General features: G+C 46.4%; 3 protein-coding genes across 5 annotated transcripts in view; all 3 read right to left on the bottom strand.

The window, feature by feature from the left end:
* Positions 1–12807: 12807 nt before the first annotated feature.
* Positions 12808–49595, bottom strand: Piwil4 (piwi like RNA-mediated gene silencing 4). Of its 3 annotated transcripts, none has more exons than XM_036193904.1 (20): positions 49509–49595; positions 48517–48583; positions 45828–45959; positions 43711–43925; positions 39757–39878; positions 37904–37984; positions 37021–37218; positions 35543–35654; positions 30667–30790; positions 29588–29705; positions 28402–28513; positions 26870–27054; positions 24116–24188; positions 21861–22061; positions 20683–20786; positions 17895–17965; positions 16581–16734; positions 14728–14856; positions 14142–14289; positions 12808–13127 (listed from the first exon to the last, which is right to left on the bottom strand). In XM_036193904.1, the coding sequence occupies exons 1-20, from the start codon at positions 49593–49595 to the stop codon at positions 13011–13013; spliced, it is 2550 nt and encodes an 849-aa protein (XP_036049797.1). In that variant the 3' UTR covers positions 12808–13010. The 3 variants fall into 3 exon arrangements, with proteins under 3 accessions (XP_036049797.1, XP_036049796.1, XP_036049799.1); XM_036193903.1 differs by having other exon boundaries at positions 14722–14856; XM_036193906.1 differs by lacking the exon at positions 48517–48583 and having other exon boundaries at positions 49484–49595.
* Positions 49596–57832: 8237 nt separating this feature from the next.
* Positions 57833–61226, bottom strand: Fut4 (fucosyltransferase 4). Its single transcript, XM_036193321.1, has one exon. The coding sequence runs from the start codon at positions 60826–60828 to the stop codon at positions 59527–59529; it is 1302 nt and encodes a 433-aa protein (XP_036049214.1). The 5' UTR covers positions 60829–61226; the 3' UTR covers positions 57833–59526.
* Positions 61227–61324: 98 nt separating this feature from the next.
* The window catches only part of C7H11orf97 (chromosome 7 C11orf97 homolog), a 24442-nt gene continuing 14553 nt past the window's right edge, over positions 61325–71213 (bottom strand). The window contains exons 3-4 of the mRNA XM_036192369.1: positions 67821–67946; positions 61325–61359 (exon numbers count right to left, since the gene is read on the bottom strand). Of these exons, the coding sequence (XP_036048262.1) occupies positions 61325–61359; positions 67821–67946 (161 nt within the window). The remainder of the gene's footprint in view (positions 61360–67820; positions 67947–71213) is intronic.

The raw sequence follows: 71213 nt of genomic DNA on the forward strand, positions 1-71213 counted from the left end.
CCAGCCAGTCTGTGCTCTAACCGTGGAACTCGTGTGCTTAACCTCTCACTATAGAGGCTTTCTCTACTCTTTGTCCTGACAAATTTTGTTAATTTATATATTCGTTCGTTCGGTTGTTTTTGTTTTTCAAGACAAGATTTCTCTGTGTAGCTTTGCGCTTTTCCTGGAACCCAGGCTGGCCTCGAACTCACAGAGATCCGCAGGCCTCTGCCTCCCGAGTGATGGGATTAAAGGTGTGTGCCACCACCCCCCGGCTAATTTACATATTCTTAAAAATTATAGGACAATGTTTCAAATTTCAGAAAGATTAGTAAACATGTTCTAACAGTCTCACATTTTGACTCTTGCTGAACCTGAAGTTTTTCATTTTTATTGCGCCCCCTTTTGCTTATTTATTTTTTACTATTATTGTTGTGTATATGTGGGTAAGGGGCGGGGTGGCGTACATGTGGAAGACAGGGACAACTCTGTGGAGCTGGTCCTCTCTTTCATCTTTAGGTGGCTTCTGGGGATCAGATGTAGGTCTTCAGGCTTGTGTGGCAAGCACCTTTCTCTGCTGAGCCACCTTGCCTGCTTGGGGCCTGCTTTTTAAATGCGTTTCGCTAAAACTTCCTCCTAGTCCACCCCTTCCCCAGTCTAAGGAAATGAGGCTGGGAGAGAATGAAGTCAATGTGAGCACCCTGAGCTGAGGAGGCAGCCGGGCTCCGCAATAGGCTCACACCGGATTTGGAAGTTTCCAAGCCAGAAAGTAAACTAAATGAGAAAGAATGGGACTTCTTATTGGGCTGTGGTGGCGCACGCCTTTCATCCCAGCATTGGGGAGGCAGGAGCAGGCGGATCTCTGTGAGTTCGAGGCCAGCCTGGTCTACAAAGTGAGTTCCAGGACAGGCACCAAAACTACACAGAGAAACAGAGAAACCCTGTCTCGAAAAAACAAAACAAAACAAAAAGCAAACAAACAAACAAACAAAAAACAAAACAAAACAAAAAAAGGGGTGGGGGAGGGAGATAGAACTTCTTTTCATGTTTCTTCTGGATTTTAAAATTCAATTATTTTTCAGTAGGGTATGACTTCATCTTTAGTCTCTAACTTTTTCTTTAGGTTTTTGTAATGGTTCTTTTTCTCTCTCTCTCTTCCCATTAAATGCTTAGCTAAGGGCTGCAATAGTTAGTGGCAGAATGCTTGCCTAGTGTGCTAGAAGCCCCAAGTTCAGTTCCCAGTATTTTCAGGAGAAAACAGCTTAGTTAAATAATGTTCACTATTACCTTTTAGTACATACATTTAAGGCCACAAACTTCCCTGTAAATATCAATTTCACTATATCTTACAAACCTTCCAGTATGTAGTACCTTTTTTTTAATTTTTAAGAAATTTCCAGTATGGTGTTTTTAAGCCACATACTGCCCAGGGTTGTCTCCACAGATGTCTTATAATATCAGTTATTTGTAAATTTTGGAGATTGGCTTTGCACCTCTCGTTAAGTCACGTTTCACAACTACTTTAAAAATTATCTCTACAGGGCTAGTGAGTAAAAGCACTTGCTGCTAAGCCTAAATGCAATCAATCCCCAGGGCCAGCATGGAAGGAGAGAACCAACTTCCAACAAGTTGTCTTGTTATCTCCAGAGACACAGTGCAGGCACCCTCTCAACACACACAATACATAAATAAAGAACTTCATAAAAGTATCATTATTATTATCATCATCTACATATAATTTGTTTTTTAGGTTTGGTATTTTGTTTTGTTTGTTTTTGTTTTTATTTTTTGGTGCAAGGTCTCTCGCTGATTCAGGCTGGCCTTGAACTCTTGATTCTCCTGCCTCAACTTTTTAGTACAGGGATTAGAGACGTGCACCACTCTGCTCAGCGTGTCTGTCTTTTTGACCAGTTTTTAGGAAGCTCATGTCGAAGTCTCCTTGCTTTGCCGAGAACTAAGGGACTTTCAGTTGTCTTTGTAACACTGTGTCTTATGTCCACACTCAGGTCCTGTCACATGTCTGCCTGCCCTTGTGGTTGTTACATGCTTGTTACACCCTTTCTAGATTCTTTTTAGTGATTTTTAGAAATATGTGACATCCTTACTTTTAGTTTTTGTTTTCATTTGATACTTACATACCTATTATGAATTTATTTCAGCTACTAATACAAACTATGAGTTTCCTTATTTTGGAATTTATTTTTCTGTGTATGAGTGTATGCTTGTATGAGTTTGTATGTACCACATAAATGTGGGAGCCGGCAGAGGCAGAAGGAGGCATCAGATCCCCTGGAACTGGAGTTATAGACAGTTGTGAGGTACCATGTGGGTGCTGGAAACCAAATTCAGGTCCTCTGCAAGAGCGTAGGCACGCTTCTCTTAGACACGTTATGTTTTCCATGTTAGATGTGTTTCATAGAGGCAACACATTGCTCCATTCTTTAGAAACAGTCTTAGTAGCTAACTTTTATAATGCTATCTTGATGATGTCCTGCTGTGTCTTTTTCCTACCATACATGGTATTTTCTACTTCTGCTCATTTTTCTTCCTCTTTTACTCTTTTCTGACCTCTACTGAATGGGCTGTATCCTGCTAACTAAAATAAGCCAAAAGCAGGAGCCGAAATCTGTCTCTGAACTTGGAATTACTGTGCAATGAACCAGAGCCTACATCCTTGTAACATAGCAGACTTTCAGCCAATCACAGGCAGACACTGACCAGCGTCAATAAGGCAAACAGCCAATTGGGTGGTTCCTTTGCCTTGATTCTAATTTGCCCACCAGGGCAAGCTGCTAAGGGGAGGTCTTGCTCCGGAAGTATGTAACAATTCTTTGTTCTCTCATTTCCCTCCCACTGAGTTCAGCTATTAAGTCTTGGGTTGAAAGACAAGCATAGGGGCCTGGAGAGATGACTCGGCTGTTAGGCCTTAGAGAGTAAGCTGCTCTTGCTGGGTGCCCTCCTGGGGCCTCCTCAGGTGACAGGTATGCATGTGATTTACAGATGTACATGCAGGAAAACACCCATATACATTAAAATAAACTTTAAAAAATGATCCATACAATTAAAACTTTATCATCTAATCAAGCATAGCATTACTATCTCTAGCCTCCTTCCTGACAAGATCAAAATTTCCCTCCAAATGTGCTGTTACTGTTGCCCACATTGATAGCTAACCGTTGATTTACAGCCATTACAATTACCTTTACAAAGCCGTACTGACTAAGCTCAGCTTGTTTCTTTCAGTGGGCTTATCCACTATCTTGCAGAAGGCCATGCTTTGGAAGATCTTTCAATAACCAAGCCGTGGACCTTTGTTATACTTGAAGTTTTAAATTGCTCATTCTTGAAAGACAGAATACTAGCTTCATCAATCATTTCTCTTTAGATTATAAAGATGTCACCTTTCTTTCCGCTTTTCACTACACCGTGTATGGCTGCTTCCCTGTGGACGTTGCCTGTCTATTTCTCTCCTGAAGGCTTGACACTTTCCTCCACACTGGTACAGTGCAGTCTGAGGACAATGCATTCGGAGCTTGTGCTGGGTTAGGAAGGCCCCAGAGGCTGTGGCTTAATTGCTTAGTTCCCAGTTGGTGAAAACAGGAGGCTTAGGAGTAGCCCTGTTAAAGGAGGTATGTGACTGGGCTCTCTCTCTGCTTCCTATTTCTGGGTCAGTGTGAGTGAGTGCTCACCTGCTCCCACAGCCATACCTTCACCCTGCCATCATGAACTCTTAACCTCTGAAACAGTAAGACGATTAAACACCTTTCATAGAAAGTTCCCCTGGTCATGGTTGTCTAATCGTAGATAGAACAGAAAGCAAGACCATGCTTTGTTTTTCTATGGCCATACCTGCCAAATCCTGGGTGTTGACTTTCTGAACTTTCCCTGCATTCACTTCATGCTCTGACATTTCTATGGTGTGTGGTGTCTAACTGACACTGTCTCTGACTTTGCTATGGTGTGTGGTGTGTAACTGACACGGTCTATGGAGCTGCTATTGTGTGTGGTGTCTAACCAACACTGTCTTTGAACTTGCTATGGTGTGCGTGGTGTCTGACACTGTCTCTGCAGGGTACCCCCAGTGATTCCTTGAAGTCTGTCTTTTTCCTATTTCAAATTTTCAAGTTTTAATTCAGTTTTCATAAACTAAAGGGGTTTGTGATCATTTAAATATAGAAACTTTAAATGTGTGTAGTTTAAAAATACATACATCATAATACTTCAAAGCACACAGCAAATTGAAAAACAAAGAGTTATGGTCTTTATAAATGCTTCCTGTAAGTTGATTTTTAAGAACAAACAAAAATATAAATGACCTATAAGAATTTTCAATTTCTTTTTACTTAATTATCCAATTAATACAAATACAAACATTGGAGTAAGGTCACCCAACAAATGGAATCCTTTTTGGTTTGCTGGATATGCAAATTTTGCTATAGTGCCACCCTGGGAACACAATACCGGAGACATTTTGGAAAGAAACTGACAATTAGCAGCTTTTAATGTATTAGAAATTTTTTGGGCTCAGTAGTTGAGAGCACTGGCCGCTCTTACAGAGGATCTGGGTTCAATTCCCAGCACTCCCGTGGTGGCTCACAACTGTCTGCAACTCCACTTCCAGGAGATCCAGTGCCTTCTCCTGTCCTCTGTAGTACTGCACACACACGGGGCAGAGATATACACGCAGGTAAAACAACTCACATAGAGATACTATTAATAATAGACATTTTTTTATGTATCAGAACTTCTTGACTCCACAATTTTTCTTGCAGAAACCCAACCTCACAAAGCCACTTCAAAACATGACAGGAGAAAAGATTGTATGCCATGTTTTCATAACAGGGAACAGTTTAAAATATAATAAGAACAGGGAAAGGTGTTTGTTACATTGACACAGTGCGCTATTAGTCACTACAATATGCCTACAGAAAATCTGTAATCCAATAGAAAAATATACACACTATATATAACCTTACACGGAAAATAAAGTTTACATAACTACATAAGTACATAAGTACAGCTTAAGTACTAATGTGTTGACCATGTTTACCTCTAGCTGGTACCAATATTCGTGACTTTTTTCTACTTCTTTGTATTTTCCACATATTTTATAGTACACATCTATAATTTTCACATAAATTTAAAATTAATGGCTACACAAAACAAAAAAGCCATTTCAATACACCACACACGGGAAGGCTCTTTGTTTTCTCTTTTCTATGTATGTCTTTATCCTTTCTTCATTGGAAATGAGTCTTCCCTTCATCCTCCAGGAGCAGCTGCTGGGTTATTCTTGGCCAGTGGGCACTGGGTCAAATTGGAGTGCCAAGCTCAGGTTAACGTGAGCAACTAAACCCTGACATTTGACAACAAGCCTCAAGAGCAGTTGGCATTCTGTGTCTGGGATCTTGGAGTCAGCTAGGAAGGCCTATGAGTAAAGTTTCCCATGGGAAATTGCTCAATCAAATCCAGCATTAAAGAGGTTATGGAGTCCTACAGTCCACAGTTTCCATTGGATTGCATGTTTTGATTGGTAGATATTGGTGAAATTATTAAGGCCACTCCACGTAGTTAAAAGGGAGGTTTATTTTGTGGGGTAACTTACAAATGAAGGGATAGGTTGTATGGTCTGGCAAAGGTATGGCACAGTCTGGCAGTGTTCTCTGGAGAACTCTGCTCAGTCGAACTCCTGCGTCCAGCGTCCCAGAACCAAGCAGAGAGTCCTCCTCTCTATCGTGGGTCTTCTGCTTCCTCCTCCGCCCTGCCTTGTGGGCGTGACCATTACCGAAGCCTCAATGGGGGTTGGAACTTCCAGGCCAATGCTGGGATGGCTATCCACTGCAGGTAGACATTGTGAAACTAAAAGCACTTTTTGTTAAGAAACAAGATTGGCTTCACGAAGAGAATTGGGTCAGCTTGGATCTCCCAAGCAGCAGACACAAAGAGAAACAGAGGCCATAGAAAGGAGACAGGTGGATGAAAGCCTGGGCGGTATCAAGTCTTCAGCACCCATGTGCCACCAGTAAGGAGCAGGTGAGGAAGGAAGGTGGAGTGGAAGAAAGAGCTAGAAATTCTAGTTCATCTCTGAGACAGACTTGGCCATGTTCAGAAGGAGTCAAGACTATGTGATGGTGGCGTCTCCCACTAGGCAGAAATGGTCCAAATCTATTGCCTCTGCTGTGCTCAGGTCAGGGCAATGGGCAGCATGGAGAGAGCCATGGTTACCAGATCCCATCGTAGTGGGTCCTGAAGCTGGGACATTTAAAAGCTATCAGTCACCTTCATTCCTTGCAAAAGTTTTTATTAGAAAATGATTGATGCACCTCTATGGCACTCACTTCTTCCATCTCCTCCCCGTGCCCCATGAAAGTGAAATCCCCCCAACCCTGTTCTTAAACACCAACTTGACTCTACCTTATCGGATTTTAATGTGAACTGCCCTCCACTGGCCTGTGTGTTCCATCCATTATTCCCAGGTAGTACTGCTATTGGACGAGATAATGGAACCTTCAGGAGGCGGGGCCTAGCTGGAGGAAGTGGGTTGGTTGTGATCTTCAGGAGGCAGGGCCTAGCTGGAGGAAGTGGGTTGGTTGTGATCTTCAGGAGGCAGGGCCTAGCTAGAGGAAGTGGGTTGCTGGAGAGACAGGCCTTCCTGTCCTGTCCCTGCTTCTGATTCATGGACATGTGAGGGTGCCACGGGCTTCTGCAGACACTACAGTTGAATGCCTGTCTTTCCATGATGCACTATCCCTTCAAACTGTGAGCTAAAATAAACCCTTCCTTCTTTAAGTTGCTTATTGTCAAGGATTTGGTCACAGCAATGAGAAAAGAAACTGATAAATATCTAGGAAAAAGTGACACTTTTAAAGAGAACCATAAGACTCAGAGTCCAGCACAGTGCCTGTCATACTAGTCTGTCTTAAATCCTCTCCTTTTATCTAATCTAATAACGAGGTACTCTTTATTAAAGCCAGCTCCACTGGGTTTGACATCTGCCATCCTTACTATAAAATGGATGTAGGAATTTTTGCAAGATCCCTAGAGGCTCAGGGTGGTTAAGTAATTTACCCAAGGTCACAGAGCTACCAAGTGGTAGTTCTGGGACTCAAACTCAGGGCTGTACTGAAGCTGGGCACATACTTCCTTTCTCTTTATATCTGGTAGATTTAATGAGAAGCTATGTAGGCTAATATAGGCGATAGGAGGCAGGAAAATAGCAGTGAGCCTGAATGGAGCTTAGATTTTGCAGGCCAACTGTCATTAACCCTGGCAGTATACCAGAATGTGGTATTTCAAAATATTAAACCTAGTATTAAAACCATGTAGACACCCAGGCTTCATCCATGATCTGCGAAATCACTGTGTGTGGGGAGTGGGGGGAGGTTATGAATGTGTAGCTAAGTGGTAGAATGCTTGCCTAACCCACTTGATCCCCAGTACTACAGGAACAACAACAAAAAGCTGCTTCTGTGGTAAGTTCTGTCTCCTATGGTGCAGTCCACTTCTCTTCATGGTGCAGATGGTGTAAGAGAGTCCCCGGAGAGAAGAAAAGCCTGGCCTGTTGGAATCTGAGTTGGGAGACTCTGCTCAAAGGGCAGTGTGCGTGCGCCCTCTGGTGGATGCAATCAGAAAGGCATCCTTGGCAAGGACTATAGACCCCAACATGCAGGTCGATTAATACAAGGCATCTGGTTGGGGAGACCTCTAGATCACCTTTGCTTGTTCATTTTTGTCAGTTTGACACTAACCAGAATCACCTGGGAATCGGAAACCTCAAGGAATCACATCATCTGAGGTGGGCACATCTGTGGGGAACTTTCTTGATTAATAATTGATATGAGAGTGACCAGCCCACTGTGGGCAGTGGCACCTCTGGGCAGGTGGTCCTGGGCTGCATAAAAAGCAAGCTGATCAAGCCATGAGAACAAGTCAACAGGCAGCACTCCTCCATGGTTCCTGCCTTGATGTCCCTCAATGATGGACTGTGGTGGGCACCAAACAGAGCCCTTCCTTCCCAAGCTGCTTTGGTTCGTGGTGTTTTTCCCAGAAACAGACAGCAAACAAGGACCACCCTTCAAGTTTGAAGAGAGGAGAGGATGATGCAGCTCCCCACCCCCTGCCGGTGTCTTGTCGCTTCAGACTCCTGTACACACCTCCTCACACGAGGTCCTCCTCTGTGCAGTCGTGGGTGGGGTGGGGTGGGGTGGGGTGGGGTCTTCCTCTGTTTTACAGTGCATTTCATTAAGGCAGGTTTTGTGTTTTGTGACTCTTCACAGGTTTCGTCAAACAAGCATGAGGACAAGTCCATCTACACCACCTGTTAAGCTCCTCAACTCTGGTGCATCTTGTAACTGATCCTTAATTTTATCAGTTGCTGAATGGTTGTTACAGCTTTGTCATACAGCTGCCAGTATTAAACATCAATGCCAAGCTTGATACTGGTCGGAACAGCACTCCCCAGCACAGGCAGAATGGTTTGGGCCACATCTGATAGTGCACACCTCAGAAGGCTGAGGTAGGGTGCTGCTGCAAGTTTTAGGGCATCCTGGAGTATATGACAAGACCCTGCCTCAGGACAGAGAAGCGGGGAGGTTGAAGAGGAGAGAGAATAACAAAAAATGTCTTCAGTGCAATGTGACAAGATTGCTGCCTGGTGTGTCTCGGGTGTCTGGCTCCTCCTCGGGCCTCAAGAAGATCTGCCTCTCCCCCCCGCCACTGCACCACACTGCAGCCTTCCCCATGACCTTTTTCCGTCTACCTCTCATTCCTGGGGCATTCCACTACAGACCAGTTATCAGGGCTTGGGGGAGGGGGCTCCAGCAGACGAGGAGTGCTGGTGAGCAGGGAGGACTCCCAGAATGGCTAAGATAAAAAACACTGATAACAGTTTATATTGGAGAGGATGTGGAGCAAGGGGAACACTCCTCCATTACTGGCAAGAGTGCAAACTTGTACAGCCACTTTGAAAATAAGTATGGTGGTTTCTCAGACAATTGGGAATCAATCTACCTCAAGACTCAGTGATACCATCTTGGGCATATACCCAAGGAATTCTCAATCATACCACAAGGACACTTGCTCAACTATGTTCCTAACAACATTATTCATAATAGCCAGAGCCTGGAAACAACCTAGATGCCCTTCAACCGAAAAATGGATAAAGAAAATGTAGTATATTTACACAATGGAGTATTACTCAGCAGTAAAAAACAATGACATTTGCAGGCAAATGGATGGATCTAGAAAAAAACCATCCCGAGGTAACCCAGACCCAGAAGGACAAACATGGTACGTACTCACTCATAAAGTGGACAGTAGATGTAAAGCAAAGAATAACCAGGCTACAATCCACAGACCTAGAGAAACTAAGTAACAAGGAGGACACTAACAGGGATACATGAATCCCTCTGGGAAGGGGAAATAAATGAGATCTCCTGGGTAAACTGGATCAGGGAGGTGGGAGATAAAGGGGAGAGGATGGTAAGAGGGAGACATGGTCGAGTTGGGGGAGGGACAGAGAGGGAGAGCAAAGGAGGAGATACCTTGATAGAGGGAGCCATTATGGCGTTAGGGAGAAACTGGTGCCAGGGAAACTCCCAGGAATCCACAAGGATGACCCCAGCTAAGTCTCCTAGCAATAGTGGAGAGGGTGCCTGAACTGGCTGTGTACCGTAATCAGACTGGTGACTACCCCAGTTGTCATCATAGAGCCTTCATCCAGTAACTGATGGGAATGGATGCAGAGATCCACAGCAGAGCACTGGGCTGAGCTCCAGGAGTCCAGTTGAAGAGAGGGAGGAAAGATTCTATGAGCAAGGGGGGTCAAGATCATGATAGGGAAACCCACAGAGACAGCTGACCTGAGCTAGTGGGGGCTCACAGACTCTGGACCAACAGCTAGGGAGCCTGCATGGGACCAACCTAGGTCCTCTGCACGTGGGCAACAGTTGTGTAGCTTGTTGTTTGTGGGACCCCTAGCAGTGGGACCAGAATCTGTCCCTGGCACGAGATGGCGTTCTGGAACCTATTCCCTATGGTGAGATGATGCTCACTGAGCCTTGATGCAGAGGGGAGGAGCTTGGTCCTGCCTCAGTTTCATATGCCATGCTGTGTTGACTCCTGTGGGAGGCCTTAGCCATTATGAGCAGTGGATGGGGGTGGGTAGGAGGGGGGGGGGGAATGGGAGGAGAGGAGGGAGGGGATATGTGGTTGGTATGTAAAATAAAAAAATTAAAAGGGAGGACTCCAGCAGAGGAGGAGTGCTGGTGAGCAGGGAGCACTCCAGCAGAGGAGGAGTGCTGGTGAGCAGGGAGGACTCCAGCAGAGGAGGAGTGCTGGTGAGCAGGGAGGACTCCAGCAGATGAGGAGTGCTGGTGAGCAGGGAGGACTCCAGCAGAGGAGGAGTGCTGGTGAGCAGGGAGGACTCCAGCAGAGGAGGAGTGCTGGTGAGCGGGGAGGACTCCAGCAGAGGAGGAGTGCTGGTGAGCGGGGAGGACTCCAGCAGAGGAGGAGTGCTGGTGAGCGGGGAGGACTCCAGCAGAGGAGGAGTGCTGGTGAGCGGGGAGGACTCCAGCAGAGGAGGAGTGCTGGTGAGCAGGGAGGACTCCAGCAGAGGAGGAGTGCTGGTGAGCGGGGAGGACTCCAGCAGAGGAGGAGTGCTGGTGAGCAGGGAGGACTCCAGCAGAGGAGCAGTGCTGGTGAGCAGGGAGGACTCCAGCAGAGGAGCAGTGCTGGTGAGCAGGGAGGACTCCAGCAGAGGAGGAGTGCTGGTGAGCAGGGAGGACTCCAGCAGAGGAGTGCTGGTGAGCAGGGAGCACTCCAGCAGAGGAGTGCTGGTGAGCAGGGAGGACTCCAGCAGAGGAGCAGTGCTGGTGAGCAGGGAGGACTCCAGCAGAGGAGGAGTGCTGGTGAGCGGGGAGGACTCCAGCAGATGAGGAGTGCTGGTGAGCAGGGAGGACTCCAGCAGAGGAGGAGTGCTGGTGAGCAGGGAGGACTCCAGCAGAGGAGCAGTGCTGGTGAGCAGGGAGGACTCCAGCAGAGGAGCAGTGCTGGTGAGCAGGGAGGACTCCAGCAGAGGAGGAGTGCTGGTGAGCAGGGAGGACTCCAGCAGAGGAGTGCTGGTGAGCAGGGAGCACTCCAGCAGAGGAGTGCTGGTGAGCAGGGAGGACTCCAGCAGAGGAGCAGTGCTGGTGAGCAGGGAGGACTCCAGCAGAGGAGGAGTGCTGGTGAGCGGGGAGGACTCCAGCAGATGAGGAGTGCTGGTGAGCAGGGAGGACTCCAGCAGAGGAGGAGTGCTGGTGAGCGGGGAGGACTCCAGCAGAGGAGGAGTGCTGGTGAGCAAGGAGGACTCCAGCAGAGGAGGAGTGCTGGTGAGCAAGGAGGACTTCAGCAGAGGGGTGCTGGTGAGCAGGGAGGACTCCAGCAGAGAGGGAGTGCTGGTGAGCGGGGAGCACTCCAGCAGAGGAGGAGTGCTGGTGAGCGGGGAGCACTCCAGCAGAGGGGTGCTGGTGATCAGGGAGGACTCCAGCAGAGGAGGAGTGCTGGTGAGCAGGAAGGACTCCAGCAGAGCAGAGGTGAGTGGTGGTGCAGGGGAGGCCAGGACAACACCAAATGGCCAAATACTGTCACAGGACATCTGGCTTAACACTTACCAAAGTAGCAGCCCATGGGCCCTTGAACAAAGCAGATTTGGAGCTGGGCAGTAGTGGTACACCCCTTTAATTTCAGCATGTGGGAGGCTGAGGTAGTTGGACCTCTGAATTATCGACTCCAGGTGGTCTACAGAGCGAATTCCAGAACAGCCAAGGACTACACAGAGAAATCCTGTCTGGAGGGAGGGGGGAGCAGATTTGATATAGTGATTGTGGTGAAATTCTAATTAAACCAAGGAATTGTGTACTTGGAAAAACATCTGTGAAGAGGAGGAAAGGAGTAGGTGCTAGCTGCAGAGGAAGATGCTTTCTTTTTAAGGACACAGGAGAGAAAAGCCTGCATATAATGTCAATGGTCAGTGAGGGAAAACTGGTTATCTGGAAAGAGAACAGAGAAGGGCCCCCTCCACAGTTGGCCCGAAGTGGCTCTGGTGTGAAGATATAGAGTCTTCTACCAGGGGGCTAACTGTAACAGTCAGGGAGGCCAAGTCTACAGGCACAGGCACCCTCATATGCAGGCCGATGCAGCTGTACCTGCCCAGGTCCTGACCTGTGGCTCCTACCTTCCTCCAATGGGAAGTCAGGCTGGCTCCAGCACACGCGCCACTGCTGGACCAATGAGATCCAGCAGCAGGTCAAGCCCTGAGTCCTGCTTCAGAGACAGAACATTCATTGACAGAGAGGTCCAGTGGGCGTGTCTGTGATACGGCTACTTAAACTCCAAGGTTCGTGTCACTTAACTTTGCGTTCAAGTAACAATAAACACATATGTGATGCTTAGATTTTCTTTATTTTACAATAATTACTTAAACTACTCTACAAAATGCTCTACAATATTTAGAAAAACTCTGGTAACCCCAGGAGGGAAGTTAAATCCCACTTACCCACCATTAAAAGGCCAAGATAACATTATTTCAGAACCTAGTTGAACTGTGGTGATGCATCCTAAATGCCACAGTGAGAATTCACTCAAGCATTTGCTAAAAAAAAAAAAAAAAAAAAAGACAAAGTTAAATGTATGAAAAAAGCCATGCCGGACGGTGGTGGCGCACGCCTTTAATCCCAGCACTTGGGAGGCAGAGGCAGGCAGATCTCTGTGAGTTCGAGGCCAGCATGGGCTACAGAGTGAGATCCAGGAAAGGCGTAAAGCTACACAAAGAAACAAAGAAAAAAGCCATAAGAAAACCTGTTTGTTTGTTTGTGACACAGTGTGGGGGACATAGGTTTGTTCTGAACTGACTTTTTTAACCTCCCCTCCCCGGTATTTAAAATTAGGCTCAACCCCTTTAGACAGCAAGAGCCTTGAGCCTTACAGCTTTGTACAAAACACAGTCACTAGGTTTCTTGGAGTCTCCATCAAGCCATGCCGTTGCTCTGTTGTCACAGGTAGAAGAGATTGTTGGCTAATTCCAAACTTGGTTCCTTATGGATGCTCTGTGCCACCAGGAAGGTCAGCTTGTGTGCGTACTGGCATGGTGCAGGGACACTGATTAAGCCCTGGGGAGAGAAAGGAGAGGAAACATTGCACAGATAGTCTTGTTTGTCCTTCAAAGTGACTTCTTAAATAGAGTTTTCTTCACCTACCGGTTACTTACCCAAGAGAATGTGTCCTAGATAAATGATAATTAAATTCAACCAACGGAGGGCCGCTTCGCCCACTGGAAACTTACACTCATTGGCAAGATGGGATGGAGGGTGTTCTGTGTGTCTCACTCTGTGGGAGCTGGGAGACACAGCATACAGGCCTTCCCTAAGCTTCCTGTGATCTCACTTTCTACAGGGGCTCAGAGCAAACCCACGACTCTTAGCCTCCCCAGGCACATCCATCCTGGCCTCAAGTCTCTCGTGTGTACCATGGAATTGACAAAACCACGATCCCCAGTCTTGCCTGAGGTAATGAGTTTTGTAAAGTGCTGTGGAGACTGAGCCTGGGGCTGCTGAGCTGAGTCCTGCTGGTTCGTTTCTCTTGACAGAGCAGGCTCCTCCTCCCATGGATTCAAGGACTCGTGTACCTACTCCTCTCTCGAGTAGGAGGGAGAGGATGTGCAGGTCCCAGGTGGTAATTTTTAATGTCACACTTCAGTTAACAGCTGTCACTGTACTGGCTGGCTTTGTGTCAACTTGACACAAGCTAGCATCATCAGAGAGGAAGGAGCCTCAGCTGAGCAAATGCTGCCATGAGATCCAGCTGTGAGGCATTTTCTCATTTAGTGATGATTAAGAGAGGGCCCAGCCCATAGTGACAGGTGCCATCCCTGGGCAGGTGGTCCTGGGTTCTATAAGAAGGGGGGCTGAGTGGGCCAGGGGAAGCAAGCCAGTAAGCAGCACCCATCCTTGGCCTCTGCATCAGCTCCTGTCTCCAGGATCCTGCCCTGTTTGAGTTCCTGTCCTGACTTCCTTCAGTGATGAACAGCAATGCTGAAGTGTAGGCCAAATAAACCCCTTCCTCCCCAACTTGCTTTTTGGTCATGGTGTTTCATTGGCTACAGAAATCCCGACTAAGACACTCACCTGCCAGTTGTAGTAGAGATGGCAGAGTTTGAAGGTCAGTCTCTGCATGTGGTCAGGCTTCAAGCCATTGTCATCATAGATGACGTTATAGTAGCTGGGACTAACCGTCCCCCGGTTAGCAGTCTGGCTGACCAAGTAGAAGTCATACCTGCAGAGAAACAGGAGGACTGGAGGCAAGGTGTCACAAAGCAAGGCCAAACTGAAACACTCCACGAAGGGTGCTTGTGCAAAGTCCGTCTTCCGGGGCTGGGGAGATTCGTGACGAGAGCAAAGCACAAAACATGAGGCCCTGAGCTGGACCCTTCAGCATTCATGTGAACACAAACAACCCCAGGTGTGGCTGTATGCCTGCATCAATCTCAGCCCTGGGGAAGTAGGAACCACCCAGCCCAGCCCTCATCTCCAGATGCAGTGAGAGACCCTACAACAAGGAAGGTGGAGTACAATTGGGGAAGACATTTGCTATCAAACCCTGGCTTCCATGTGAGCATGCGCTTGTGAGCGCGCGCGCGCGCGCGCACGCACGCGCACACACACACACACACACACACACACACACACACACACGTTTTCAAGTAACACTTGCCAATCAGGACGCGTTGCTTCCGAGTCCACAACAGTGCCGACTGGGGGGTTCTGCATAGTGTGGCCCGTCTCAGTGAAGAAGCGCAGCAGGCTTTTCTTCCTGACCACGACCACTGACAGTCGGCTGCTGCTGCTGCTGCAAACCGAAAAGGGGGGTGTGAGGGCACTGAGGCCGAGCCTCGGTGTCTGTTGTGTTGCTATTTGGCCAGTTTGTAAGAGAAATGAGTAGAAATTCATTCTGAAAACGAAGGAACAATCAACCATGGATCCTCATTCTCTAGACAATTATTTTAATTGGGGCATATTTGGATTTGTAACCAAAGTGAACTAAGCCACTGCCTAGTTTACACCATTTAACAGGCCAGAAGAACAGGCGACTCCAGCTGCCTTTTCTTTCCGTACAGGGGACGGAACCAGGGGTCTCGCACATGTTAGCCAAGCCCCGCTGCTGGTGTAGTAAGCAAGGTCTCACTAACTGCCCAGGCTGAGCCTGCAGGCCTCTGCCACTCAGATTTTCAGCTGAATCTTAAGGAAGAACTCCCCTGTGTTAGCAACAGTCACCCCATTTCCACCTGACCCCTTCTCTAACGTTCATCTCTGAGGAGCCAAGGAAGAACTGTCACCCTTCTGTGTCATACTCCAGCTCCTCAGTCATGCAAAACCCAGGCTTAGGCGGGTGGGTGGAAGGATGGAGGAGTAGACAGACTGACAGATGGCTGAATGGAAGAAGGGGAGGAAAAACAAATGCTGACTGGCCAGCTGTTACACATATTTCACAACACCAAAGCCAACTCCCAGTATTCTCTGTCATGGAAGGACTTGGGGGAGGTTCACTCTGAGCAGTTTTCATAGGTGAAGACCTTTCTAAGCTATGGGCAGTATTCACAGTACGCTTGTTACAGACAGCGATGCTCTGGAGTAATTAATAAGTGGTTATGAACGTCTCCTATACTGAAAATTAAATGTTAGCTCCTTAGCACTGTCTCTTCGGGCTCCATCTACCTCTACCAATGACATTTTTATTTTTAATCTTTCAGCTGAGGTACAGTCACCTGAGGTCTGGCAAGAGGCAAACAGATTTCCCTCTACCAGTGTGGCTACAGCCGCAAGCGGCATTGGCAGTATGCTGTCTGGCTTCCCCCATCTGTACCAGTAACAGCTCAAGGCCAAGACCATTTCTCTGTGGCTGGTGACTGTGGGCTTTGGTTGATCGAAATGGGAGTGTGTCCAGACACAGACCTGCATTGCCTGGCATAAGATGACCACCCCTAAGAAATTTTCAGACACCAATCTGAGAGCATTGTTCTTGCTTGCTCCCATTCTAGGATTTTCCTTGCATCTGCCCCTCCACAGAATCACTGAAGAAAACGGCCAAAGGCAATGCTGGATCCAGTACTCAAGAATAACCAGGGCACTGCATGATCAAAACAGTCTGGTTCCTGCCTGCAGAGGGGCTCCCTCACCCCTAGTCATAACTCCTCTGTGCACTGGTGACTGTATCCAGGACCTCTGTGTGTTGATTTCAGCCCCCCACCTCCAGCAGGCTATTAATACGTACACAGAATCTTTGATACCCTGAGCCCTGCTGGCTCTTGGAAACACTGTCAGCTGCTCAGAAAGAGGCCTGCCTCCCTCTAGGTGCCTTACTCAAGCCCCCCCCCCCCCAGTACAGCACCAGGGTATTGATATCAGACCATCTGAACTACACCCCAGTCTCAGGAAAACCCATCCAAGTTCAGTCTGACAGAAACACAGCAAAATGTCAATGCCTAAAAAATAAGAGCCATGTTCACAAACCACACAGGACTGCAGATGTATATGTTATAAGTGTCGGACAAAGAGAGTACAGAATACCTGGCACCTGGGCCGCACTCAGTCACACTGCTCAGCAGCTGTGGGACTTCGTATTCCAAAACTGCCTTTAGCTGTCCATTCCCCACACCATCTCGGTACACGATTATCCGCGACGGCAGGCTATGGTTGTGCTTACACCATTTGTTGAGAGCACCTGGAGAATGTGATGTTAATGAGAGAAGAGTCACCCAGGGCTACAAAAAATAACATCATGTTTATCTAACTTCACTTTTTCAGAACAGTAAAATGGCAAGACTTAGTTTGGGTTGTATCTGCCATAATATAAAAATGGCTAACAAGGACTAGTCATTCATCTCTACTGTATGAGCAATCACAGGGTTTCTGTGGCATAATATCCTCTTAAATGTAACATATTTCCTTAGCCAAATTTGAATACTTAAGTGACAAATCAAAATTTAATTCCTGCAATACACAAATGCCTAAAGCCAAATGAACACTAATTCATCTTTAGTCTTCGAATCTGCTCAGTACAGCCTGGGTGTGTTTTTATCATTTTCTTCCCTAATGAGAATAATATGAAAACACAAGGAAATGACTCTGGCGTTCTCTCAAAACAGCTCCTCACACCGACTCCCAATCTGAGGCTAATTGTCACAGATGGGATGGAGTCTGAAACATTTCCACCCACTCTGACTATAAACTGCCTCAGAGTAGGCACCAGACAGCAATTCCCCGGTGAGCGAAGATTAACGTTGGCCAAGTTTTTAAATGAGGACAAAGTAATAGGCTGCAGACATTCCTTTTTGTGTATATGTTGCATAATTTACTTCAGGAGACTTTACTGCCTAGGAAATTGGTTTGGTTTGACAGAAGTTAGTCATACTTCCCAGAGCAAGCCCAAGGAGAATCGTCACATTCACTTAAAAGACATCCCAACCCCTCAGGTTTACAGACTGGAAACTACAGTTGGGAACAGGGCAGATATGCATATGGATCACAGGAGAGAGCCCTTCATTTCCTGTCTCCTCTGTCTTCCTCTACTAAACCACACATTATCTTCTAGCATGCCCATTCTCGGGGCGACGGGCTTCCCCATGCAGACTCTGTCTTCCTCATTTCTCCAGTGCAGGCTTGCTAGGGCCACCTGGGGGAGCCACGCACACTCCTCACTCTTGGCTTTGTGCTAAGTACACACAGCGACATAAACACTACACATCTGTTAGCCTGTCAGTCAGCACACAGATGTGGAGATCTCCACCTGGGTGGGAGCTGACAGGTTTGGGCACTTGCTCCCATCAGTCTGTGGATTTGGGATGTGAAGGAGCAGGCCCCAGAGCCCACCCCATTGGATACCAGTCATGCAGACTTTCAGGCAATCTGCAATATCGGCTGCTGTTCTCTGAAGAACGCATCGGGAATTCCACCTGAAACAAACAAACCGCAAAAGTTTAACGTAATTTCCAGATCCTGCTATACATACGTCCATTAAGTTAGAGACAGATGCCAGCCGCAAAAGCCGGGCTCCTAACTTTGTGTATGCTGTCTGCCACAATCAGACTAAATGGCCCTCTTCCTAGCTTGAAGTTATCCTTCAGTGTTGAGATCTAGAGTCAAACCCTGACCAGGAAATCCAACAGCTACGTGACCTTGACACAAACCCGAACTTAAACTTCTCTATCTGTACCAGGAGAGTTTTAAGGACAGTCACTAGCATCTTCTAAAGTGGTGGGAATTCAATTCTGTAGCACACGTGAAGTATTTCCAGAAGGGTGCACAGGGCATGCTGGTACAAGCTCACACCTCGATTGCAAGAGTGTGTTAGTTCAGCACATCTTCTTGCAAAATGCTGGAAGACTTCCGAAGCTTTAACCCAATCCTAGAGGTGCCTCTTCTAGAGTTACCAGCTCAACAAGATTAAGCTGTCAGGACTTGAAAGGTGATCTTGATAGCTGATAATTAAAGGCACATGGAAAATGAAAGTCAAAACTTAAGTATGTGTCAGGATATGGCTATGAAGGGTCTCCTCAGAAGGCCTGTAGGTTGGAGGCTTGCTCTTCACTTTGTGGGGCTATGGAGAAGTGATTCTATCACCAGGGCGCTAACTGCATCAGATTAATCCAGGCACTGAGTTGACCCAACAGCTGAATGTGCTCTGAGGAAGGAGAGGAAGGAGGCTTGCTGGAGGCAGGTCACTTGGGGCATGCCTTTGAAAGGTGTGTCTAGCCGGGTGCTGGTGGCGCACGCCTGTAATCCCAGCACTGGGGAGGCAGAGGTAGGTGGATCTCTGTGAGTTCAAGGCCAGCCTGGACTACAGAGCGAGAAAGAAAGATGTGTCTTTCTCTGTAGACCCAATCCCTAGCGCCTCTTTCTGCCTCTGCCTCCTGGTTGCCCTGAGGTGAGCAGCTGTGCTGAGCGCAGACTTGGATGTTCAGCCTCATCTCAGGCCCAGAGCAGTGGGGCTGGGTGACAAGTGCCTGACACCTCTGCAGCCAGGAGCCCAATCAGGCTTTCCACCTGGAAGATTTCTTCTCAGACTTCTCAGCTAACACCTTTTGCCATCACTGCCCCAGTTCCCTGACTAGCTGTATTGAGGTTACACAATGACAAACACTTCTGACCAACCAGGAGTCTTGAGTGACATCAGGATGGCAGAGCAGGCACTTTCTAAGATCTGCTTGATAAATGACAGTCTGGCATGGGTGGTGTTGGTGCCAGCATGGTGTTTACTCTTCCTGTATCCGAAAAGTGCAGATCCATGCCTACCACTAATTTAATGTCGTACATCAAACAGCTCAGACCAGGAAACAAAGATTTTGCAAGCAGCTGCTGAGGCCTCAAAATATATTATTTAATTGCAAATCCTGAAGCAATTTTAAGGCCACAATTTAACAAGAGCCAGAAGCCTGTTCAAGGCTTTTCTATCTTTGTCCCAATTTGAACAGCCTTTTACGTGCCCCACTCACCAAGTACCAACAAGAAAAACAACTGCGTGTTTGGAGGCATTGGCTGCAGGCTGCGATGTTTGGAGCATCGAGCAGAGAGAACCTCCACAGAAGCCTATGGAACAGTCGCTGCCATGCTCCCCCATTTGATGGGTAACTATGGGACCTGTAGCTGAGTTAGACAATTGGGCCTCGCTTGCAAAGTGAGAAGCAGATCAGGCAGAACTGAAAGCCATCTGTTTTCAACACTAAGGCGCTCTACATGATACATGAGGTGCCCACGCCACAGAGTGCTTCTCACTGACACTTAGAAAACATGCACAAGAATTCCCGTGCGTTCATGATCCAGGGATGTGGCTGGAATACAAACCATAACTCCCAGTGAATGTGTGGAACTGGCTTTAAACTGAGGTTTCATTTTACTCTGATAGTGCTAATCACACTGTAATATGTAATTCATTAACATAACCGCCGATATCTAAAATGAGTACATGACACAGACTGGCATATATGTCATATGTTCTTCAAAATATAATGAAAAATCTGGTGGAGGAGCAGGTGAGATGGCTCAGAAGGTAAAGGACTTAACACCAAGCCTGGTGACCTGAGTTCAATCCCCAGGACCCACATGGTCCAAGGAGAGAACCAAATAATGTCTTCTACTGCAAGCTGTCTTCTGACCTACACACACCCCATGGCATATGTTTCCATACACATACATAAATTAATAAAATATTAAAGATACGACAGAACAATAATGGCAATAATGGGGTGGACTGGTCAAAGTACTTTCTATAGGTTTGAAAATATAATGAAACATCTACACCAGTGGTTCTCAACCTTCCTAATGCTGAGACCCTTTAATATGGTTCCTCATATTGTGGTGACCCCAACCAGAAAATGATTTCGTAGCTACTTCATAACGGTAATTTTGCTACCATTATGAATCATAATGTAAGTATCTGATATGCGTGACCCATGTGAAAGGGTTGTTTGGGGTTGAGAACCACTGGTCTATACTAGTAATATGTGCTACTTTAAGACATATTCTAACAATAACTTTATATATATATGGAGAGAGAGAGATTCTCCAGAATAAGCCTCCCATAGGTTATTCAGCCCAAAGGCATGATCCCTAAACACATATTCATATAAGCAGTCCTAAAGGGACTCAGAGGGTTAGGAGGAGTTTAAATTACCTGGTGATCCTGGAGTTAATGCTGGCTACAAATCCGATGACCACCACATCCTTGTTGAGGGCGTCTCTACAGGTATCAATACCAACCACCATCAGGGACTTCAACTGTTAAAGCAAGTTAGTCATGATTTAATGGCATGAGCATATTTCTCCCAAACAATGGCCTTTAAAAAACTCTCTAGTTACCACATTATTCAAGTTAAGCTATGTGTCAAAATCAAGTTCCAGATAGGACAGATGATTAAACTAGAAACCAAAGAATGAGAGATGGGGGACTATGATAGATACTTCACTGAGGAGCCTAACTGACCATCAGCTTCCCTGGGAGTGGGCAGGTGCAAAGGTGGACAACGAAGGAGACAATCCCTTCATCCTCTACCTGGTCACAAAGATCTGAAGATGAACCCCACTCCTGTTTTTTTCTGGATGCTTGCTGAGGATCCTCAGCTATGCTGAGGTGGTGGACACATGCCCACATCTGCCATGGTTGAGGAGGTACAAGGGACAGGAATATTGCCTCTTCTCATTTCCTCACTCACTAGGCTTCCGGTGAGTACCCACCACAGGTAGGCAGTCCAGATAGCTGGGTGTGTTCCCTCAAGGTGCAAGGCCACTCTGAGAGGGCGCACTGCACTGGATACAGGTATAGACAGCAGGCTGTGTTCCTCTGATAAGACACACTCCGCTGGACACAGGTAAAAGTAGAGGCCATAGGACAGGGTTTAAAATGGCAGCCAGGAGAACCCAAATCAGTCCCCCAGGTCTGTGACACCTGAAAGTCTCTTATATGAAGTCCATTAACAGCTAAGCAGAAGCCTCCTGAGAGGAGGGACTGTGCCTCACCCCTTTTGGAATTTCTCTGCCAAGGCTTGTGTAATGCCATAACACAGAGGGAGCTCAACCACACACATGGGAAAGAGTGGGTCTCAGAGGGTCACGGGCTTACATGCCCATCATATTAGCAGCTAGAAGCAATCTGGAGCTGACTGAAAGCCTGCAGGGCACACTCATGGACTTCAATTAATTATATAAGGAAACTGGGCATCTTCAGGAGATCGGAGAACCAGCTCCAGACCCCAAAATATCAAGGGGAACTGAGACACTGGGATCATGTGATACTGTCTCTAATTGGACATGAAAACTACAGGTCATGTAAAAGGGAAATGTGACAGTTCTCACTGGAATCTCCACAGCCCACAGCTCGCCGCCAAGTTTGCAGGTCATCTGCATGGCAATCTTGGTGGTCACACTCATCATCATCCCTTGCTTAGTCAAGGTCCGGGTTAGCACACACTGGCTTGGGACCGGGCAGTCAGAGCTCAAATACTTTTTAATGGAGTCATAATAGTTGTTCTGATTAGAAGGCAGAATGCACATCACCTAAAAGCAAAACAACAACAGATCAAATCTAGCTACTTACACTTGTGAGCAGCTTATGGGCAACATGAAAGTATAGTTCTCCAAACATCCTAGAAGATGTCTGAACAGGTCTGGTCAAAGAGTCAAGACAAAGGCATGGATTCGCTGGGTACCATCTGCCCTGTGTCCCACAAAGCAAAGTAAACATGGCTGTGGATCCCTCATGTGGCCATGGAGCCACGGAAAAATGAATCTGTACCACTTGGAATGCCATTTTGCTCAGCCAGCTTCTCTCCAATTGTACCCATCACCCTGGCAAAGTCAGTTACACAGGCATTTGAGCTGCACGGATACATCCATGATTCCTCCATATCCTCTCCTGACCTGAATAGTCTCTTTGAATCCCCTTCTTGCATGCTCTTTCTCCAGTGGTTAGCTGGCCACCCCATGGTTCTGTAGTGCAGTGGCCTTGTTTTTAGGACATCTGTACCAAGAGTAGTCAAGAGTAAAGGACACCCTGTAACATACCCTCAATGGGTTCTGCAACATGACAAGGATTGTCAGGACCACGAGAGTGTTTGTGCATGCTTGCACTTCTTTTTACAGTTTTGCATTTACTGAATTTAATGCTCTTAGAGTGAGAACTCTCGTCATTGAAAAAATGATCCATTGACGTGTGTGTGTGTGTGTGTGTGTGTGTGTGTGTGTGTGTATCTGTCTGTCTGTCTGTCTGATGGTCTGTCTCTGAACAGACATGTGAGCAGTTGAATGGCTTAGCCGTAGGGGCCCAGGCATGGCAGATGAGTAAAACACAAAGTTTTATTGTAGGTAGAAAGCTTTCTACTAACAAAGGATGTAATAAAATCATGCTTTGGCCCCAGTCTTCAAAATCAGCCACACATGCATTCAAAGCAGGAACAGGGACACACACATTCATGCATCCACACACATGTACACAGCAAACATACATGCAGGCAAACAAGCACATGCACACAGACAAGCATACATGCACATACATTGGTGTGCCTACAAGTGCACAGGCACATACACAAGGGCATGCACACATACAGGCAAACATGTAAGCATACACACACACACACACACACACACACACACACACACACACACACCCCAAATTCAGGCAAGCAGCTATGCATAGAATGGCACACATACATGCCCATATTACTTTTCTGGGAAATTAGGTAGCTGCAGATGCCCCACAGAGCCATACCATGTAGGAAAAAATGGCACTTGCCAAAGATGAAACCTACAGCAGGTGGCAAGGACTTGGGGGACCTTGGAGCCAGAGACAACTAAGAGATACCTAGTGAAAACCACCAATACCTTAACACTGCAGGAGGAGATGGAGTCAATTTCCCTAGAGCGTACATAAAAGATGACCCCAGCAAATTATAGACTATGTAGACATCAATAAGGCTTGAGAGAACAGTAGCAGGTTGTTTAGAAATATTAGAATTAGGAAAATCTAATATTGTTTAAAAATACTGGCATTTATACTTTGAGTATTTTGAGGTAAATGCCCAGTAATTTGAAAACATCATGAGACAGTGTGCTGGCCGGTTTTATGTCATTTTAGCTAAAGTCACCTGACAGGAAAGAATCTCAACTGAGGAAATGCCTCCAAAAGATGGGATTGTAGGCAAGTCTGTAGGGCATTTCCTTAATTAGTGATTGATGGGGATGGCCCATCCCACTGTGGGTGGGGCCACACCTGGGCTGGTGGTTCTGGGTTCTATAAGAAAGTAGGCTGAGTAAGCCAAGGGCAGCAAGCCAGCAAGCAGCACTCCTTCATGGCCTCTGCACCAGCTCCTGCCTCCAGACTCCTGCCATGTGTGAGTTCCTGTCCTGACTTCCTTCAGTGATCAATAGTGATGAGGAAACATAAGCCAAACAAAGCCTGTCCTCTCCAGGTTGTTTTGGTCATGGTGTTTCCTCACAGCAATAGTAACCCTAACTAAGACAGACAGTATGTTCAGAACCTTTTTTTTAAGACTTCAGACATCAAGAAAACATAAAATTATACATCTAAAACCCAGAACACAATCCACACTTACCAACTGAACATCAGGACTGACATGCAGCTGGATGGCTCGAAGAAATGCTGCTGGTTGTTCATCTACCTTTATGCTATATGAAAAGATTATTCAATTGTCTTTTTAGTAACATGTGATCATGGAGTGTTCGAAAAAGCACAGATGGGCTCTTCAACAGACCAGTCATTTTATGAAAAAAAAAAAAAATCCTTAGAGAAAAATGAAAACCTCTCAAATCTAAAGTTGTTTCTTCAATACATGATGTGCCAAAATACCCAATGACCATTCTATTAGCATATTAAAATTAATGTAAGTAGAAATTTTCTCAATTATATAGAATCCCCTTAATTAATAGTTTTGCTATTCAAAATTGTGTTAAACATGAACTTGTGAAATTTCAAATCCATAATATCTGAAGCAGGACTGAGATTCCTAAAATGCTTCAGGAATCATTAATCAATGGCAGAGGCTTTTGACTAATCCATACAAATCATGAAAGGGGTGCGCTGGTGGCGATGTTTCCCCTTACCTAGGAACGGCTTGTTTGGAGCCGGCACTTTCCAGCCCTCATCAGTCAATCAGTCAGCAAGTATTTGTCAATTACATGACTGTGTCAGGAGCCAGAGGCTACAGAAAGGATTCCTACACACAGGCATTTGCCAACCCATTCTCTACACATGAAATAAAATATCTGCCCCGCCCCCCATGAGGTGGGGAGAGGGAGAGACGGGTCTCAATGCTCAACTGGGTTTTTAAATACAGCTGCCCAGCAGGTGGCAAGCCTCCTGACCTCTTCCAACAGCCCTGAAGGATTGATTGCAAGCACTGTTTCAGTAATTCAGTGGTTCGGACTTTTCCAATTCGGACCCTCAAACTCCAGCTCAGACACACTCATCAGGCAAATATTTTATTATTATTATTATTATTATTATTATTATTATTATTTGTTTGTTTGTTTTTCGAGACAGGGTGTCTCTGTGTAGCTCTGCGCCTTTCCTGGAACTTGCTTTGTAGACCAGGCTGGCCTCGAACTCACAGAGATCCGCCTGCCTCTGCCTCCAGAGTGCTGGGATTAAAGGCGTGCACCATCACTGCCCATCGCAAATATCTTAGATGAAAGAGGCCAGACATGTGACTATAGCAGGCAAATGGATACTTCATAGATGAGAAAAAGTGGAATAAAATAAAGGCTTTCATATAAGGAAAATCCAAAAACACACGGGCACAGGCTTGCTCGCTGAGCCTGTGTGACCCAAAGCCTGCTCTAGCAGTCCAGGTCTGCTGACTGTGACTTCTACCATCCTGCTGCATTACCTCCCGGCTCAGAGAAACCAGAGAAGGGACACTCGAACCTGATGATTTGTCAGCAGATTCGATGAGAAGAGAATTCTAATGTGGTGTAAAATGAGACTCCGGGAAGAGCTGTGGCTTGGATGGTCCACATGCTGCTGACGTGACTAGTTAGTTACTGTGTGTTTAAGGAGAAACTTCCCACAAGACATGAGAGGGAGTCTGGCTCTTTACAAGCACATCAAGGGTCAGGTTCATGGCAAAAACAGTATTTAGTTTTGAGCTTGACTGTGTGTGTGCACATGTACACTAAGTCCTTTTCTTCTTCATCCCTGGCAGCCAACTGAGTACCTAGTGCATGGTAGTTACTCCAAAAATGCTGGAGGTGTGAAAGGATGGCCTCGGGTTTCGGTCTCTTTTGTCAGAAAGTTACCTAAACATTAATTATCATTGTTTTTATTTATTTACTTATTTATTTTTAGTTTTTCAAGACAGGGTTTGTCTGTGTAGCTTTTGGAGCCTGTCCTGGAACTCGCTCTGTAGACCAGGCTGGCCTCAAACTCACAGAGATCTGCCTGCTTCTGCCTCCCGAGTGCTGGGATTGAAGGTGCGCACCACCACTGCCCGGCCCTAAACACTAATCTTACTGTAGTTTTTTGAAGCCCAAGATCTATCAAGCCAGCCAGGAAGCACAATGTTTACTTTTTAATGTGATGTTTTCTACTAGGTTTCATCACTAACTGACCTGAAAGGTTGAAGTAGAGGGGCACCACATGGACTTATTCAGGATGTATACCCAACTAACAGAAAGGTTCTGAGGGAGTGAGACTTGCCTAGAAAACAAACTTTTACAAAGACAGTAAAATGCATTTTAGGGTTCTTAGAGATTTACGTATTTTTGTTTTCTGTATATGAGTGTTTTGCCTGCATGTATGTCTGTGTTCCACATGTGTACCAGATGCCTTAAGAGTCAAGAAAAAGCTATCAGATGCCCCGGAACTTGAGTTACATACGGTGGTGAGCTGCCATGTGAGTGCTGGGAACTGAAGCCGGTCTTAATGCTATGAACTGCTGAGCCACCTTCAGCCCCTAAATTTTAGTTTTATCAAGTAATTAAATAAATATAAAGTCTAACTTATTATGATTATTTTTGACATTTTAAGAAATATTGCTGATGGCCTAGAGAGAAGGCTTAGAAGTTAACAACATGTATTGTTCCTGCAGAACACTGAAGTTCATTTCCTACCACTCACACTGGGCAATTCAAAACCACTTCTAAACTCCAGCTCTGGAGGGTCTGACACCTCTGCCTTTCATGGCCACTCTGATTCATGTGCCCTTACACACACATAGACATACACATAATTTTATAAAATAAAATTAAAAAAAAAACACTTCTAAAATGAATCTTCTCTAGATATACCAGGCATCATTTCCAACTTTCAAACCAAATTAATACATGAAAAAAATTCACTGTATTCTCACATTTTTGGGTAGCCCACGTTAAATCCCATGGGACCTCCAACTCTCCTCAAGCAGCTCAGGAGGGCTTCAATCAAGTTCTCAGCCCTGCTGCAGCATATGATCAACCATCTGTTCAAAGGCTGAGAACTCAGAACTTTGCAATTTCGCATATCCTTGGACCAATTAGCAGCAGACGCAGGTTGACACTGAGAAAACCAAGATCACAAGAGGACTGGAAGAAGCTGTTCAGATAGCAATTTAAAAACGTTTGTCATAGCACAACTGAAAAACATAAATAAGTTCCTCTTAAGAGGACACAGGGGTTTCCTGGGAGTAGAGGCATCAGGAGTCACGCAAGGGCTGATGGGCCCTTTGTAGGCAACCTTGGATGAGCTATGTTGCTGGTATCTGACTGAAGAAGAGAGCACAGTGTCCCCTCCACCTCTGATTTGTCCTTTCGTGGGCATTCAGGCATGCAGGTGTCTCCTTTGGACAGAATGACTGCTGGCCTCTAAGTTCATTGTGCTACGGTGGATTAGGCTTGCAGGAAGGGAGTCTGTTTTAATGAGAAACAGCTACACCCAAGAGCAGAGAAGGGGCCAATAGTGGTTTCATGTGTGTCTGTGTGCACGTTTGTGTGTATGTTCAAAGGCCAGAACCCACAGATTCAAAGTTCCAGGGATCCCCCTGCCTCTGTGTCCCAGCAGTAGGATTACAGGTGTAACTGCTGCACTTAGCTTTACATGGGTGCTGGAAATCGGAACTCAGGTCCAACGGAACCATCACCCCAGGACAAAAGCCACTAATTTTACAGAAGCAATGTGATACTTCTCAGAGTTTCTACAAACTGAGAAACAGCAGCAGAAAGATGCTGAGGGCCAAGTGACAGACAGCAAGGACAAGGACAGCATGGCATTTTCCTGCAGAGAGCCCTGCTCACTTACCTCACTGCTGCTGCTGTTCTATGCAGACCATGGTCCAGTACAAAGTGCCTACAGACCTTTAGTTCACTTGGTCCTTAGGGTCTGGCTTCAGAAAAGCATGGGTCAAGAAGCTGATGACACAGCCATCTGTAATCAAGGGGCCTCTACATTCTGATGCCCCTCTCACTTCTTCAACCAAAGCCTGATGAAGGGTGATTTTTCTCATGTCTCAGCCCACTTCTGCCCAAGCACTGTGTCGAGAGGTGAGGACTGTATGAATAGCTGACCTTCTATGTGAAGATGGACAATGCCAGCCATTAAAGTCACCTTCTACTGGTTAGAATTTACTTGGGTGATCATGCTTGCTTATTTGTTTTTAGTTGCCTGAGAGTGGCAGCTGGTCATAGGCAGCCATGAGTGACTTGCAATTACAAAACTACCTGAACCATGCCCACTGGATGCCACTAAGTCCACGCAATTACATTGACACCAAAGAGAAAATCAAAAGAAGACAAAGACAGGGCAGGGCCATTGCCTAACACCTGTCACAAGCCCCTTCACTCTGGTGAGTGAGCAAATGAACACATGTTCAAGCAAACACTTCCAAATGAGAAGAGAACAGCAGCTCACTGTGTGGTCCTGCAGCAGGATTTTTTCAGAAGGAACTACCCGGCCAGTCAAGGATATCTGGCTTCCAAAATGCAATCCCCAGGTCTCAAGCTCAAACCGAGCCACCTGGTTCCTGTAAACAGAATCATTTACAATCACTGTAGTGTATGTCTGCTGGAGGTTTTTAAATATCACAGATACAACAGTAACTTGCTGAATTATTCAGGGCTGATTTTCTGTCTTTAGGGTTTCTGGCCCCTATATCTCATGATATACGTAAAAATACGTAAATATTTCTTTTTGGCAGCTCAAAAGAATTATGTCCACCACTGCCCACTGAGAACAGGAGGGGAGGGGAGGCGTGCAGCAGGGCACAGGGGTTCCAAGGCAAACCCACCTTCACTGAATCTACCCTTCAGTAACGATGACCTTGAGCAGACTGTTACATTTTTTTCAAATGGCTTGGCTTCCCAAAAGGCAAAATGTAGATACTGTATCATGCACTTGTAAAGATTAAAAAACGGCAAGACTTGACAATGTTTACCACAGAGCTACCTGCTGCTGCCCATGAAGGTGAGATACCATCCCAGAACAGACTATTCACCAGAGGGATTGTTTGGAGTTGGTGTATGCAGATTTCTCCAGGGAACACTTGAATCCTTTGGCTGGGGGCAGATGGGGGGATGATAAAGGATGGGGACACAGGAGTTCAGTTTTATCTTCTAGAAGAGACACAGCTCCAGTACCTGTGAACGCACTGTGGGGGCCACCTGCACTAGACTGGGCCCATTAATGTGGACAGGGAGGGGCTCAGGAGCATTCACTCCTCCTGGAGCTTTAGGCAGTCAGTGGCTACTGGGAGATGGGGAATCATATTCCTCAGTGGCAAGGACACTAGTCAATTGTCTTTTATCAAATAATACACCCACACTTTTGTAGGTGGCTCAAATTATACGCAGCGGGGCACCAGAAAGGCATGGAAGGAGGAGGGTTTCTTGGGAAGCGGTTCAGTGGGAGGAGAGACGGACAATCACAGGGGACTACGATCAAAGCACATTACATATGCATATATTTCATGTATATGAAATTATTAAGGAATAAATATTTTTAACACAATAAAAATGATTTAGCTTCAGAAAATTCATAGGCTACACTTGCTAGGAGGACCAAAGAGGCTTGGATTGTCAATAGAGCATGTGGCCTGTACCTCTGGATGTCATCCACAAGCCGGGCCAGCTGCTGCTGCCGTCCCAGAGGACTAAGCTGAGTTTCTTCAGCCACTGCCTTCATCAGGTGGAAATCGGAGGTTGCCTGGCTAGACAGGCCTGTGAAAGCAAGCAAAAGCCATGGAGAACATTCCACAGGCAGAAGGGCTGGCCCCCGCCTAGGCATGCTTCCCACTCAAATTAGTACAATGCGCCACCTGTGGAACACTGCCCAGCAGAGAGGCAAGCCCAGGAGTAGTAACAGCTTCCAATAGCTGAGTGTGGTGACACACACCTATAATCCCAGCATTCAGGAGTTCTAGGCTCGACTGGGCTACTAAGTCAGTTCAAGGTCAGTCTAGGTTACATAGTGAAACTGTCTCTCTTTTTCCTTAAAGGAAATTTGGGGCTGGAGAGATGACTTGGTTGTTAAGAGCACTTGTTGCTCTTCCAGAGGACCCAGGATTGATTCTCAGCACCCACATGGCAGTTTATAACCATATGTGACTTCAATCCCAGGGAATCCAGTACCCTTTCTGACCTCCTTCGGCACCAGAAACACATGTGATGCACACAGGCCCAACACTTACATACATAAAATAATAAAATAAATAAGTTTGGTGGCTCGAGAGATGGCCCAGCAGTTAGAGCACCGGCTCAGGCAGACACTCAGGCAGGCTCTGCTATACAGTGAGAAACAACATTCAGGCGGGTTCTATATGTAGACAGTGAGAACTGCTTTTTGGAAACTGGTGCATGAAGAAACTCGGGGTTTTTCTGGTCTCACTCTAACAAAGTAGCCTCGCTCCCCCCCCAAAAAAAAGTCATATGATTTCCTCGTCTAGTAAACTTCAATACACAGCAAAAAGGCAGTTTGGCCTCTGGAAATTACCCAGAGGTTGGTCTGGAAGCAAGTTTGAGTAGAATGCATGATGGAAGAGGGGTTCCAGAGGCACTTGACCCTCCATTTGCCTCACATTGTCTAAGCCGCTTAAAGGGCCCCTTGTCCCTGGCTGCGCGAACACTCTGGCATTCAGCTAACATAAGGGGAGGCCAGTGGAGCTCTACACATAAACCTTACCTGTGAGAAAGCAGAGCTCTGGGATCAGGTGGACCATCTGAGGCTCCGTGTTATCATTCCTCTTTCTTTTCAGCAGACTAACAAGCACTGGCTGATTTAGGTCAGATAAAGTGATATTGTATTGCTATAAAATACAAGATTAATGAGGGGGCAGCAAATGTGGAGACAGAGCAGAGGGGCATTCTTGGTTACAAGTCACACACAAACCCCCCAAACAAGTCACTAAGTAAATCTTTTTACTACTTCTTACAGCTTTCTTTCCAGGACTCATTTTTTTTCTACCTTTAATTATCTTTTATTTTTAATTACATTTTAATTATTTTAGTACATTATATGTGTGTGTCAATGCACTTATGTCATGACATAACTGTGTACTCTGTTGTCGCCTTCCATTATGTGAAGCCTGAAAAATTCAAACTCAAATCATTCAGGCTTGGTAGACAGTCTTTACCTGCTGAGCCATCTCACTGGCCCTTTATTATCCCTTAGATTGCAATGCCATTTTTAAGACTTAATCTGGGTTTCCTCCAGATTCTGATTCTGAACAGCCTTCAGCTCTCTGTATACACATTATGACTGAAGCATTTGCCCCATGGTTCTAGCCATCTAAATTCACCTTAACAATGTCCACATACAAGTTGCAGGCAGAGATTATACTGTACTCAGTTTCCCAAAAGAACACGGGGGTCCTTGATACCCAGGATGGTCCTGTGTAGTGCGGAAGTGGGAGCAGCTCAGAACTGACAGGGATTTGATACCCAGCTCTTCTGTACACTTGTCTTCTATGAAATGAGGGTGCCATCAGTTAGCAGGTGAACCACTCACCCAGTGTGTGGTTTAAGATGAGTCCTCAGCAGCTGTCTGGTAACACTCCTCTCTGTCCCCTTCCTAAACTTGAAGTTCACCTTGCCAAAAGTTCATTTCCAAAGGCAAATCATAACTAATAATAACTTCCAGTATAACTAATGACAGGACTGAATTATAACATTATAATCTACAAAATACCTAGGAATTATGTTTTACTAGCCATCATGATGATAACTATGGGCATACTATGCAAACTGTTCTCTAGTCCAGTAAGGACTTTGATTCTTTAAAATGAAAACCAATTCAGGGATGTGGGGTTAGAGTTGTGGGCACAGTGGATGCTGAGGGAAACTGTTCAGAGAAACCTTTCTCAAAAGAGTCTATACCAAACTTCATTGATTCAGTATAGGTTGCTGGAACACTCTCTTCCTCTCAGGAATTGAGGTGGACACAGAAATGGGAGAGAAACAGTGCGTGGCTTTTCTGTTAACCACATTCTCTACACGGCAAAGCTGCACACATAACAGACCTCACCCACGGGGACAGACCCTGCACCGGCCCTCAAAATGAGTTCCTGAGGGCTCCACAGCTACAGAGCTGGGGTCTAACCCTCTGTGCCACACCACAGGGTGCTGGGAAGTCAGGGGAGTGTCATGGAGGTGGAGTCCAGGAACAGAGAACAGTCAAGAGTAACAGATCCAGCAGATCAGCTCTGCCAGACCTGGGCTACCTCGGGAAGAGGGTCCTCTACTCAGGGTGCAGGGCCAAGCATTCCTGAAGTGGCTGCCCAAAGGTGGGTTTTGACCTTCTCCCTGGACCCAACTATCTAAGAATTTTCAAGTATTTTCCATAAGATAATGTTTTCTACTCTGAAAATAATTAGAAATTTAGCATGCATTTCCTAGTTCAGAAAGTAAGACATTTTGAAATGTGAAGTGATTATGTTTCCTTTCCTCCGTAACTACACAGAGCAAGCCAATTCACCACAAAAAAAAGGAATGGGTCTTTTCATGGTGCCCTTTTAAGAAAATGACAGCTCCTAAAATACATTTGTTCAAAAAAGAACTAATTCACTGGTGTGGTGCAGAAACTCAACCGTCTAACCAAGTACGGGTTTAATGCGCACACTCAGAGCACATATTATGTACAAGATGCCTTACAAGCTACTGTGCTACAGGATTCCAAAGGCACCTCTTCTCTAAAGAAAATGTGCCCAGAAACAATGTGATACACTGGTGCTGGCTTGCCTTCTGTGTGAGTAACAGAAAGTCACGTCAGAAAGCTGGTCACAGACTAGGTAACGCTTGATCCTGAAGCTACAACCTGACCTAGTGATAGAAGAGAAAGGTACATACAGTGTGGTTTCATGCAGGGATCTCGGGCACATGCACAGGGCCTGGGCCCTTAGTGATTAGCATGTAGACAGGGAAACAGCAGGATGGATGAGTCGGAGGGGAGCGGGGATGCTGAGGGAGATGAGGCCAAGCTGTGATTCTAAAGATGAGGAAGAGGAGGGTGGCAAGGGTCTCCACCACCTGCCTATGAGTACAGTGTGCAGCATTGGGCTGAAGGCACTGCATGCACTACTGCCATGCTAACTGCTCACACTACACCTTGAAGGTAGACTCCCTAACAGCCAGCTTTAGGTCCCTCACTGAGCTCTGAGTGTAGGGCTTTGCCTAAGTTACACAGCTAGAGCCATACCTTTCTCACTTCTAGGAGGCTTATGTCTTTAACCACATGCCTGGGCAATATTTACAGAAAGCTCTCTCCAGTGGCAAAGACAGAGAGGAGAGAAGGGACACAAGGAGACCAGAGGACTGACCACATCACCTACCCAATGGGCCCTACACCGACCGACACAGTAGACTAGACTAGGGAGTCGGTCCACAGAGAATGTCAAGGCAACGGTGGAGAGCTCATCCTAGTGGCAGCCCAATGAGGAGGTGAGGGCAAAGAGGAGGAGGAGGAAGAAAGCAGAAACATTTCCAGCTGAGATGCACCATCCTAAGAAGGAATGGGGGCATGAAAGGTGTCTAACTGAGACCGCCGCAGGACATCCAGGAAAATAACAGTTCAGGAAGTGCATGTGCAATGCAGAAATGGAGGCAAGGCACAGTTACTGGATCTGAGCAGAGCCAAGCTACTGTGGAGAGAGCAGCCGTGTAGGAGCCACAGCGAATGACAAGAGAAGGAAGAAAACAATGTTGAGAGAGAGAGACCGACAGAAATCAACCTGAAACTCAGCGAAAAGCCATGGAGGATGTGACCAAGCGGTCAGGTCAGACAGTGGGCGTGGTCACGGAGGTCTATGTCATTGTGATGTACAACACGGTATTGTCAATTGTAGTCAGCCTCCCCTTCAGCGTGGAATGCCAGCATGCATTCCTCCTGCCTGACCATGGCTTTCTCCACCAGCCAGTCTTTCTCACCTCCCTCCACTCTGCCCTCCCTGGCTTCTGGCAACCTCTGTTGCACCTGCTAAGTCAATGAGCCCAACTGTTTCAGATACCAGAGGAAAGCTGTGCAGTACGTGTCTTTCTGTGCCTTGCTTCTTTCACTTAACACAATGATTTTAGGGACACAATGTATACATGTCCCAAATATGCATCATGGAGATGTGTAACTATCTACCCATGGGAAAAAATTACTGATAAGTAAGGTGGAAAAAAGCCACGGAAAGCCACTCAGGCTGAGAAAGGTTGAGGGATTTAGACCCTGATGGTGCTATTTCTGTGGCGACAACGCCAGATGCCTGACCAGTGACACTTCCAGGAGGAGAACTAAAGAGGGCTTGGAACCACCCCAGCCGGTCTCAGAATGTGGCTGAGGAGGAAAGGAACCTTTCCAAGAGATGTGTGAGGATCAAGTCCGCTTTCTGTGCTTCAATTCCTCTGAGATCTAAACGATTACAAAGAAAGCATCTCTTCGAAAGCCTAGAAAGGGCGACAGAACTGTAAATGAACATGGAGCTTCTGGAGGCCCCAAGAGACTCACTCCACCAGTACAGGCTCTTGAGTGTCTGCTATGGGATAGGAACTCAGCTGACAACCTAAGGTGCTCAAAAATAGTTCAAAGCATGCCTTGAAGAGAGATTCCAGGGGAGGGGGCAAGCCCTGCCCCCAGCAATGATGCTGAGTTCAGGGACAGCAAGCCTCCTGGATCAGCACCATACACTCCCAGGAGACATGCTGCCTGGCTGAGAACTGAAGTTTAGTCAGTGCTTGTCTGGCTTAAAGGGTATCCGGGAAGAGGAAGCAATGTACATGAACATGCACAGGGGAGACAGTCACGAGCCACAAAAGGCCAGTACTCCCATACTCAGAATGGTTTGGGAGATGGGGGTGAGAGAGACAGAGATAGACACAGAAACAGAGAGAGACAGAAAGAGAGAGAGAGCAGAGCGAGAGAGCGTGAGCATGCAGTGGCCAGATCAAACTCCACAAGGACTCTTACAACTGACTCCTGAGGAAGGAGAGTCATGGAAACATCAAAGCTTGGGTGTAACATGATCAAATACGATTCTAAGGCTGACTACTACAGGAAGAAAGAATATAGGAGGTGGGGGGGGGGGGTAGCTGGCCAAGCCAGAGACCATGAGGGTGGAGAAGGGACAAGTAAGAGAAAGAGTTATGTGGGAGGTAGACTCACCGTGACAGTTCAGGGAATTTTCTGGAAGGAATAATGTTGTGGTCAACTTTTGTGAAATGTTCCCTACAGACTCCTGCATTTGAACATCTAATATCTAGCTGGAAGCGTCATTTTAGAAGGTTGTGGAAGCTTTGGGAGGTGAGGCAAATGAAGTGGGTCACTGTGGGGTGGAAAGGGGAACCTTGAGGCCTTATAGTCCAGCCCACATCTGGTTCATTCTGCGGTATGAGCAGCCAACTTCCTGACCTCACTCCCACTTCCTCCTCACCATGGTGAAACGATCCCCTGGAACTGTAAACCAGAAGAAACCAGTCTCCCCTTAAATTGCTCCTTGTTAGAAAGGTCACAACCACAGGAGAAGTAACTAAACAGGGAGCACTGTCTCTAGGCTAAGGAAGGAGACAGGAACCACGCCTACCTGCTTGTAGTAATCCACATACGTGATCTCAGAGCCATCCCTCTTATGAAAGGCATGTGTAGGCTTCACAGACCAGTCGATGTCGTCAATACGGTATGTTTTGTTGTTGTATCTGGTAAATTTGAGACACTCTGAAAACACTTTGCCAAATCACCTTAGGTGCATGGCTACCACACCATAATCTTGAGTTAACTCAAAATACAAGATCCACTCCTGAGATTATGAGAGACACTTCTATAAGCATAGTCACACCCTTGTGCCACACAATCAGCTCTTAACTGAGAAGAGTATGAATTCTACAGATCTCTGCGTTCCAGCTGGTGTACTCAGCAAGTCATAGCCCACAGTGTCTGTCTCACTGACAGAGCCCAGCTCGAGGTAAGTCATTCTTAAATGTCCCTGTGGTGAAATTCCATTCAGCTTCCCTGCCCTCCTCTGGTGTCATAGATCAGCTCCCAGGTAGTCCTCATGATAAAAAAAAAAAAAAATACCAATCCATCTGGCCAATCACACAATTCTGGAATCCTGTTAAATCTCCCAAGTCAGACTGACCCTCAGCAAAACAAGACCCAGCAGGCTAGGCCATTCCAAGTTCTTTTTTCTCTTTCAGCAGTATGATCTCCCATGGCCTGCTGTAGCAGACACCTCCAAGGCAGGTTTCCCAGAGCTCCACATACCCTACAAGGTGTCTCCAAAAGAGCGTGGCAAGCGAATGCGTCAAAATATGCATGGGAGGGCAGAGGAGCATTCCTGTGCCTGGGAAGGGAAAGCTCAGCTAGGCCATCCCTCTGTTGCTAAGCCCAGGAAACCAGCGCTGAGATGAAAGTCCAGACCAGGCTAGTCACTGGTCCAGAAGGGAAATCAGTTTTTGACAAGCTATTGAGAACCCAGGAAGCCTCCTAACCTGTCGATGTTTGATTTAGCTCACTGTTCATTAAGGGTAAGCTACATGGATTGATAAACCTAGGAATTTACAAAGGGGTGAAGTGCACCCTTTGTCTAAAGGGCCTCAGAGTCTCAGGGTGCAGCAGGGGAGCAAGCACACACTCGGTCTTGTAACACAACAAAATGACCATGGAGAGGTGGCCCTAAGCAAAGCACTCCAGGGATTGGCCGGAGGAGGCTGGATGGTTCTCAGAGAGGGGATGGGGCCATCAGGAGCTCCAGAGCTGGGTGTGGGGAGATCTGAGAGGGGGAAGCAGACACTGGGAACCAGGCAGAGGTACTAAAACAACACAGTGCAGGCCACTGAGGGCCTGGTGGAAGATGAGGATGGCAAGAGAAAACATACAGCCATGTTGACTTGGCGGTCCAGAAATCAGAAGTGACTTCGTGAACACACAGGCCTTCCACAGGGCGAGCCAACCAAGAACCCCCACCTCCTGTCCCCCAGTACTTGGCCAGTGTGACTGGGACATTCTAGATGCCAAGCACCCCTAAACGTCCATTCCAAGTAGCAGTCAGGGGCCAACCCTTACCGGGTAAGGACAATGAGCCCCACCAGCTGTTTGTGGCACGTCTCAGTGAAGTGGGACATGCCGGTTCTGAAGCAGAGATCAGTCATGAATTCCAGAACAGTCTCATTTCGGAGGACTTTGTAGCTCACGTCAGCATTGAACAGGAGTCTGCTTTCAAACTGGGACACAGAAATGGCAAACCCAGGCCACAGGGACAATCTTCAGAAACAGATTTACAAACAAACAAACACAGTACTTAATATTTCACACATGCTACCGGGAAAACCTGTAAAGAGGCTTACACAGTGAGTTTTCATTTTAACTCTCTGGAGGTCACAGCTTTCTTTTGTTTTTCCCTTTTGTGCCATTTATTCCAATTACTGACTGAAATGCTAGCTTTTTTTTAGCTGGGGTTTCTTCAAACATAGATTTAGGATAAAATTTCTGTAAATAAAAATTCCCAACCAAGCCCTAGCACTGCAGACCCTACATTTCTGGTAGGAGCTATTCCGGTGTTGCAGAGCGCTCACCAGAAACTCTTTCAGCTGCTCTGGCTGCGCTGACTTCCTTTCATAGAGGACACAGGATGCCAGACGGCTTTCAAAATGAAACGTTCTGCTTTTGTTGCTGGCTACCCACAGAAAACTGAGTTCTGAGTCCCTTCTAGAATTTATGGCCTAGCACACTAACCAAAGAACATACACTTCTAGCTTCACATCTGGGTTCACTAGTCCCCCAAACGAACAAAACATGAAAGAACACTTGAAAATTCCAAAAGCCCATTGCATTCCACATTCCAGACACGTGACACCTCATGGGAGGCAGAGCAGCAAGGTACTGGGTCATAAATTATGCCACTTGAATCTTACCATCTCATAGGAACAGAAAATATAAAGAAACATACTTGTACTGGGGAATCTCCACTGGTTCTGAAGGCTTATAGAAGTTCCGTCCAATTTGGTACATTCTCAACTTTTTAAAGATCCTGGAAGTATAGTTTTGGAATCTTTGGTAAATATTCATCACAGTGTAATTCAACTTTTGGGGGCTGGGGAGACAGTTCAGTGAGCATGAAGGACTGAGTCTGGAACTCCAGAAGCCATGTAGAGCAGGGCACAGAGCTATAATCCCAGTCCTCCTCGGGGGAGATGGGAGGCAGCCAGGGAGAATCCTCCAAAGTTCATGTGCCAGCTAGCATGGTAGAAGCAGCAGCGAGCAAGAATGAGAACTTATCTCATTCAAAGAGGATGAGGACTGACAGAGGAGACTGTCCATTGACCTACAAACACACACTGAGACAAGTGTGCACCCCACACGTGTGCACACACACACACACACACACACACACACACACACACACCACTAGAACAAACACTAAATATACTTGGGCATATATTTGTAAGAACTATAATTCCATAGTTTAAAAAGATGTAGTTGACATTTTTATTTTATTTGTGTTTTTTCAAGACAGGGTTTCTCTGTGTAGCTTTGCACCTTTCCTGGAACTCACTCTGTAGCCCAGGCTAGCCTTGAAGAGATCTGCCTGCCTCTGTCTCCCAAGTGCTGGGATTAAAGGCATGTGCCACCACCACCCGGTTTAGTTGACATTTTTATACACTTAACTACAATAATATGATCAATTCTGTGTAGTTATAATTCTAGATGACTATAACATTAAGTCATGCCATGCATTGGGCCCTCTGACCCCTCCCTGTTTTGAAAGGAGGAGACTGTTTTGACTAGCCACTCAAGTTCCCTGGGTGTCCCACATCATTGTGACACTATCTTCAGCAACTATCTATCCTGGTTACCTCTGGGAAGGGGTGGTGGTGTCCAGTGCATGGGGAAATGTAAGCAGCTTTGAGTCAGAATACAGGAGTGCCAACTCTGGTGACTTGTCTACTAATGTCACAGAAGCCAGTCTCCCATATGTAAAGAAAGGGTGTTGTAACAGTGCACAACGAACCATATGATGAAACACACTGGAGAGCATCTTCCCCATGTCAGCTGGTGGAGCATGGTCCTCTCTCCAGGGCACAGAGGGTCAAAGAGACCGGACAAGGCATTTGACTAACTCTAGGAAGTGATATGTTGGATGTGGAGGAAGTTACTTATGTGCCCAGATATTCTGGAAAGCCCCAAACTTCCTGACCTCCTCCCCCTCAGTCTCTGGTTGAAGAGAAGATGGCATCTTTATAACAAAGAGTTACAAACACAGCATTCTGACACACGCACGCAGTGCTGTGTAGAGGGGGGTCAGGGATTCTGCATTGGTCAAATCCACTCATCCCTGAGGACTGTGGATCACATGACCCTCAGTCCATTCTAAGGACTGTCGAAAGCTTACATACATCCATTCCTCTTTCCCAACTCATGCTGTGAAGAAAGATCTGTGGCTTGGGATGGAGCCAAGGCAGAACACAGCCCATGACAGCCTCCTATGTCCCAAACCAGCCAGCTAGATGAGAAACAAAGCCCCCATCTGGCCATCCTACTCAGTGAACTTGAGTCTGGGGTCAGAGTGTGGCAGCACACAGGAAATGAGGGAAATGCTAAAAGCAACATGGCCTAACTTTTGGATAAGGCTGAGTAAAGAGGATTTGGGCCAAAAAGTGGCTGAGATGGATCGTGTGCCATCTTACCGCCAGAGTATATCAGTGTCCTTGAAAAATCATCCTACAGCTGCTGCTGGCCCATTCCCCACGTGGCACAGTCGCGTTAATACCCAGGCTGTACGCCGAAAGGTCAACAACTTACTTTCTGAAGATGACGTTGAGGAACTGAATACACACTGGGGAGCTTGCTGACAGCTGGCTCGTCAGAGTGAGCGTCATCTTGACAGTCTCACCTCTTTGGGTTTCACTTGTCAGCTCTGTGACCTGGGAAAAGCAGAGGTGAAGGCATGGGTCATCCTCAAGTGCCTGGAACACAGGCACACACATGAACGATGATGGAGCTGCGGGCGTTGGTGTGTGGACTAACTCATTTGGGGATCAAATTACTTTACAAGCCTGATAAAGGCATTCCCTCAAGAAAATCCCATGTGTGTACATATAGAGAAGCAATGTACATTATCTTTAGGAGGTAGCAGACTTCCCGGCCCCTTCCAAGTTCATGAATTCCTGAGAAATTCCTCAAAAAGCTTATTCACAAAGCAGGAAAGTGGGAGAGAGGAAGTCCTTCGAGGGAAAGGGCCCAACAGGAGGACGACAAAGGTGAGAGGAGCAGAGAAAATGTGGGCGCTAGAATGGGCGATTTCATTCTGTTAATAAAAGTTCGCAAAGGGCTGCTGAAAGCCTTAGGGCTCACCTAAGATGAATCTGTTTTAGCAACGTAAGGACCACAGGAAGAGGCTCTCTATCAGCTCCTCAACTAAAGAAAAGCCTAAGTCACCAAGGGCTGGAGAGATGGCTCCTTGTTCTTTCAGAGGACCAGAGTTTGGTTCCTAGCATCCACACTGGGCTGCCCACAGCTGCTGTAAGTCCGGCTCCACAGGATCTCATGCCCTCTTCTGTACTGAAGACACCTACATGCACACGCAAGTGCGCGTGTGTACACACACACACACACACACACACACACACAATATTAAAAATAAAAATAACTCTTTAAACAGCTACAAAATAAAACCTCTAAATCATGCAAAGCTCAGTACAGGATTTTTAAATACAAACATTCACGAATCTGTCAATAGTCAGGCGGTTTTCACAGGGTGATGAAGTAGAAGTCAGCTCATTAGCAATCATCTGCATATTCGCACCCACCTTCTAGCTACACTGCCGGTTTTTACAGCAGGAACTGGACAGCAGAGATGCAAAGAGAAACTTGACCCTCCACACTAGGTGGGGTATTGCCCTGGGGAGACTCCTGATCTCGACAACTCATGCGGAAATGGCAAGTTACAGAGACCTCACCAAGGTCAAGGTAAGTCCAATCCACAGAAGCAGAAGGGACAGACGTCCTGTTCCCAGCCCCTTGAGGACCTCAGACAAAGGATGTGGACAACAACCCGCGTGGGTGAAGAGCTGAAGGGAGTTGGCAACAGGCAGCGTAGGAAACTGTATTCTCAACAGCTTCCCAAGATCAAACACTCCATCCCCCTGGACCCTCTCTCCAAACACCAACTGCTCCTGCACTTCCTCCATCTGTTCCTGGACTTGCCCCTCCAGTCCCCTCACTGCTAATCTCCCAGTACACACACATCCCCAACCTGAGCAATCCACAAGTCTCAGTGCATCCACACAGCAATGTCTCTAAGTGATTCTAGCTGTTCTGGTACTACCATACCACGTGCTTAGAGACACTATGGAGGCTGCCTCCTACAGTCTACTGTGTGACCTGGAGGAAGCTGCGTCAACGCTCAAGCTTCTCCACAACCTCTAAAGTGGGAGTGAGGCCAGCTGGAGTTACAGGACTATGAAGATAAGTAGGGCATCCAGGATCTTATCCTCACACAGAGGACAGGCGCTCACAAAGGTCAAAGAGAGCAACGCTTTAGACTCTTATTGCAGTCCTTTGACACGCTGCCCAGGCTATTCCATTCTTCTTCCCACCCCTTTCAGGAAACTTCAATAGGATGCCACTGGGAGACTCTCCTGTGGCGCTTCACTGGTCCAGGAAAGACACACTCTTCTCCCTACCTTCAACATTCAGAAGGACATTTAAAGTCCCCCCCCCCCCACCTTCAGGGCCACTCCCACACCTTGCGAATCAAACCTCTCTGACCGAGTTTCCCAAATAAGCCCCTTCCCTTCTGCCCTTCCCCCACTGTCCTCTCTGCACTCCAGGAGTGATAAGAGAGTTTAACACACAGTGCCATTAAGAGCCTGGCAGGTCACAAGGTCACAAATGTAGTCTGCATAAAGGAAGCTGTTCTTTAGACCTGCTAAGCATAGAACTCTACACTTAGTAAGTGCCCGATAGACATTAGTGTAAGAAAAATGCTAATTCAGTACTAATTATTACCAAGGCACTTAAGCTATTCTATCTCACTGTGTTTATTTGTGACTCTGATGTTAAGCTGAAAGCCTTTTAAAGAAAAAGATCCCTGTAGTACCTGCCTTTGTTTCCTACATGGTGCTAACACCCTACTAAGTACACAGTTGACTTTTTCTAAGTACACAGAGGTGGCAAACAGATATGAGTGAATGAACTTCCCAGCAGACAGATGGAATATAACACTGGAAAGCCATGAGGCAGCTGGAAGGCAGCTTCCAGAAGTATGGGCAGAATGTAATGTAATGTAGGGACTCTTCAAACCCTAAAAAGCACCCTAGAAAGGTGGAAACTGGCAGCGGTGGAGGATTATACCCCAGTCCAATAAAAAGTGAACAGATCAGTGTCATTGTCAGGATGCCCACTCTAACAGAGTGACAGGACATATACCAATTAAGGGACACAACAACCTTCGGTCTGCACCCAGTATTACCTAATCTGTGAATAAGGCAACAGCCCTGACGAACCACATGCTCTATCTTACTGTCTACATGTTACCTGCCTCCTCACTGACTCTTATCCCCAGCATGCAAACGTGTTTGACACAGGACATACTAGTTCTCAACTGACATGAGCAGCGCTAACCTATTCCTGATATGTGCACAAAAGAATTTCTCCAGCTTTGCTAGGAACAACTGAAGTAAACCAGACCATCCCAGTGACACACAAGTGACTTGTAACACCACCGAAGCTTCTCAACTACTGCTATAAAAATGACTCTAAGGACCAGGCACTGAAAACACGTTACATAAGGATAAGAAGACACGCTGCATGGTATCAACGTGTCACTGGACAAAGGATTGGAAGGGGAATAAAAACATTTCTAAATGCAGATTCCAATGCTCTGAGCCACCAGATCTCACCACTTGGCAGCATCCATTTCAAAGTCTTAAAAAGGATAAAGGCATACTCAGAAACACATTTCTTGTGTAAAATCACAAAGACTGACTTCTATCTATCAATGTTATCCTATGCTGTTGGCACCATAGTACTTAAAAATGTTGCACTCACTGACTAAACTTTCTTACTGGAAGCATCAAAGATCTAATTCTGTGTTCTGCTGTGACCTTTTTAAAGCCTGGCTCTTTTTTCTCATAGTACTTCTAATCTTGTTTTAAAACAGAAGATTGAGAGATGAATGCCTACTGATATCTAGTTGAGGACTGGTAATGTTGAAAAATCTATTTAAAAAAATGGGTAAAGGAAGATCAAACATTTAATTACTCCAATATTCTCATTTTGCAAACACTCTTAAAATTGACCTGAGTAACTCATCTTTCCTGTGACTTAGTGAGTATTGAAAGGAAGGATGCTCCTGCATGCAGAAACTGACATGAAGCTATTTGGCCACACAGGCATAAGAGCAGTGAGGAAATTCACAGTCCCAGAGCCATGGAAATGGTGATTCTGGAGGTTTCACCTGCTTGGGGAATGTTTCCAAGTTCATCTGTCTTAAGAATTTACAGCTCTTAAATGTTTAGCATGCTGGAGCATCAGTTTCATCTATGACATCAATGGCTGATGACGTATTAGGAAACCTTTGAGCTCTCAAGGCAAGGGAGCAGGGATGAGGAAGAAGCATGGGAAATACTCCTTCAACTTGCTAAGAAAATCAGTGATGTTCTCTGCACATACCTAATAAGCAACTACATGTACACACACACACACACACACACACACACACACACACAGAGTGAAATACTGACCACACTGTACCGTTTGGTCCAGCTTTTCTGAGAGGAAAAGGCTGGTGCCATCAAATGCTTTTGCCTTGTCCAAGAGTTTGCTGTGACCATAAAGCAAAGCAATCTTCAGCCTCCTAGAGGCTAAATCTGGGTTACACACAACATGGTACTGGTACAGCTGCCAATCCTGGGGCAAATCTACACTAAAGAGATTTGTGACCAGCCGCACAGGTATTCCATTAGAACCTGGGAAAGAGAAAAGATGTATTTCACCACAAGAGGACACCATGTTAATATTAATCATCTTTTAAAAATTGTACATGGACTGTGGTTGCTATAAAGCAGGGCTTTTGATCAGTGGTGTGGGATAAATGCTTGCATTTTCGACCTGGCAATACCACTAGCAGTTACTGTGAGCTCGTGTACACAGCAGGCCTCTGAAAACAGAACAACACATGTGACTTTCCAAGCTTGGGAAGAGCAGCATCTGAAGGCGACTGCCTGGACCCTCAAGAGACACCTTCCAGATGAGTCTCTGTGACCCAGGATTTTGCTCTGAGATTACAAACACAACAAGACAGAGCCTAGCCCATTCTCACTATGAATGATACTAATCCAACCTCTACAAAACTGAGATAATCAGAACCAGGACTTAGAAAATTCTGACGAAGTTCCGTCAGTAGTTAGAACACTGTGTACGCCCCACAAAGAGGTAAAGGGAAGCCATGAGACAGAAGCAGGAACTCCTGTACAGAAGCAGCGGGACTTGAGTTTCTATTTTGTACAGGCACATGGAGTCCATGTGTGCTCCCTGGAATTCCTTCCCCTATAGACATTTTTGCTCACAGCTTAAACATCTGCAGGACAAAATGAGAGCCGACCAGAGCACAGCTGGCTGCAGAGAGGATGTCACAAGCTCCTCCCCAGGACAGAATCTAGGAGGATACTAATGACTTTTTTCTCACTTGTCTCCACAGAAAATGACTAAACTTGTATCTTTCTACCACACATATACTATTTTTGCTTTTTTTCATGGAGGAAGTAGAAATGCAGTTCCCAAGGTATGAGGAATAAATGGTACTTGTACACCTTACTGCTCCCTCAGCCTGGGCTGTTGATATATGTGTCTGGCAGAGGCAAAGAGATATTATTCATTTTTGCTTAAGAAAAAACTTCTTCTCCCAGATTCTTAGTGAATGCAACAACACACTTCAGCCTGGCATCACTTGGACTGAGAAAAGTCAATCTGGACTGTCAGAACTGGCAGGGCACTGGAGTTGATCTGCGCCAGCCATTACATCAATGCAGAGGTCAGAAAGGTATGTAAGTCAGTGCGCTTCATCGTGGGAGACACTAAAAAAGACTTAACTGTCATTTGTGTGCTCAGCCACATGCACAGGTGTGCCGGTGTCCATGGAGGCTAGAAGTGTGTGTGACTCCTTGGACCTGGCGTTATGGGTGTTTGGGAGCTGCCTGACATGCGCAGTGGGATCTGGATGTCAATCGGCTAGGGCAGTGTGTGCTCTTCTTCACTACCCAGCCCAAGTACAGCAGAATGGACCCAGAGCGCCTGTGTGCAGGGAGGGAAGAACGTCCTGTGAAACTTTAGTTCAGCTGTGCAGCTACTTGCTGGATAATAATGTCTATTTCTTGTTATGCTGCTTTTAAATTCAAATAAACAAACAAACAGAAACAGAAATTCCCATTAGTAAGGAGGGAGCCACAAAGCTTCCTGCAAATCCAAAGAAAACCACAGATCCTGCTTCCCAGCAACGCACACCTGTGTATGTAATTTTAGAAGGAGCTTGGAATCTGAATAAAGAAGTATCCCCATTGTCTGAGGTTTCCCTTCTACAGCTAAAACCCCCACAGGCTGATTCTCCAAATAGGGTAAGGGTTGGAAAGAGAAGACACAGCTTCCTATGACTTCCCCAAGTGAGAAGAGGGTATCTTTTCTAAAAGTGAGATGTGGTTTGAGAACAGTTTTGTTTCTGACACTTAGAATGCCCAGACAGCGCCTTCAACAGAGCAGACGCTCAGTCCAAAGCTCTCGGGGGATGAACAAACTTACCTCTTTTAGAACTAGGAATTTAAATTCCATAGCAATACTTGGTAACCTTTAAAAGGTAACAAGAAGAAACTGGCTACCTGTTTTACAATCTTTCACATGTGCCAACTTCTCCCTGGTACAGACAGTCAAATCTAAGAAGTCCCGGCTGACTTTTTCTCTTCGTTCCAGGAAGGTCTGTCCACCATCATCAGAAGAGACACCAACCTCATCTGGAACGAGAAGATGTCACAGTATGGTGGACTGTGTCACCCTGTACACCAAAACCACACCAACAGTCAAAACAGGTTTTCCTATGATGTACCTGACTGCTGACACATCCCTGACTATACAGAAGACTTTAGTCTCAACACTGAAAATTACAGAGAAAGCCTGGGATGTTTAATTAGAAATATTAGTGTTAGCTTTTACAGTACCACAGACTTCCTCTTCTTGGCTCACATGCTAGCAAGTGACAATCCGCTCCTTCTCCTGCTGTTCTAGGCTGACTAAACTCTGAAGAGATCCAGGCTAGGACAGGGGGATCTCTCACTTTCCCCAGTGAAAACAGAAAACACCCAGGCATAGCCATCAACAATCACAACAGATTATTCCTTGAGAAAAGACAGGGTCTCCCTTAGCGTCTACCATTTACCTTAGATCACACTGAAATACATGTCACCATCTGAGTGACTTGGTGAATTGAGTAATTTTTAAATGTCTTCAGCACTTTAAACCCTCAAAATCCAGGGCTTTATGGCAAAATAGCATTTGTATCAGTGTGTTGAACATCTGGGCTCTGAGTCCACCTGTCCAGTGATGTAGTCACTGTGTGCAGTGTCCCCAAATGCTCCTTCCTCCTGCTCCAAACTTCCATCTAGACTCTTCTCCCTGGACATGAGTCTCTCAGGAAGATTTAAAACAATAACAACAAAGAAACCAATTTCAAAAAACCTTCATGTAATTTTCAGATATTGCATTAATTTTAATTAATCATCTATATCTCTCACTGATCTAGATTTCAAGTGATTTTTTTTTTAAAAAACAGTTTTAAATTTTCAAACTACCAGGGCCAGGGAAACAGCTCAGTGGTTAAGAGTACTTGCTTTCTTGCAGAGGACCAGACTTTGATTCCAAGAACCCACATCGAGTGGCTCACAATTACTTCAGGGAGATTCAATGCCTCTGGCCTCACACACAGACACATACAATACACATAATTAAACATAAAATCAAATCTTGTTTTTAAAAAGTTCAAACTATGCCTGGGGGTGGTGGCCCACACCTTTAAACCCAGCACTTGGGAGGCAGAGGTAGGCGGATCTCTGTGAATTCAAGACCAGCCTGGTCTACAGAGCAAGTTCCAAAACAGGCTCCAAAACTACACAAAGAAATCCTGTCTTGAAAAACAGACAAACAAAAAAGTCTAAACTATTAAGAAAGGTGGTTCTCTGAAGCTGGGAAATTGAGGAGCGGGGAATTACTGTTTAAGGAATAATATGTTTCAGTTTTATAATACAAAAGAGTTCCAGAGATGGATGGCACTGGTAACTGTACAACGTAAGTAGGCTTAAAACCTCAGGACTGTACACTTAAAGTTAAAATGATGGCACTCAGGAAACAGAGGCAAGTGGATCTCGTGAGTTCAAGGTCAGCCTGTTCTACAGAGACAGGACAGCCAGGGCTACAGAGAGAAACCCTGTCTGGAAAAACAAACAAAAGAGTTAAAATGAGGAAAATTGGGTTCTGTGTATATTACCATAATTTAAGGAAATCAACAAAAAGTCAGTCTGTCTTCAAAGATGAACTGTTTCCACCCTGTGTCACTCACAAGCGTGAAATGGTGTTTGGATGGCAGGAACAGACTGGCCAACATGCTGCCTCTCAGAGCAGACCTTCTGTGTCCACCCAGTGCATTCTCACTGCAGTTCAGACCACCCAGGTCTGTGCTCGTGGATCTGGAAAGCTCCACTCAGGACAGATGGACACACCAGATATGGGCTCTGAGAGTTCATGGGCCCCTCAGTGCTTACAGCTTACCCACTGCCTGGAAATCAATGATGTCACTCCACGGTCAGAATAAGGGCCATGGTAGACAAGTTTCACCCAGGGATATGAAATGAAGAGTGTTCTCAGATTCATTTCAACCCTTTGGAATTAGGAAAAACAAATGTCTCTTATTCCTGTGTGGCACTTTCTCACAGCAGCCCAAGAGAAACACAACACACCTGGCATGCCAACTCAAGCTGTGTGACCTAGAATAGACAAGAGTCCTGGGACCGAACCTGGCTTTGCAGGGAGGACTGATGTATCCCCAGGTGGTGTTTCTCCCATCCTATAAATGAGGGCTTTGGTGTTTGTGTTCTGTGTTTGGGGAATGTGTTTTTCAAGGGCTGGCAAGTATAACTCTGTTGGCAAAGTGCTTGCCTAACATGCATGAGACCTTGAACCCAATCCCCAGGACCACATAAATTGGGTGGTGTATACCTGTAATCCCAGTACTGGATGGAGGGCTAGAGGGTCTGGGGGCAGAGGCAGGAGAATCAGAAATCAAGGTCCTCTTCAGGAATACAGTAACTTCGAGGCTAGTTGGGCTCTGAAACTCTGTCTCAAGGGTGGTGGGATTTCAAAATTATTCCCTGATCAGAAAGAATCAGAAAAGTGGCTTCCCCATCTGGATTCCTGTGTCCGTAGGGTGACCAGGAAGCTCAGAGAACCCACAATGAACATGGTGGGTCCTTCTGCTCTACTCAAGCTGAAGAAGGTGGGAAACAGACCAGCTGCACTTACGTGACTGTGAAATGGCACTCGCTCCACTGCTCAATGCCTGACTGTCCTCAGGACTGGAAGATGTGGTCTACAAAGCAGAAAATTTGCTCACATGTCAATCAACTCACAACTCACAAGGTTGACAAAAGGCAAGAATAGTAATATGTCTGCTGTCGTGGATTACCACGACCCAGGATCAGAAGACATGAAGAGGTAGAAACCCTGGAGGGATGAAGGAGGTGGTCAGTCTCCACAAAAGGCTAAGGAGGAGCTGGAGTGCTCCCCTTGCATGCTTTTAGCATGAGCCCACTGGCACCTGACCGTGAGAGAACAATATTAGACCCCAGAGGTGTAAGATGTGGAAGTGGGATCCTGAGCATAGGGATGACCCTGTAAATGAACTGAAACAAAATTAGTTCACAAGACACGTTAATACAGAAACCATTAAGATTTTCTCTGCAGAAAGTTCTCTTTGCCCAAGAAATTGTATCTTGGCCTGTTTTTGAAAGAAAAAAAAAAAAAAGAGCAAAGTCAAGAGAACAATAAATGATAACAAAGGTAAAATGGTCACAAACTACAAAACAGTTTCTCCAAATAGTGGGCTGTTATTCAGGATTGGTTCCGTCTGACCATCCAAATCCAGCAAGCTGCCACACTCCGGGTGTTTGCGCAATCAACAGCAACAGAATCCAAGGGACATCTGAATTTGATACGATTTCTACTACCAGTCACCAGGACCCTAGGACGTAATATGCTGTTAAGAGGCAAGTGGGCTACTTCAGGGTTCTGACTGTCTTTTCATTCTTTTTTCATTCTCTCACAAACTATTTACAACCAACTGAATTAAAACTAAGAAAGACGGCAGCTTCGCACCTCCTACCCAGTCTTTTGCACTTCCAGCTCTCAACAATGGTATCCACTTGAAAGAAAAAGCTAGGAAGCCTGGGAAGAGAGGCATGCACAGGAAAGCCTTGGAGGGGCTGGACACAGGAAGGAGAGGGAGAAACACTCACCATGAGGACTCCTGGGGCGCGCCCCTCTTCCCGGGCACCATGGCTGGGGACCATGCCTCGTGCCCTCACTCGGGCCCGTCCACTCATGTTCCTGGGTACACGGAGGCTTTCCTGAGCCCCTGAGGCTCAACAGGGATAGTCTCTTTTTGGTGAGGAGAGGGTGAGGCTGTGACCAGGAAGTTGCGAGTGTTTACCTCCTGAAATGGTTATGGTTTCAGTAAACAGCAAGCCAAGCGTGGGCGTATGCTGCACGTGGACCCCCAGAATGCGCAGGAGCACATGGGGGCAGGGGGATCCTCCAGCAGCATTATGGGAATCTCTCTGTCTCCCTCCCTCTCCCCTCCTCTCCCCCCCTCCCCCCTCCCGTTTCTCAGTCTTTCTGTCTCCCCTATGTCTTCTTTTCCTCCACGCCTCCTCGTTTGCTGTAAAAGCCCAGTTTACAGTCTTTATCATTTTGAGGATGTATTTCCTGCTCCTGGTTTTTAGAAATTACCCCAATCATAAACGTATGTCAAGTTGCATACCACTCTGGACCTGATGGGAAGCTTGTGGGAAGGTTATCAAATGTGTTCATCTGTGTGCTGTTAGGGGTTACCCTGAGAAGAGTGAGGGCAAAGTGTAGGAAGTCAGTAGATGGACCGTTAGACTAATGGCATCCTAGAAATGGAAGGAGCAATGTGAACCACTCTTAAAGAAATTAGGTTGGAGGCTGGAGAGGGCTGAGTGGTTAAGAGTACTTGTTGCTCTTTCAGAGGGCCAGGGTTTAATTCTCAGCACCCACTCAGGGACTCACAACCGTCTGGAACTCCGGTTTCAGGAGACCTGGCACCATCTCCTGGCCTCCTCGGGCTTCTACATGTTCCCAGTGCACACAAAGACACACAAATAAAGATGTTTTAAAAGTGTAATTGAGGCCAAGTGTGTACAGAGTCTTGAAAACTCTAGGAGATGCGCAGCTGGTGGGAGGAGCGAGAACTTCCAGGGTGACTTCACTGAGGGACAGTCCGCTTGTGTGACTATGGATGAGTCACGGTAGTTAAGCATGATCTCTCTCTGCCTGGGAAGAGCATTGTACCAGAGACCTGCGTGTATTGTGTTGGAGGTCTGTGTGGGCTTCCTAGGCATGTAGTAGTTTTCTCTGAGATGCACACCTTGTGTTCTGGAGGGAAGCTCCAAGCGCTCAGCGACAGCATCTGGACACTAGACACAGAACGGGTGTGAAACACTGGGTGTTCTAAGGGGAGGTGAACATTCCTTCCTGCAGACAAGCTGTTGGGCTCGGGAAATAAGCAACTCAAAGGCTTTACAGGTTCCTAGAACTGACCAGATCCATTAGGCCTTTCTGTTCTCAACCACAGAGAAACTGTAGACTCTCAAACAAGATGAGCCACCTGGAAGAGGCTCTGACCAGCTGAAGGGCCCCAACCTGCTGAAGGGCCCCGACCCTGAGCTGCCTACAAGTTGTGCATTTCCATGAATGGCCACCGTACTGGGGTGGATTTTTGGTGTTGTAGCTGTCTACTCCTGTAAGTAACCCATCACCCATATTCCTGTAAATAACCCCCATAAAACTCAGTGGTTCACCAGGCTAGACTGCGGTGGTATCCTTACTTTGGTCCGCTGTTGGTCCCTTGTCTGGGGACAGTAGATGTTTGTTCACGTCCCCCCGGAATAGTGTCAGATAACACTGACCCAAAGGACATGAAATCTGGAATGGCACCCAGCAAGGCTGCTGGGGTGCAGGCCATTTCAGCCTCTTGGATAGGAACAGCCTGAATCATTTCCTTCCAGCAACAGGAAAGCACTGCCAGGTGTCCAAACAACCAAGAAAAGGGATTCGGGGAGCAGGGATGAAAAGCAACAGCATCAAAGAAAATGATTCCTTCTGTGTCTTAGAGTATTCCAAAGCTGGGACAGCAAAGTCAAGCAGTGTGCAGTTCAAGGCATAAATGCAACAAACAATAACTTGCTTAGTACACTGAATTTTCCATATAACCATCTAGATTAAAGCTCAGAGTTTGAATAAAAATTATTGCTATTTAAGAAAAAAATCACTCACATATAGTCTTCTTATCTTATGTCCCAGTGAAAAGAAAAAAGGGGAGGGAGAGGGAAGAGAGAGGAGAGGGAAGTGGGAGGAGAGAGACAGGCAGAGAGAGACAGAGAGACAGAGAGAGAGAGACAGAGAGAGAGAGTGAGGGGGGGGAAGGGGAGAAAGAGGAGGAGGAAAATAGGGAGGAACAAATGGTAGGAGAGTGTTGGTGCAAAAGCATGCCTCTCAGTTCCAAAGGAATGAGAGCTAGTTTATTCTGGAACAAACTCTGGGTGACCACGGCCTGAGAACAAGGTTACCTAAGGTTCCAGCATGGAAACAGGTTCATGGCATTTTTTTTTTTTTTTTTATGTTAACAGAACAAAGAAAGTTAGAAATCACAGCACCTTTAACATACCGCGGTGGAAACATCCCGGAGGCAGGTTCCTGAAGGGTGGAGGAAGTTCCAGTGCTGTGGTCTAATCAGCATTTGCAGACACAGACTCTTCTCAGGAGTTCTCATTCACAAAAGAAACACCAGCAGATCAGGGAGCAGTAAAAAAAAAAATAAAATAAAAAAAATAAAGGAGGAAAGAAGGAAAGGGGTTTATAACACAGTCTTAGAAAGTCAACCATCACTTCTCCTGTACACTCCTTGTCAGTGGTGGGTCACCCAATCCCCACCAAACTCCAGGAAGGTGATCACATGACTGCGGAGACCAGGAGATCAGGACCGGTGGTTGTCGCCATCCCACTGTCTTTCACTGAAGGGCAATGACTACAGAGTATGAGCCTAAAGTATCCTGCACCGACCAGGAGCTTTGCAAATTACAGACCTTAGTCAGCTAGACCTCTGTTCGAAGGCTGTGTCTCTGTTCCTCCCCAAGAAGGCTGGGCAAACTGTAGGGCTTCCAGCATTATCTTGAGGCATTATTATTTGATCACAAGATAGTAGGTAGATGTGGGAGCCTTTTAAAATGTTGATTTAACCTCAGGGGAACCAGAAAATCAGAGGGTATGGACAGGTGTGTCTAGTTGCTAGGAGAGAAAAAAAATGCCCTGCGGGGATCAGTCATTTTGAAGGTGCCACTGAACACAGCTCTCATTTAACTATAGTATTAGTGACAACCATTGGGTAGACAACATACCGAGGCAGAGGCTCACTGCTTGCTTTTTCTGAATAACGTTAGAGGAACTTAGTTTGTAGTGGGGGGGTTGCTTCCCTCAATTGCAGGGCTCTAATGTTCCCAGGGTTTCTATGAGGACTCTAGACTGTGGTTCCACACATGCTCTGATATTTCTTCCTATAATAGACATTTATTATGGCAATAGCATATGTTGGAGTTATTTGTTGTTGACACAAAAATCACAGATCTCATTTTTTGTTTGTTTGTTTGTTTTTTTGAGACAGGGTTTCTCTCTGTAGCTTTGGAGGCTGTCCTAGAACTCGCTCTGTAGACCAGGCTGGCCTCGAACTCATAGGGATCCACCTGCCTCTGCCTCCCAAGTGCTGGGATTACAGGCGTGCGCCACCACTGCCCGGCTCACAGATCTCATCTTAAGAGATAGAAGAAATGATTTATTCTGGAGCCGTGTGGGGCAACCATGGCCCAGGAACACAGACTTAGGTTATCCAAAATTTTGGGTTCCAATGTGGAAGCAGCTTTACAGTTTTTATTGTTTTAAAGAACAGAGAAAGTCAGGGCTGGGGATTTAGCTCAGTGGTAGAGTGCTTGCCTAGCAAGTGCAAGGCCCTGGGTTCGATCCTCAGCTCCACAAAAAAAAAAAAAAAAAAAAAAAAAAAAAAAACAGAGAAAGTCATAAATAAAGGCAAGTTTAAAACACATTGGTGAGATGGGCATGGTGGTGCATGTCTTTAATCCCAGCACTCTGGCGACAGAGGCCAGCCTGGTCTACGGAGTGAGTTCCAAGACAGCCAGGACTGTTAAGCAGAGAATCCCTGTATGGAAAAACCAAACCAAACACATTGGCGAGTACATCAAAGAGGCAGGTAAAGGAAGATGGGAAAGTTTTTTTTTTTTTTTTTCTTTGAGCTGAGAATCGAACCCAGGGCCTTGTGCTTGCTAGGCAAGCGCTCTACCACTGAGTTAAATCCCCAACCCGGGAAAGTTTTCATATAGGCTCAAGATGCTGCCTGGTGACATTTTAGCTTTTGGATTAGTAGAAATTAGTTGCCTGTTAAGTCAATGGATCCTAAAAGGTTTTTATCTGTTATCACAAGATGTTAGTTTCAACACAGCAGAGGGCAAGGAATAGCTGTTCTGGAGGGCCAGAACTTAGCCCAAGCGAAGGTCGTTAGCCTCTGGACCTGCAACTTTCCAATCTCTCCACGGTCCTGAAATTCTGATCAGTCAATAATGTCTGCAGACAGGGTCCTTTCAGGAGTTTCCACTCCCCGCCAGAAGCAGCTTCTCAGAAGTTTTCATTCAGTGTCTACATGTCAATTTCCCTGATGAGAACATGTGGGGCCTGAAGATCAAACTCTGACCATCAGGCTGGTGGCCAGTGCCTACACCCACAGAACCATCTCACTGGTCCAAGACACAGTAATTTAAAAATACTAAAGATCTCAAAATGAATGTCATAAAAATCCAATTCATTAAATATTACTCGAAGTAATTTTACAGGGCTTTACAGGCAATGAAAATATGCTTTCTATCCTGCCCCCTTTCTTTAAAGGATGCTGATGGTTGCTTCCAAAAGTCCATTCCTTTAAAAGTGGGCGTTGAGAACCAATGAAGTATGCTAACTGGAGTCAAATGAGGGGCAATAAATGAGATTCTTCCCCACATAAAAAAAAAAAAATAGCATTCATAAGCATTCAAGAGTCTGCTATAATAAATCTGGGTTTTGTGTTTATTCCTTGTTCAGGGGAACCACTTTGACTTCCCTCCCAACTGCCCACACATGCTGTTACAAGCTGCACAAAGGTTTCTTCTCAGCAGAAGGCAGGGTGCTAGGTGTCCTTTAGGCTGGCACAGTGGATGGTGCTCTTTAGGCTGGCACAGTGGATGGTGCTCTTTAGGCTGGCACAGTGGATGGTGCTCTTTAGGCTGGCACAGTGGATGGTGCTCTTTTAGCCGGCAAGATGCATGGTGTTCTTTAAGCCAGCCCTCCCTCTGGTGAACATGTCCCACTTTCTCCCACTCGTGACCTTCAACTCCTCCCCCACTCTCCTTTCTTCAGGCCCTCTTCACTTGGGTCTTCACTCTCCGGCCAACTTTGCACTTGTAGCTCATACGTTATTGACTCTTCTTTCCAGGCAGCCTTACTCCTGTTAGATGGCCATGTGATTTTTTCCTTTGGTACTTAAATGAGTGTGTTACACATGTGTGCACTGCAGAGGACAGAAAAGAGAGCCCCTGGGATTTGTTCCACCTTCACATTTCTCCCCCTCTCTTGTGCCCTCTATAAAGAACACAGCTTACCTTTTCTGCCCTCAGCGTGCCGTTCCACCACTAGGGCCCAGGCTTTTTATTCTACCCAAATTTGACATTACTTAATGTGGAGGACAGAAGCTAGTAACTACACTGTTGAGAACATAGGCGCATGTGGGGAAGCAAGCCCATTTGGAAGCCAAGGTGTGCCATGTAAACTGGTCACCATAAAGTGAGAAAGGGCTTGAAGTGATAATCTACCACCTACCACACAGGCAAACCAGTGCAGCCCCAGTGAACTCAGACTGCACCCTACCAAAGATGGGATTTGTTGAGCTGGGCAGTGGTGATGCATGCCTTTCATCCCAGGACTTGAGAGGCAGAGGAAGGTAGATCTCTGTGAGTTCAAGACCAGCCTGGTCTACAGAGAGTTCTACGACAACCAGGGCTACACAGAGAAACCCTGTCTCTAAAACCCTAAAAAAGAAAACAAAAAGAGAGAAAGAAAAAAGACTGGATTTTTTAAAGAGACCACATAGCATGAAAGTTCCTAAAAGCAGGCAAGAATGACCTGAAATGTATACCATGCCCTTACTCACCAAACTGATCACCAAGAAGTTGGCTTCTCTCCTGGCTGACTGGGAAGTTTGCCTGTCTGTCTGTCTGTCTGTCTGTCTGTCTCTCTCTCTCTCTCTCTCTCTCTCTCTCTCACACACACACACACACACACACACACACACACACACACACACTAACTGAAGTTAAATCCCACATTCTCCCCTCCTCCCCACCTCACCCCGGGTTTGCAGCCAGTTTCCTGATCCTGGATGGGAACCCACCAGAGGGAATTAACTCTCTAAACTCCAGGGAGCCAATTAGCAGACTGAGACCTAAGTGGAACCAGAAGGTCCCAAGAGCTTTCGTCCAGCCCCTTGTTTTGCAGTTCAAGTGACAGGGGCTCAAGGGGTGTGACACACACAGCACAGTGCTGTCACCTCAAGCAAGCCTTTAGAGGGTCTGCTCTTCCTCTGCGGGAGGGACTGGAGGTAATTTCAGCATATAGTCTCTAGGCACACCCTTAGGGCCAGGACTATGATGAGGGTCTTATCTCACCCCCATCCATACATGAGTACCTTCATTTAGACACAGACAACCAAAACACAGAAAAGCTCAACAATTTGCCCAAGATCAGACAGCTAGGGAATGTTGCACAGCTGGTCTAGGAACCCAGTAATATCCACCTCCAGAATTCTTAAACCCTAATTATTAAATCCCTTTCAAGGGGTGCCCATCAAGGTATACTTTTTAAAAACAGCTAAGTTTCCAAAATGTCTTGCATCACCTACAAACAACCCAAAACTGAGCTGGCGAACTCTGACCTGAGGTCTAAAGCTAGCATCTAGTGTCCCTGCTGGGTTCTGTATCCTGCTCCTCCACTCCCACAGCAGAGGTAAGTACGGCCATACATTGTCCAGCCTGCAAAGCTTCAAACACTCACTCTGGTTTTTTGTTGTTGTTGTTGTTTGGTTTGGTTTGGGTTTTTTTTGTTTGTTTGTTTGGTTTTTTGTTGTTGTTGTTGTTTTTTGTTTTTTTTGTTTTTTTGAGCTGAGGATCGAACCCAGGGCCTTGCACTTGCTAGGCAAGTGCTCTACCACTGAGCTAAATCCCCAACCCCTCATATACTCACTCTGGCCTACTCAGAAAATGTCTGCTAAGCTCTGGCCTAGAGCTTCAAAGATTTGCTTCCGCAGTGGCCTAGCTCTTTACAGCTTTGCCTGGGCACACATCACTCTTCAGGATGGTTTCCTAGGGGCATTCACGAGGTACAAAGGAAGCTACAACTCAAGAACTTAAATAACTTGCCTGATTTAGGCCACAGAAGCAGTCGGTGGCCAAGCTACAGTCTCAGGTTCTGGCTCCCAACTGCAAGCTCTTTCCTGAAGTCACCCTGGCACCCTAACTGTCTTCCTCTAACTGTCAGGGAAGGGCTTGGGAATACAAAAGAATCTAAACACTGCCAGCAAGTTCTTCTGGCTTCTGAGAATATCCTTCCAGATTCCCTCATGGAATGAGGGTCATCCAGGGGTAAAAATGTTTCATTTGGGACCAATGTGAAAGGAAAGCTTACGCCTTAAAATAAAGCCATGACAATCCCAGAAGATACATTTGAAATACATAACACATCTGGAAGCACTCTTCTTCATAATAAGCATTCCATAAACACAGGCTAGTTTTACATGAATTTAATGCAAAAGGTATAGGTGAAACAATCTATAACAATTTAGTTATAAAGTTTTACCAAAGCAATTTTTTCAGGAAAACAACAACATAGGCACGTCCTGGTCTGAAAATACAAGCTTAGTAGGATACGGCTCAGCTTTAACAATTTACTTGAAATACACAATATGGTGTGACTAGCCTTCCTTTTTTCAGATTGGTTCTGTAATAGATCTTGATGTTTAATTTCAAGAAATGTAATATGCATATGAGGGCATCCTAAAATCACTGCAAAGAAAGAAGGAAATATGCTTACAGATACATATATATTTAACCGCTGCCCGATACATGGGAGGCATCATCACTTCCTTGCTACAGTCGATCTCCTCCATACTCCACAAAAAGATGGACTCTACGCTCAGGGTCATTCCTTGGCCCAGTGTTCCCCCAGCTGGAAGGCAAAGCTGACCAGATCACCAAACCCTAAACTGGCTCCCACTGCCCAGTGTAGATCCTCGACAATACTGAGACCCCTGGCAGTATTTCATCGATACTCATTCTAAAAACAGAATTTTTAAGCTGGATGTGGTGATGGACACCTTTAATCCTAGCCCTCCAGAGGCAGAGGTTGGTGGATCTCTGAGTTCAAGGGCAGTCTGGTCTACAAAGAGTTCCAGGACTACACAGAGAAACCCTGTCTTGAAAACCCCAAACAAAGAAAACCCGGAACATTTGTTATGCTTTGCTGGGTGGCTGGTGTTCTTTAATTGCAGTTCTGCCCACACTGTAACACTTGGAGGAGGAAATGTTATTCACAGCTTTTAATAACCCCCTTTATGGAAGGGAGAGAAGAGAAGCACCTGGGCCTAAGTGAGCTTTGCAAGCTTAAAAGTAACAAAAGCTCATGGACATGAACCTGATCTAAGACTCAGACAACAGTCCTAACCGAACAGGGGCAGAACTCTGGATAAGATATTAATCTTGGACCCTGCCCATAACAGTGACTGGCGGTCCTAGCATAATAGCATAGCATGAGGCCTTCTGATTTATGAACGGTGATTTTTTTTTTTTTTTTTACTAAAATCCCTATTCATTGTGGCAGTGGTAGATTGCAGAAGCCCCAGGAGGAGGCACTTCCTTACACCTTTGTGTGCTTTCCTGGGAACTTAAGCTCAGTGTTTGGCAGGAGCAGGCACACCCTGACGTCTGTTGAACCTGGAAAGTCAATGAGAGTATTTTCAAGACTGGTCCCACAGCACAGGCTCAAAGGCACCAAAACCAGTGTACTGAGATGCAGATTCAGAGGGGAACCTGCTGATTTTAGCACTTAACAAAGAACGGACAATTAATTTGAAGGCATTAGTTCAGTTCCATTAACAACAACAACAAAGGACAGAAACAAAACCACCATATACAGACACCACAAAAGTAGCTTTGTTTTCCTCTTGCACAAACCCATAGTCGATCAAAGTCTCTTTTACTGTCCTCTCTGCACAGCAGTGCCAACACTGCCGAAGAACTAACACTCCAGTTTAAATCTCAGGCCCAGGAGACTTGTGGAATAACGTGGGCACAACGTCGTTTATATCTCTTCCTTTGTAAACACTGGTTAGGAAAAGGACCAGAAGATTATGTGTGCTTTTTCATATCTGTATTTTCAATGTTTTCTTAATTCAGGTTACAGGAAAATAGACAGACAGCAGAAACAATTAGATGATCATTCACATTGTAAAGGGACTTGCCATTTATTTCCATTAAATACTGCACTCCCTTAGGGCCCTGAATTTGAGGTGTCGCTTAAATGCAGCTTTTCAGGAATAAGTTTCTAGTGAGAGGTGAGGTGGCCCCATATCTTCATCTTGATTTTCCACTAAGGATAATCTTGCTTCTTGTTCTACTCACAGGCTGGGACACACGTAGCTGGTGAAGGAAATCAATGGCTTTTCTTTTCCACGATCAGAGGGTTTTAGGAATCCAACCATCAAAGAAAAACCCACTATCTCACACCCACCTGCTTTCAGAAACAGTAGTCTGCTCCTCATTGGTCCAAGCAACCAAGGGGCAGAGAACAAATACATCTAAGATTTAGAGGCCACATGGACCCCCATTAAGGCCCGTGACCAGAAGGAAAGGCCACTTCTTCACATGCGTGGTAGGTAAGGAAGGGTCTCTTTCCTCGCCCAGACACCACTGCCCCATAACAGAGAACCAGCTCAGCTCTCCGTAAAAAGTCACAAGGACCTGAGAATTTTCCCATCCCATCCTTGTGCTAAATAATATTAATTGGTAATTCATCTTTTTCCCATCAAGCAAAATTGGGTATTTACAAAACTCAGCCAAGGAGAGGCAGTCAGTTCACAGGACAGTGGCCTCAACGCTCAAACCAGCCTGCCAGGTTGTGGATGCTCTTGGGCTGGTCCCCAGAGGTCTGCACAGCTTGGCATGCCCGGCACCATGGCTCATCCCAGAAAGAGGTAATGTGCACCGCATAGCTCCGACGCCAGTGGAAGTAGCGGCGATAGACAGCCAGGTTTCGGTCAAGAAAGAGCAGGTAGGCAGCCAGTGAGGCAGCACTGGGGAAGTCATCCACATGGATGAAGGAGCCACGAGGCACGAAGCGCTCATAGTTGGCCCGGTCAGGACCTAGCACCACTGGCACGGCCCCGGCCAGGAAGGCATTCCGCCACAGCTTCTCGGTAATGTAATCCACGTGCTGTGAGTTCTCGAAGGCCAGGTAAAACTTGTAGCGGGCCACAGTGTGCAGCAGCCCGCTGGCAGGCACTGGTTGCCCGGGTCCCGCCTGACCAAACACATGCACAGACACGTGCCGGCTCAGCTGGTGGTAGTAACGGACCCGGGCCTGGCGCTCATCCCAGTGGCTCACAACCCAGGCCACCAGACCCCGCTTGCGGGCCAGCGGAGGACCCAGGCCTGGCGGCTGGTCAGCTGGGTGGTTCCTGGGGTAGAGGAAGCCATAGGGCACGAAGATATCCGAGTCGGCACGGTAGGACAGCGTCCAATTGAAAAGGTTCTTAGCTAAGCCCCGCAGCCCAGGGGAGTGTGAGGGCGATTCGAAGTTCATCCACACCCAGCGCTGACCCGGGGGTCTAGAGCCTGTGGTCTCCAGGGCTTCCCTTGCTAGCATCGCCGCTCCCTCCTGGTCGTCGAACACGCGTAGCTCTAGAGCCTCGTCCGTGCGCACTTGAGCGCCCCAGGGCGGGGGCCAGTCGGGGGGTCCCTTCACCAGGTCACGGTGGTGGAAAAGCACTGCCTGAGCCTCCCCGTAGGCCGCGCGGTCGGTGAGCAAGCGGCAGCCGCTGATGTTGAAGCGCAGGCTGCAATCAGGGGGAGGCCTGGAGTGGCCGCCGCGCCCCCTAAAGGGTTCCCACCAGAGCAGCACGCCCACCGGGCGCGGCGGGACTGGGGACGCCCAGGGCATCGGCGGCAGCTGTCTCCAGCAGATGCAGGCGGTCAACGCAGTGCACAGCAGCCCTGCTGCAGCCATCGCAGAGGAGCTCCGGGGTAATCCCCAGCCTCCGCGCGGTGCGCGTCGCCTGACTCCCGGCGTCCCCATGCAGAGCCCAGGAGAGGCCGCCTCGGCTCGCCACGCGTCCACGGACCGCGAGGGGCGGCACCGGCTCTCATACTGCCGCTCGCAGCCGGCCGGGGCCATGGAGGGGGCGGGCGAGGCATCCGCAGGCCCGCGGGCGGTGCTGTGCTCCGCCCAGGTCCAGGGAGAGGTGAGCGGGGCCGACAGCCTGGCCTGGCGCCACCCTGTCCCTCCCAGACACTTCGCCCCTAGACCTGCGGGGCCTGGCTCGGGGCGTTTCCTGCTGCGCCTGCGCTGGTTCTGCGGTGCAGCCGGGACTCCTGGGCTCCTGGACTGCTGCTCCCCGATGGAGCCTAACCCGGAGTCGCGGTCTCTCGGTGCGCGTCCGCTGTCCCCGCGCCTAGGTGGTCTGAGTCCTCGCCTTTCAGAGTAGTGGACTCGAGAGCTCCCCAGAAGTCTCAAGTGGGTGGTGTGGTGGTAGGGGGAGGGATGCGATTCCACTGCAGAACTCAGAGCAGAATCAGCTTCCTTCCGTATTGCCCTGTGCCGGGCCAGTGACGCCCCGAGCGAGGGGTGGGGGTATGGGGGAGGGAGGGAAGGAGGGGGGTGGACTCAAGCCCTAGATCAGCTGAAATGTAGTCCAGACCTGTGGGCCTGCGAAATAGGCCAGTAGTGGAGTCAGACACCAGCCAGGGAGGGCAGTGTGACAGGTCCCAAGAACATTCCAAAAGGTGCTAGTGGGTCCATCACAGGACAGAAGGCAAAAGTGTTAGAATCTGAGTTAGGGAAATAAATTCTTTTCTTGATTCCCCAGCAAAAAAGAAAAAAGAAAAAGGATTTGTAGGAGTTTATTTCACTGAAACGGATCATACATGTGACTTTATCCAGTAAGGCAATAATCTAAGTTTGCTTCGGTTTCTCCACCCCATATATTTACAGTCTGATTCTTTTTTTTTTTTTTTAAGATTTGTTTTATTTTATGTGTACGGATGTTTTACCTGTGTGTGTACTATATGCATGCCTGGTGGAGGTCAGAAGAGAGCATCGGATCCCCATGATTGTGAGCCACCATATGATACTCTGTAAGAGCAACGAGCACTCTTAAGCAGTGAGCCATCCATCTCTTCAGCATCCCCCCAACAGTTAGATTTCTGAACATGAGTATTCAAATGTAAGGATGACACGTAAGATCTTTTCTGTTTATTTGTTTGTTTGTTTGTTTGTTTTGTTTTTCGAGACAGGGTTTCTCTGTGTAGTTTTGATGCCTGTCCTAGATCTTGCTCTGTAGACCAGGCTGGCCTCGAACTCACAGAGAGTGCTGGGATTAAAAGTGTGTGCTACCACTGCCCGGGGAGGGGACACATAAGAACTTTTAAATATAAACAGACAAGTCACAAACAGGTGTGTGGAACACACTTTCACATGGATATATCCCCAATTTAACTAATTCTAAATTGAGATGTTTTCAGATTTTCACAAGAAATTTGATGCCTACTAATGTGAGTGTGGCTGAGTGCCTTTTATATAATCCTTGAGTTACGTAACTTCTATCATGAGTCTCGGATACACACTGGGTTACCCTGCCACACACGATGGCTGCCCAACAGCATTCCTTTTACTGCAGAGCTGAGGATGAATAAACTGAATAACCGCCGAGGCCCTGTGTTTCGAGAACATTCTACTCTTAGCTGAGTGAATGAGGATCACTATTTTTAAGCACTTAAGAAACAATTTCTACTCCCAGGAAGGTAAGGCAGAATACTTGGGACTCTAAGATGATGAATCAGATGAATGTTCTTGTGCCCCAGTGAAGGCTGTGTCAATCTGTCACATGTATCCAGGCTATCACAACCAGGCATCCACATCTGCAGTCACTTGGGGAGCTTAGCCCCTGTGACTTTCTGGGCTAGACCCTCTCTAATTACGTTACTCAGCCTTTATTAGGTGGAATTCTGAAAGTGGGGGTGGGGAGCTGCCTTAAGGCAAGAAGGCAATTTTGAGAAAAGTTTTAGTAGATCCCGCTGTGCTGCTCACAGCTCCAGCCTAAGTGTGGTATCCATATAAGTTCAGGAGAACCTGTTGGCAGCACAGCCCTTCTCATCAGTACAGGAAATACACCCAGATTTGCCATTTGGGTGCAGTTTCATTGATTTGTTTTAATTTTTAAATGTTTATTACATTTTCATTCATTTATTTTTCTTGTTTTTTTTTTTTTTTTCCTGGACCGGAGGACTGAACCCAGGGCCTTGTGCTTGCTAGGCAAGCGCTCTGCCACTGAGCTAAATCCCCAACTCTTCTTCATTCATTTATTTTGTGTGTGTGCAGGGCAAGGGATGCTTGAATACCATCGCATGCGCAGGGAGATCAGAGGACAAGGCAGCAATGGAGTCTCTCCTTCCACCACATGGGTCCTGGGAAATCAAGAATGGAAAGTAGGCTGGGCGTTAGTGGCACATGCCTTTAATCCCAGCACTCTGGAGGCAGAGGCAGGCAGATCTCTGTGAGTTCGAGGCCAGCCTGGTCTACAAAGCGAGTTCCAGGAAAGGCGCAAAGCTACACAGAGAAACCCTGTCTCAAAAAACCAACTCCCCCCCCAAAAAAAAGGAATGGAATGTAGAAGCTTCTAGAAGTGTCTTCTGGTGGCTCTTGTGCCAACACTCAGCAACGCAGTGGGAACGCCTACAGTTTAGACTCACCTGTCTAGTAGTTTTCTCTTCCCACTTTATAGTGTTTCTAGGGCAATGTTTTAATAAAAAAAAATGAAATAAAAAATGCAGTTCAAGAATTTTTATTTGAAAATAGAAGTTTCAGTAATTTCCCACTATTTTTGTTTGAGTCGGGGCCTCTTATAGCGCAGGCTGTCCTTGAGCTGACCATGGAGCTAGACGCCAGCCTTTGTATTTGTGATTTTCCTGCCTTCCCTTCCTAGATCCCGGGATTGCAGGCATGAACCACTAGCCCTGGCTTGCTTTGGGCATTTAACACGAGAGCTGTAAAGACACGTGGTAGCAAAGGGGTGTGTTGATTCTTCTTTTTGCCACGGACAGTTGGGAGGGAAGGGATCACTGAGATGAGGGAAGAGGCCCACTGGAATAATTAGGAACAGTTAATGTGAGGGGAAAAGAGCTGAGATGTTTGTGCAGCTGTGTGTCCAACCTGGAGGCAAGAAAGTGACATGAGATTCAAATTTGAAAGTGAATTTTTCGTCATATGTGGGGGTAAGTATACAGACATAGGAGTTCCTGATAAACTGGCCTGATCACACACGTAGGCTCTGGTGAACAGGTGTGTTGGTTAAGGAAATACAACAAGCTTTTCCCTTTAGATCTTCTTTTTTATATTTCCAGAAAATCATTATGTCATCAGCATAGGATGAGTTGAGTGACACACAGCAGAGGAGAAGGGAGGGTTCAACAAGAATGCTGTGAGAACATGCATCTGCCCCTTTAGACCAGATCCCACAGCCGGAAGAGTCAGGCCACGCCTCGTGCAGCTTCTGGAAGAGGATTGAGAAGTAGTCTGCAATATGACTTGACAGCTTTCAATTCAGTCTCTTGCTCTTCCGTGCTCTTGTTCACATATGCTATATTGAATAAAACCATGTCTCCAGGTGAAGCTTTCCAGTAGTACTCCCCCATCCCCAAACTCATAAAAGTCTGATATTTATTTTGTTGCTTTCCATAGAGGCTCCTCTGGCTGCCTCTATCATCCTCTCCTGACAGTGTCCCTTCCCTCCCCTCTCTCAATGAAGCTCTTCTCTAGACTTTCTGTTTGCATTTTTTTTTTTTTTTTTTTTGAGATGAGGTTTCAGTGCATAGCCTGGCTGTCCTGGCTCTGTAGACCAGGCTGGTCTTGAACTCACAGAGATTCCCCTGCCTCTGCCTCCTGAGTGCCAGGATTAAAGGTGAGCGCCACCACCATGGGCTACTCTCCAGGTTTTAAACGGAAACCTTTCTCTCCTTGTATGATGCCATCACATATATCCCCATATCCTGCACTGCTTCTGTCTAATGCCCTTCCTGCCACCTTGATGCCTGCTTGTGGCCTGGAAGTCATTTCTCCTAATGAACAGCGTCTTCTGAAGAGAATTACGTGTCTGCTGCCTTTCCAGGCCAACCACCGCCATTCTTCTGTCTCTTTATCCAACAGAAACTACTGCTGGAATTCAAATGTGAATAAGAGAAGGCCTGAACTGGCAATGGCTGTGAGGATAAGGAAGGGTGTTAGAGAAGGTACCTAAGTGGTACTCTGGGAAGATGCTTACTGAGAAGACTTTCTAGATGCCCACGTATACCTGTCCAGTGTAAATTACCCCGTGCCTGTGCCCACGTGTGTGCTGTTCCATGGGGGAGGGCATGGTGACTGCTTCAGTCATAACTCCATCCACAGCACCAAACCAATCCCCTAGCAGCTGTCATCACCTCAGTGACCACCCACTGAATGGACAAATGGATGAGTGGGGGCCCTTAGTGTGTTGCTGAAATTATCTGTCAGCATCTGTCGTTCCCTATGAGAAAGTGACTGTGGGAACGGCTTACTGTGACCTTAAGACACCCCACAAGCTTTCAGTGGAAAATGATAGGCATGTGTTAATTAGAATTCAAACTCAGGTCACTAAGTTTGATGTAGCCCAGACCAAATGTACGTTCATACAGCAATGACCAGGGGGATGTGGACTCCTTAAAACCTTCTCAAGATGGAAGAGCTAGAAAGGACCCCATCTAAATTTCATGAAATTGAAATGGGTAGAAAGTAGTTCCTTCAAAGATAATGTGAAGAGGAATGGATGTTAGTCGGGCAAAAATGTCTCTTCCCATATGTAAGAGATTTTACTAGGAGAAGAGGCTGGGCTAAATGAGCTCTCAGTCTCCTTGGGAATCATCCTGATTCAGTAACAAGGCGCACTTTGTACAGTTAGAAGTCTCCTGGTTTTCACAGAACACTGCTCAGGGGTAGTCAGCTCTCAATTGTCTACATGAAGATAACAACCAGGTCAGTTATAGAGGAAGGGCTTTTGGATGCTGGGTTTGTATAGAGAGACTCTTCCTAACCCATGGGCCAATGGTCAAGTGGTAGAAATCAATTTACAATACACAAAGGCTGCCTCTTTGCCTCCAGTTTTATATAGGACCGGGATCCATGGGAAAGGAGTCAGCACAAATGTAATTCCTAAGTTCAAACAAATTCTTTTGTTCTTCTTCCATGGAAATTGGTCATTTGACTTTCCTGTTTGTTTTTGTTTTGTATTTTGAGGCAGGGTCCCATGAAGCCCAGGCTGGCCTCAATTCATTGGGCAGCCAAAGCTGATTCTCCTGCCTCCACCTCCAAGTGCGGGGGGTGGGGGGTGGGGGGGATAGGGGGGTGGGGGAGTGGTTACAGGTGTGTGCCACTATGCCCCATCAGGAGGTCACTTGAACTAAGACCACGCCAGTTCTTCCTAAGTCTGCCTTAGTATCACTTACCAGAGAAAAGTGGCATTTCATGTGGAAGCCTCAGAACATGTTCTAATGGTCTCAGTCTGTCCCTAAACTCTATGAGAATCGGGCTGCTCTCAAAGGCGTTGAGTTTTTGGTTGGGTGTAAGGTTTCTGGTGCTGAATGTGGACCTCTGAAATGTACTTACAGTTGCTTTCCTGAAGAGAGAAAGAGGCAGTTCAAAGTCCAGTTTTATGTTAGTGATTATGTTAGTAAGTTATGTGCTTATCCTAAAGGGGAAGGGCCCATGAGCAGGTGAGGCAGGAAAGGCAAACAGGTTGTTTCCATGTCTGGCACTTTTTTATCTGCCTAACTGGGAAAGAACAATTAGTTAAAAGTTGTTAGGAATTGCTTAGGATGAACATCAACCCACAATTTACTCTCCTCTGCCCTGTTATATTCTCTGTTGAAGTTGGTGGAGGTTGTGTGTGTGCTTATATGTGTGTATGATGTGCATGTGTGTGCACATGTGAGTGTGTGGTGTGGTGTGTGTGTGAGTGTGTGTGTGTGTGTGTGTGTGTGTGTGTGCGCGCACACACACACGTACGTAGATGTGCATATGAGAGGTCAAAGGACACCCTACGTACAGGTCTTTGTTTTCCACCTTGTTTGATCTTTTGTTCCCTACTTCATATATACATCAGGCCAGCTGACCTGTAAGGCTTCCAGGATTCCTCTGTCTACCATCTTGAATCATGCATACTGGGATTACAGATGGCATGCTATTTTATTTGGCTCTGCATAGGTCCTGTAATCCTACATAGAAATCTGAACTTTGCATACTTGAGTAGCAGGCTCTTATCCACTGAGCCATCTAGTCTCTGCCCCATTAAATTCTCGATAGAAAAATAAAATGAACACATGTGCTTTTCTTTTTTGTTCAAATGAACCATTTCACTAACTGCAAGTTGTAAAGAGAGAGATCCTAAAATAATCTTTAAAAAGAAAGAAAGGAAAGGAAAAGAAAAGAAAGGACACCCGTGCTTGGCTTCTGTGTGCTGCTATTTTTCCACCCAGGGTCACCTCCCAGTTGTAGACTGATGTTCAGGACTCAAGACTCATGGACCAGCTAATGTCCCTACACTGTCTGCACATTGCTCCCATGTCAAGACCCGTCTCCTTTCCATATTCTGCTGCAGATGTTGTGACGAATGGACACTGTGACAGTAAGGAGTAGGAAATGCTCCTCTCTAAGCTTATGTCTTCTGAAGAGTACACTGTGCAGGTGACGCATGCGCCTAGAGTAAGGAGAAGCTAAGGCGAAATTTTGCCTGGGCAGGAGACTTGCCCAGGCCTCCCTCATTCCCTCACCTCCCTTCATCACCTTTAGAAGGAAGGGATGCCCAAGATGCCTCCCTTAGAGCCTGGCTGCTGCTTACAAGAAACTCTTGTGCATAAGAAGTAAAGAAAAGAGTCAGGTGTGTGAGTCTAGACATGAACTTCTCTGGTGTATGTAGAGGTGTGCTTCTTAGCTGAACTGCGTGAGTCCCAGGTTACAAAGCAGATAAGTCAAATGTGACCTGACAGAAGCAAGGCAGGGAGGCTGGCTTTGAGCTGAGGGTCCTCATGGTGTGCCATTTGTTTGCAAGCTGAGCTGTCCCCTCAGGGCACCTGTGGGAGTCAAGGGAACAGGGGTCTTACTTCTCAGCCCTCCATGCCTTGAATAGTACTTGGCTTGTGGGAGTGAACTGTTTCTGCTCTGCTGTCCTGGTATCATGCCTCCCACCGGGAGATTCCTTTTAATGCTCCAAATTCCATCCAGGGCCACTGTGAACATTTTAAAAACAAGACAATGATGGTGAGTAGTGTATTTTCTTCTCAGCACAAAGTGTTTCAAAAGTACTTTCCTTTCAATTAATTGGGTAGAGGTATATTTGGCTTAATTAATCAAGCCACCCTAGACTTTTCTCATCTATTTATTCTTTAACACGTTTCATGCATCCAACTATTACTGCATGGAATTAAACCACTATATGCTGTTACATTTGTGTCTCCACACAGACATGGCAAGTCAATACAGTAACATATTGCAAAACAAGAGAATCAAGAATAAATAAAATAAATTCTGTATATTATTCAGTTTTCCATAGCTGATTCCAATTTAATTTCCTCAATAAGTGGAAATATTTCCAAAAATAAGAAAACTATTCACAAGACTGAAGAAATCTCCTAAAAGCCATGAGCCAGGTGTAGCTTAAAGTCTCCATGAAAAATCTGCGACTCACCGGCTCCTACTGTTATGGTGCCGAACACCTGGGAAATGGTGTCTGTACTGTCACCCGGTGAATGACAGGTCTGGAATCCTGAAAAGGGTGTCTGCATGTTAGCACATGTCTAAGCACTACTAATGCTGTGTGCCAAAGCTTTGTACTTGGATGCCCTCCGAATCCTACAATCAACTGTTTACATATCTCTTTAACTTCTGTGCTGGCTAGTTTTATGCTAGTGCGACACAAGCTACGATCACTGAGGAAGAGGAGCCTCACTGAGTAACTCCACCCTAGACTGGCATATGGGCAAGCCTGGGGCCATTTCCTTGATGGATGATACATGAGGGAGGGTCCAGCTCACTGTAGGAGGCGTCAAACTTGAGCAGGTGTCCCTGGGGTACATGAGAAAGCACAGAGTGAGCCAGAAGCAGAGTCCCTCCACAGCCTCTGCATTAGCCCCTGCCTTGACTTCCCTTACTGATGAAGTGTGACCTGAGAGTATTAAGATGAAATAATCCTTTCCTCCTCAGGTTGCTTTGGTCATGGACTTTATCACAGCAACAGCAATCCTCTCTAAGACAATTTAACCACAGAGAAAAGCGCAGCCGACGCTTACTGAGGTAGTGAGCTCAGGTTAGCTACCGACTTCTTGTTCTGACTTTGAGCATATAAACTGTATTGGTGAATATTCTCCACAGACCCAGGGCTCCCCATCCACAGCAGTCTCACTGACACTCTCAAGACACGTGGTGTCTCCCTAAAAGATTGCACAGTAAGAAATGCAGGAAGGAGAGCAATCTCTGGGCTCTGAGCAGAGCGGAGCTTCAGGCCCAGCTCTGCCATCATCAGCTGTGAGCCCTCACAAATGGTTTAAACTACTGTGTCTACTTCCTTAGATCTGAAACAAGGAGAATAACACCACCACGGAAGGCTCTTCTTGGATGGGGATGAGATGATATAGAGTGCTTTGTGTTCAACAAAAGGTTGCTATCACCTTCACGAGGACAGTGACTTCACTGTCCAGGTGTGGACTCTGACTCTATCTCCAGAGCTGCAGCTCAGAGGGCTTGCCAAACTGAATGCCACACCAGGGCAGTAGCTAAAGCTGCCTACCGAGATGAGTGTCATCCTTTTTCTAGGTCCTTAAAGGAAGACTTCACAATCTCTTTCTGTTGAGATCTTAAAAAACCGAAAGGGTTCTTCGTATCTGACCTAAATCTTTTCTGTTCAAGCCGGTTTCCTCTTCTGTCCTGTCTGGAGAGAGGAAAGGCTTCTCCCAGCTGCTCCCAAGAACAGATGAAAACAGCCTGTGAGAGATAGATTTGCCCTATTTCGTGGGAAACTCTGATCAGTAGAAAGCAGTTCACGCTCTGAGGTAGGGTTAGGCAGACCAGCCATGTTGAATTGGACATGAAGTGTTGCATCAACCATATTGGGCTCTGCTCCTTCTGACGCACTTACTAGAGTGCTAAAGGTCACAAGTGAATAGAAAACACTCAAAATATACAGGAAGATGCTAAGAAGTGTTAGAACCTCCAAGTGAAATACATTTGTGCATAAGTGATTACTGCTTCGGAGATGTAGGCTGATGGAAAAACTATTAACGACACTGTTTATGTGATATGGTGTTTGGGTGAAGAAGTTACCAGAGCTGAGGTGTTCAAGTGGAAAAGGAGAAGTGCTGAAGCCTTAGAGGCAGCTGCCTTTTGGGAAAGCAAGCTCCCTGTGCTCCAGGCATGCACCTTTAAGAAGGTAGCTAGAGGACAAGGACAAGGCAGGGGCAGAGCCGAAAGGCCTCAGAGCTGGCATACCTGTCTAGGGAGGGAAGAGAACAGCAGGCGTAAAACCTGTCCTAGAACCTTCTAGATTCGTTTCTCTCCTCATGTCCTTGAGTCATTTCTATCCAGAGACCTTTTTCTGTGGATTTTTATTCTAAATTTAAAAATTATAAAACATCATACCACAAGGACACTTGCTCAACTATGTTCTTAGCAGCATGTTTGTAATAGCAGAACCTGGAAACAAGCTAGATGCCCCTCAACAGAAGAATGGATAAAGAAAATGTGGTACATATACACAATGGAGTACTTCTCAGCAGAGAAAAACAATGACATCATGAAATATGCAGGCAAATCTATAGAACTAGGAAAAAAATCATCCTGAGTGAGGTAATCCAGATCCAAAAGACAAAACATGGCATGTAGCCACTCATGAGTGGATATTAGATGTAAAGCAAAGGATAACCAGACAACAACCCACAACTCCAGAGAAGCTAGGTAACAAGGAGGACCCTAAGAGGGATGCATGGATCACCCTGGGAAGGGGAAATAGATTCCATCTCCTGGATAAACTGGTTGGGGGACAGTAGAGAAGAGGGGATGGGGGATTGGGAACATGAGGGATGGGGATGGTAGAGTTGGGGGAGGGACAGAGAGGGAGAGCAACAAAAGAAAGATCTTGACAAAGGGGGCCATTATGGTGTTAGGGAGAAACCTGGTGCCAGGGAAAATCCCAGGAATCCACAAGGATGACCCCAGCTTAGACTACTAGCAATAGTCAAGAGGGTGCCTGAACTGACCTTCCCCTGTAATCAGACTGGTGATTACCCTAATTGTCATCATAGAACCTTCATCTGTAAGTGATGGAAGCAGATGCAGAGATCCACAGCCAAGCAGTGGGCCAAGCTTCAAGAGTCCAGTTGAAGAGAGGGAGGAAGGATTATATAAGCAAGGGGGGGGGTCAAGATCATGATGGGGAAACCCACAAGAGAGGTGACCCAAGCTCGTGGCAGCCCATGGACTCTAGACTAACAACTAGGGAGCCT

This window comes from Onychomys torridus, chromosome 7 (assembly GCF_903995425.1).
Source record: "Onychomys torridus chromosome 7, mOncTor1.1, whole genome shotgun sequence".
Taxonomy (NCBI): domain Eukaryota; kingdom Metazoa; phylum Chordata; class Mammalia; order Rodentia; family Cricetidae; genus Onychomys; species Onychomys torridus.

Coding starts and splice junctions, on each gene's coding strand:
- Fut4 (XM_036193321.1), bottom strand. CDS start 60,828: ATGGCCCCGGCCGGCTGCGAGCGGCAGTATGAGAGCCGGTGCCGCCCC.
- Piwil4 (XM_036193903.1), bottom strand. CDS start 49,595: ATGAGTGGACGGGCCCGAGTGAGGGCACGAGGCATGGTCCCCAGCCAT. Junction 35,655..37,020: donor GGGCTCATTGTCCTTACCCG/GTAAGGGTTGGC, acceptor CAAATTTACCAG/ATACAACAACAAAACATACC. Junction 16,735..17,894: donor CCTGAAAGTCTGCATGACTG/GTATCCAATGGG, acceptor CACATTCTCCAG/GTGCTCTCAACAAATGGTGT.